We start from the raw sequence: 72,089 nt of genomic DNA on the forward strand, positions 1-72,089 counted from the left end.
TTCTAGTAGCGAAAAACAGACTCCTCAGGAGTTCTTACTCGAATAAATACATGAAAGAACAGAAATGTACTTATGTGTATGTAAATGTACTTAAAAAGGCACTTTTAAGTCCATAGCATTGGCTTGAAATCAACCTAACCTAAACTAGCTGTGGTCTCTGTGAATACATTAAGTGACAATGGTAACTTTCAAACTTCTTTTGAAATTGCCGGCCTGTGCTTTCTTTGATTTCTTCTTTTTTGGTTTCTTTTTATACTTCTTCTTTCGTGAAAGCTCAGATGAATCAGAGCTGGAGTCATCTGAAGATGTTGTATCAGCTGGGATGCTGTAGGGTTCTGGGACTGTTCTAGAATTTCAGCTTTTAGTTTAAGGGCTGTGACAGAAAAAACAGGATGTACAGATAGTTATATCTTCTTTGAGTCATGATCTACAGAAATAAAAAAGCGTCTCTCTCTCTCTCTCTCTCTCTCTCTCTCTCTCTATATATATATATATATCAGTGAGTATCTCTGAACCTAAACAATAAAATAAAGTTTTTTTTTTTTTAATAAACATAAGAATGAATGTAATGGCAAGCGACTGGATAGCTATATTAAACATGCAGGGTGTGCTGAGGATTTGATATTATGGATGGAGGACTCAAATCAAAAGAGATGGTTAAAAAGTTCAGAATATTCATGATGGATTTCTTGTCAAATTTCTGCTTTACAAGATGTTAACTGATCAACTACAGTCACACAGAGTAATTTAATGTTTTCATTTAGCTGTTTGGACTCTCACTGTATTGCCCCCATTTACTGCATCCTCACACAGGAAGTACATGTATTATTCACACAGAAATCAACCAGATGCAACCAAATGTTTTTAAATAAACAACATACCAAGAGGACAGTAAGGGTTAATTATTTATATATTTATTTATTTATTAATTTATATTTCAAGTGTTTGTGCAATTTGTGCCACAGTAGTGGAGGGGAAACACCATCTTCCAGACTCTCTCTGAGAAAGTTTCTCTCTTCAGTCAAAGACTCCACTTTTTCCTCCAGAGCATTGATCTTCTCTTTCAGCATCTCATCTGTTTGTTTTGTTTTGGAAAGAGTTACATGGGCAGTTGGAGCCTCTTCTAAAAGACAAATCAAAGAAAAATATGTAGGCATGAACAAATTGTGCAGGTGACTATGAAATATTTGTGTCAGAAATACTTTATTAAAAGGTTTTTTTTTTTTTTTTTCCAGACAGGAAAGCAATGGGTGGAGAGGGGGGAGCAGGATCGGCAAAGGACGTCAAGACAGGAATCGAACTCGGGTTGCGTATGAAGGCAGGTGTGCCATATGTCGGCGCAGTAACCACTATCCGCACCAAAACAGTATTAAAGTTTAATGCAGCCCCTACTATGAAAGTTGCAATATCCTTTCTTTAATTTATTTCTACAATAGTAACATTTCCAGTGTTCAACATTTTATCACAACAGGTTATCCTGTTGTGACATTTACACAGACATTTATCATCACAACAACACAATTACAAAATTCAAAATTTTTTAAATGCAAGCTGTTGTCCAATCACAGCACTGAGAGTTTAAGTCCAAGCCTCGCTTGTGGCACACCCCTCAAATAGAGCTGTTTTCAGAGAGGTCAGAGAGGAAAATAGCTTATTACTTATAAATTTTAGAAGAGCATTTGCTCTAGAAATCCCAGATTTGGAATGACCAACTTCTCTTTCTATGGCTGAAAGGGTCATCCCATTAGCCTTCATCTGGACAAACTGCTGTCACTTTAGAACGGTTCACCATCTTTCAAAATCAGTGAAAGCTGGAAAGTTAGACTGCCAGTTAAATAGGGTTTGTTAGATACTGTAAAATTAGCACCGGGGGCCAGATTAACACCAATAACTGGAAGTTATCTGAAAGTGTTCTCTAATTTTGACAAGTGTTCTTTTTCAAATATCTATACCGTGCTTCACAAAATGTTTAACTAACATTGTTTATGAATATGCTTAAAAAAACTGTGCTTTCACTCCTGTTTAGATAACTTCAAAAAGGACTAAGCAGTGACCTCAAAATTTAGGAAATTGTAGGTTGTGCTTTAACCCTCTACTGCACACATGTTGATGGCACATGAAAAAAAAAATATTCCACATAATTTTTTGGTTCATTTGGGAACATTTTATTGATTAAAAAAAAAAAAAAAATCAAGAAAATCATTAAGTAAAAAGGGAAAAACACTTGAAAGACATTGATATATTGAATCTGATACATGCATAGGTCTGTATCATGTAGTGTGCTATGCAATATAATGTACTTCATGTAATAAGATTTCACTCCGTACGAAACTTCAAAAAGCACTTCTTCTCTGCTGTGACATAGTGGTGTATGTTACAATTTTTGCACATCACTTTGGGTGTTCCTGCACACCCAGGAATCTTGCATCTTCCCTTCTTATAATACATTGTGGCCAATGAGAGGTACTCTCTAAAACCTCCTCGAAAAGTACCCCTTATCGCACAACGTTGCCCTGAGGCAACGAAAAGAAAAACTGAATTTCTGAACATGCAAAATAAAATAAAAAAACACTTAATAAAACCTGACAAAAGGCTTCTCTACACCTTCATACACACACACATATTTTTTTATGTACAGTTCATGTCGTTTTAAAGCAAATAATCTTGCCTTCTTCTCACACCATGTGCTCCTGTGACCATGTGTCAGAACAGGATGTCCCACCTTTAAATGGTACTTGATATTGACTCCAACACCTTACTGAACTGTTCTTTGGTACTTTCGCGACCTTTCTAATTGGTTGTTATCATTTAAAGAAAAATTTACTAAACATAGGGCTTAAGAAAACTTTCCGGTGCCCTGAGGGCAACGCTGTGCTGTAGAGGGTTAATTTTGATCCACTGTATTTTAATAATCACTTTTGTTTTTTTGTTCAACTGTTCTCAATTCTCATTATTATTCATGTTAACTGTATTTGCTTCCATCTTTAATACTAACTTATGCAAACTTTGAGCAAATGACAACAGAGACAAATTCTTTTCTGTTTGTAATTAATAGTATATAATACATATATTGATCCATTACTAGCATACTAAACATGCATATGTATTTTTGAGTGATTTTTTTGGAAGCCATTTCTTTACTTTTGCCATTGAGTTATATATATATGTGACCTGATCCAGCAAAATGAGTCACAGTGACCCAAATTTCAAAATTGAGATTTTGGTATCAATGGAAAGATGAGACAATAAGCTTTAAAACGATATCCAAGTCAAAGTCATACCTTGAATGGTTTTAAAGATATACCCATTTTAATTATGGTCGTCTGCCCTCTTTTTCCAATTGAAAACCTGAGAAAATCGCTTTTAAAGTTTTTTGCCCATTTTTTTGTTGATATCTTTCAAAATCCATTGCATTTAAAGGGATAAACTATTTATTTTACAGCTTAATTTGACCAAAGACATTTTTTTTTTAATATATATATATAAATGCTATTAAACCAGGCTGAAGCTCAAATTATTTTAAAGTATTTATTTGAATTAACCCTTTAAGACCTGAAGGCTTTTTTAGAGTTCTTTTTTTTTTTCTTTTTCTGAGCGACACACACAAAAGTAAAGACTCATAACTCCAAAACTCTAGCAAGGAGAGTCAAAAGGTAGGTATCATTTGTTAGAAAACATTTTAAATTTTAAGAAAATATAAATTACATTACATTTGGACATTTTCTTGCAGAGAAACAGCTGATAAAAGACAAAAAATATATATAATTTTTTAAAAATAATTTTTATTTTTTTATTTGACATGGAATAACTCAGGAACACAATAAGATCGCTAAAAAATTCTTTTTTGGTGATGCTCTCATATACGTGAGCTGCATCTGATTCAAATTTCGTGGTGATATTATAAAGAATAGTTTGAAAATTTTTTGTTCATTTTTTCCGCAGCCAGGTGGCGCCAACGGGCGGTAAACTCCGGTTTAGAGGAGCTTCTCAGCACTCGTTAGGAGTTTTTCAAAATGGTTAGATGCATTAAAAAGATGAGATTCTAAGCTTTAAAATTATATCTATTTTGTGTTATTCCACGTTGGAAAACGAACATGGATGGGTCCGGGAACATTGGATACACACTGCATCCCGGAGAGATGAGAGCCATGTTTTTAGCCAAGTATGTTAAATCATTCCGTGAGTAATATCTTGTGATCAACGCAATGTATTATATCGATTTTGGATTCATTTTAATCTTGAGAATCTGCTCTAAATATTGATGTGCGATTTTTATGATTGTGCATTTTTCATGAAGTTATGAGCACGTGAAATACATACTTGTATTCAGTTAGCTGCTGTGCTATTTTTGTTGTAAACGCATATTACTCAGACTCATTAGAGGGTGAAAACAACACAACAGAAGCATGTTGGAGGCTTGATATGAAAGTTTAACGTCTTTGGTTTTGTATGCAAAAAGAATTTTTGTGCTACCTATATGGATTCAATTTTTATTGGCTTTTAAAGAGAGACACGCAAATGGGAGTTTTATTTTATAAGGCGCGCTAGTCTGACAGGAGGATGGCTGGACCGATCGCGTGCCTGTCAGTCGAAACGGGGCTTCCCATTGTTAAAAAATCAGTGTGTTTACATTTCTAAGCTTTTTGATTGGTTCTATACAACGTGTAACACCATATTTGTAGAGCAGAGATAATGACGTTTCAGGGATACCGGGAAATGCTCATAAGTGACGAGAGGAGTTGAGAAGTTCATTTCCAGCGAATTTAGTAAAACCATGTCAAATTTAATAGCCATTTAAATACCTTTACTCAATTATCTGGACTACGAAACTTTGGGAGATTATTTTTGAAAGTCTGTTCTTTGAAATTAGCTTAAAAAAAAAAATCGATTTTTTTCATTGTTTTTCCACATTATCGGCCCATATCTTAAAATAGAACGTTGCGACTTCCGACTCATTTCGCCAGTTCGGGTCATATATATATATATATATATATATATATATATATATATATATATATATATATATATATATTGTTGTTGTGTCATGTCTTTGTAGACCTCATGTGATATAATTTAATATAACTTTTTATGGCAGAGGGAAGGCAGCCACAACTTGGAAATGAAAAAAATGGGTCTTTGGCATACTACGAGTAAAGGATGAGGGACGACATCCAGTCTTACGACTTGTAAAGAGAAGAGTAAGGCAGAATCTTGTACCAATTGTGGTCAAGCATGTGTGACCTGGCTCCACCATTATAAGTGACGAATGGAGAGCTTATAGAGGTGCATTAGCTGCCATGGGGTACACTCACTTTAGAGTAAATCACAGACAGTGGTTTGTGGATCCCCACAGTGGAGCCCACACCCAGCATCTCGAGAGAGCATGGTTGAAGTACAAGTCTATTATTTGGAGACTTAAAGAAAAACACTTCTCAGTCATTGAATGGACTCACTGGCTGGCTGACAAACATAGCCAGGGTCCCCTTGGTAGACTGTTTAAAGACATTCGCCATTACTATCCTGTGTAGGAGTTTACCTCAAAACGCACAATGTAATGTGTTATGGAAACATGTTTTTGGAAAGTGCTTAAGTGTTTATTAGCTAATGGTTTGCGAATATATCATTATGTTGTGACTTTACTTGTTGAGGGACATCATATCATTATTAACTCATAATTTAGTAATTGTAGTAATTTGCACATGAATTTGCACAAATAATGCAGTAATTAATCATGTATTAATGCATATTACTTCACCTGTTTTGTCTGGAAGTTGAAATACAAGGCTTTGGCTCATTGTTGTAATTAACAAGTTAATTAACACTATTAGTTAATAAAATAAGTTATTAGGTAATTAATCCACAATGACATATTTAATTGATAAAAATTCATATATGAACTAATATGTTAACCATGCCAGACTCTTTATTAGTTGCTAATGTGGCAATCATTAACGAATAGCTTAGATAATCATGAGTTATACATTAATTCAGTATTATCTGTGCATTAGTTAAGCATGAATTAATTCTTATTAGTACATACGTATTGTAAAGTGTTACATTTTAAGAGACATAAACTGGAAATTCTGCGCATTTTGTCCAACAGGAATTCATCTTTTTGGTATAGGGTAAATCATCCAAGGATTATGCTGCAGCTGAGCAACTGCCTATGAGATGAATAGGAATGATAACAAATAGCATTCATTTACATTTACATTTATGCATTTGGCAGACGCTTTTATCCAAAGCGACTTACATTGCATTATTCTATACATTTGTATCTGAGTATGTGCAATCCCTGGTATGTGCAATCCCTGGGATCGAACCCATGACCTTGGCATTGCTAGTGCCATGCTCTAACCACTGAGCTACAGGAAAGATTCCCATTCATTCTCCAGGAATTATTTACCTCCTTGATATATGAATGAACGCAAGGCAAAATTTGACTGTCCAAAGCAGAATAATTATATTTCTAATTAAGTCTTTGTATTTAATGAACTCAATGTGAACACTGGCTCAGAAAGTCCCTGTTTATATCGACGACTCCTCATTATGCCAGCTAAACATGACACTGCCTAATTCATTCAGTTCCATGAGGTCAGTAATTGCATACCATTTAAAAACAGTCTGACTGGAATAATACATTTATGCCTCTGAGATTGTGAAGAAAACTTGGTTTGTCCAAATTATAACTGTCATCCTCTGAAAGCAAGCATGCATAATGTAACACTGGTCACATGAGAGTATATTAATGAAAGGACATTTAATGAGGCAAATCAATGTCACATGTCTCCTCTCCTGTATATCCGTCATTTTCATATATTAAAATATGCTTAAAGAAAAAAAAAAGAAGAAAAGACGCACACTACAGTAATAATAATAAAAAAATTCTGTTCCTAATTCTACATATTCAGGAAAATAATAAAGGAAAATAAGGAAACAAGGGTGAAAAACAATCATTTTATCTGAGACAAGGCACAAGCTCTGTCTCTCACACACACATGGACACTGTGAGAAAGTTAAAGCAATTAAGAGATAATATACAGGCAAAAAAAAAAAAAAAAAAAAAAAAAAAGTGGCAAATTTGTTTGTGTGTGGAAAACCCACACATCAACCCCCATTCCACATGTTTCCACTACAACAGAGAAAAATCTGATGGTATGATCAATAACTTCTGCATCATAAGCAGCACATCCTTTAAAATATGTTCTCACTTATAAACTAAAGCCATTTTATTTTCCCTATTATTCTTAAATAAATTATATATTAAGAATGTGTTGTTATGAATTTTATTTATGTTATGCATTTATTGTAAGACATTTTATAACTTCTGACCACTGCTTGTGTTTACATAAATTTAATTTTAGTTTGGATCTCATTGCATTTTTTTTAACATCTCATGAGATTTGAATTGGACCTAGCACCATTTAAATGGAAAAGGGGTATGAGAAGGAGAAATAGAAAGCCTTAGAGTAACATGTTGAGGAAAAGAGAGAACTCCCCTCATAATTAACATTGACATCTGACTGAATACGGTATGTGTTTTGTGAGTCAATTTGGTCGATAGCTAAACTAAAGAAATTATGAGAGTGAGCAGTCTACCTTGGTGTTTGGAAAGGTGAAAGACATCACAAGGAGAACCACCTCCAGGCTAAACAAACTAAGCTCATTTGTATTCAGTCTACATTGTTTTCTATAGATCTAACTTAAGATCTTCAGTACTATTCTATCCAGGACACATTAAAACAAATCCACTCACATTGGTGGTAACCAAAAACTCAGGTACACTTACTTAAAACTAAGAACTGGGAAACAAACAGTTCCTCCATATCACTGCTACTTACTGTGCTTTAATTAAAATGTTTACTTCCTGCACTGCCTTATCTTATCATACTATGGTTCCATTTCATCTCTGCAGAACAAAGATGTAACTGACAGCTATATAAAAAAGAAATGTCAAACAGCCCATAATCACCTAATAAATTAATAAACACTAGCTGATGTTGCCGCTGGGGTGATACAATGGTGCCACTATGTCTGGTATGAATAAACACAAAAGATAGAATTACTCTCCTTATCTATGTAGCTAAAGGGCTCTTAGCCTTTGTCCAACTATCTCAATCTCATGTCATTGATTCACTGGCATTTATATTTGCATAGTGTGACATGAAATTAAAGCGAGTTTATAGAAACTCATCAGCCTGAAAGCATATAAAGCTTAGTTTTAAATTTGATGCAGGCTTATAATTGCTTAAAGGCTCATTTTCAATGCAAACAACAACCTAACTCGATTACCCAGCTAACAAATTTTTGTTCTAAGAATGTTTTCCAAACGTTCAGTTTTGGTTATGGAAACCTTAAAATGTCCAGTTTTCTTGATGTTAGTGGAACTTTATTTTAAAGGTTAGTATGATTTTTCTAAAACATTCTTTTAACTTAATTTGTATTACAACTCAACATAGGAACATTGATTTGGTACATTCCAAGAACATAAAAATGTCCCATTTCCCTAATGTTAATAGAATTTAATTTAAATATTAATATAATGTTCCTAAAACATTCAAACAAACACCTGCTGTTAACAAGCAGTATCACTGAAGGAAAGAGAAACAACAAGAACAGAAATTTTAACTGACCTCCAGCCACAGCCTTAAATGAAATCAACTGAAGATAAAATACATTAAATCTCTCAAGATCTCAGCAGAGGATGATTAAACTCCAGAAACAGCTTTACCAGCTTCATTTATGGCTAACTAGTTGACTTTATTTCTTTCAAACATGTACAAAGGTTCTTACTGAGATGAACAGAGGTTTAAATGTTGATGTATGGAGTCACCATGCGGGCGATCAGTGTTTGCTTTAGTTGGGCTTTTGACCCTTGACTTTTCCTTGATCTTATTTCTCTTTCAGCAAATCAAAGTGTTTTCAGTGAACATATGTGTATTGCCTACAAGAAAGAGAAAGATGAAAAAGCTGATTGTCATCATTGACGTCTGATTTAATGACTATCAAATGGCTGTTTTTTCTGCAGTTTCATGACTGGTTAAAATAGTTATGAAGTTGAAGCATTTTTGTATAAAAAAGTACTAAATTCAGTTGTTATGATAGGAAGATCACTTGTAACACTGAAGAGATCTTCCAAAAATGTTACAACCTCGTTACAAAAAATATTCAAATATAAATAGTAAAAGAATTCAGTTGAATTTATTCTGAATTTATTTATATTTTGAGCTTTTCCCCATACGCAGTACTCGTTCCGAATCTCAGGGAACCGAGGTTATGTTCGTAACCAAGTACGTTTTCTGAACACACCAAAACCAGCCAAAGAAAAAATAACAAAATCAAGAGTCAAGAGCCCAGCTACAGGAAACGCTGATCACCACAATGGTGACTTTAAATGTTTGTTCCTCTTTCCTTTAGTGTCATCACTAATGCCTAATCATCACTTAATTATCTAATAAACTCCAACACTGCTTCAGTTTAACACTCTGTATTGTGAAGTGGACAAAAATGAACACTGAGGAGTGTTAGTGAAACACAGGGGATTTTGCTGTTTAACATCCAACCTTAAGCCATTTTTAGCCAAAAAAAAAAAAAAAGTTAATGATTCTTAATATTTAAGGGACAATTGAAGAATGTTGTTCAAAGAATGTTTTCTGCCAACATTATGAGAACATTCATAAAATACTAATGACAATATGGTGATTTCATGAACATAGAATTTAACAATTTCAAACACTTTCATAACTTTTAAATAAATTAAAGAGAAAAGTTAGGAACAATAACTATTGGACAGGCTACAAATTTTTCCATGTTCCAAGGATGTTCTTTTAAAACAATATAACCTTATTAACTTTAATTATCATTAACCTTATTCAAGTTAGTTGTCATTCTAATGTTTAAATAATATTCCAAGAATGTTTTAAGAACATTTTCTCCCAACATTATGAGGACATTTAAAAAAAATCTTCCACAAACAATATATAATTGTAATAACCTTTTGAGAACATTATTGAATGTTCTATTAATGTTACTGGAAGAATGTTTGTCAGAACTTTAGTCAAAGTTATGAGAATGTTCCTTGTTTGCTAGGTAGGGACCAAATCCAGCCCATAAATTATTTTAATAAGTCTATTTGGTTGATTTTGATGAAAATTCAAAAACCAGATGACCATGCTTATTCGGTACATGGTTTAAAAATATAGGGTAAATAACACCCTTCAATGGACATATTTGAGCACGTCTTATCCAATCAAATGCATGTATGCTAATAATTCTGTATAAATTTGCAAACCAGTATTCAACCTGTCATTCTGAAATCTAGAAATTTATGGAAAATCCTTGCCAATTTAAACACAGAACATTAGGGTTTTAACACAAACATGTTACACAAAACCACTAAAATCTGGTAATCTGATAATCTATCACTTTTTAAGCAAGTATTGAAACTCTAGTTTGTGTGTCGTTTTGAATCTGAAAGCTCGCAATACAGTAGTTGCAATTCATTCTGTGTAGAACGAATGTGCTAAGATTTGAAAATTACTCTGAAAAATGATATCCCCATCAATATTTTCATTTGAATAATGTGGCCTTTAAAAGAAAGAAGTCGAAGACCACTGAAATATGTCTCAATTTGAAATGGAAATCATGCAGTTCAGTGCATGCTTTCATTCTAGTGCATGTATTACAAAAGGATTGAAAGATGGTATTTGCAGTGCAACATGTTATAAGAATGAATCAGTGACAAAATGGACCATTTTCCCCCACACTTCCACTGCAGGCTATATCATGTTCTATATTATCCAAGGAACATTATGCAAGGAAATGGATTTCCTCACCTGTTATTTGCATAAATCAGCATTATATTCCTGAGGCCCATTATTCATAGCCGTAGTGCCCTTACAGGCATCAATGGCAGTGCTGGAATGAACTCCCACACAATGAGAGTTTGGGTGAGGGCATGTAAAGGGGCAGTTGATTAATACCCAAGAGTGGTGGTTTGTTCTGGGGGGACTGCTGCGCGTGAAGAGGGCTGAAGATGCTCCTTCATCGGGGTGAGGAACAGCCTGGCCTGTCTGTTATTATTGAGGGCTTCTCGAGAGCTCTTGACAGAGAGAAAGAGAGAAAAAGACAGGCAATATTCTGACAGTAGGATTACCATTTCACTGGCTACACAAGTCATAGCATTGGAAACAACGTGCCAGCGGGCATGAAACACAACCATGCTTCAGCAAGGATTAGGACAAGATTACATTTGAAATTTTTTTTTGTCAACACTGCAAATCCTCAAACTCCTAATACGTCTAATGATGTGACTTCTGTATTATAATATTAGTTGCAATTCGTTCTGCTCTATTTTTCTCAAAACTGCATAAATATTGTGTGCTTTTCAGTCTTTCCACAGATATCAGACCCCACATTAGCCCATGGGACTCATTATGCACTGCAGAATAGCTTATAAACATCTATCCAAAAATGTCTATTTTGATTTTGTTGACACCATTTTCTGACATTGCCGCAACATAGAGATGTGCAAAAGTACATATTTTTGTGATTGACTAGTCAGGGTGATTGTTTAAATGACTAAAATTGTTCTAGTAAGGCTATACTTTTGTGTTCACCTGACCACAATCAGAAGAGTTTCTTTGATAAGACATGTTCTTGCTCTTAGCAGCTAAACAGAGTACAATGAACAGTAAAAGTCTCTCGATGTGATTTGAGAAATGGAATTATTTTTAAATTTACACACCATCGTAGAGCACAGTGCTAAAAGCCTAAGACATTCATCTGCATGTGTATGACAGTAATGGTAGTGCTTTTATGGAGATTCATTTAAAGCTTTAGAGATTTTTAACTCACTATATAGCTTGAAACTGCAAAATCACACACTCTTTGTAGGTGTGTACATTCCCAAGAAAATACTCATTGTTTAAAACATGGAATTCCCCGAGTTCTTTGAAAATCTGAGTTATGAATCCAGGGAACAAACTATAAAGTGTTTTAGTGATGGATTATTTTGGGCTTTGATGTCCTCAACAACCTGAGAAATAACTTTAAGTCCCTTCAAATGAAGCTAAAGTGCCTGCTGAACTTAAGCTGTAGACAATGCTGTAAACACACATGAAAGACTCTCAGCTACCTCAGGACCACCCATGAGCATACCATATTTATCTAACATGGTAACCCATGGAATTTAGGGCTCTGTAATCCACTTAGAGAGTTACCCTGTTTGATAAAGGTTGACAGAATAATCCCTTTCATCTCTTCTTCTTCCTCTGTGTCATGTTTTCCTCTTCAACTGTTGTACAGCAGGTGTGTATCAGTCTAGGTTCAACTATACATTGCTGTAGATGCAATGATTTAATAATGTGACCCCTGGGAATCCTGTTTTGTTATTGGCTAGATTTGCTCAAAATCTAGAACACTATGAATTAAAATTGGAATCCGAGTAATTAAAGAATTAAACTTGATTGGGAAATGAACTGGATGCCGGTGACAGACTTTTATTCCTTGATATGGAAATAAAACAAACACTATTTAGCACGTTTTGTAATGTCTATTAAATTATTGAAAAGTCATAATGTGAAAAATGTAATGTTTTTGCCCAAATGGTATCATACTTTATTTTTATTGGATAAATAATAAATGTACATTCGTTTTTATTATATGAAATTATGTGAGACTGTGAATGTAAAGCTTATCTATAGTACAAATTGTCTCTCATGTTACAGTTCAGCATATTTTTGGAAATAATAATGAATGATTTCAAAATAACTGGTTTCATGATTTGTTCAAATTTCATCTCTCACAATGCATTGCAAATATAGGTAATCATAAGTATTCATAATTGAACCAAAGTCAGAACCAATCACACCTCTAATTATCTTATTTTGGGCTTTTCTCAAAAATGATTGATATGGTATAAAAAAATAATTTGTTTAATCAATTAGCATATCATGCAATTTATTCAGTTAAAATGTAGGCTATAATTGACAGCCTAAACACAACACAAAACACAATATACAATGTAACAAAAGTACCCCGTAAAAATTTCCACCTATTTCAACTTAAAAACTTAAGTTAAGTTGCTGCCTTCATTTTTAAGTGCAATCAACTTTGTGATCTTTTTTAACTTAAATTATATTAAATTGACTTCAATTAAAATTATATATATATATATATAAAATCAAGGATAAATCTAGTAATATATATATATAAAAAAAGCTGAAAATGCTTAAATTATTTTGATTAGTTAATGTCAAAAAACTTAAGTTGCCATGACTTATCAAATCATTTTTTTGGTGTACAAAGATCCAGTCAACACATGCAAAGTAAATAACTTCCTGCAAGGGAAGGTGAAAGGAAGGCAGCTAGTATGAGCAATGAGGATTGAGACTTACAACTGCATTTGATAAAAGCCTATATCTCAGCAACCAGTAGAGAAGTGTAAAAAAAAAAAAAGTACTGTTCATGGCCTGTCAGTTTGAATTGAGTACACATCCAAAACTAATAGCCTCCTTTACACAGGAATAAGAAACGGTAGTGAACAGAAAAGTAGCTCCTCTGTGCCGAGATCAGCAGAGCACGGGTGACTGAAGGAGTCAATGGCATGAGTATTTCTCCTTAATACCCCTTGTGTGTGTGTGTGTGTTTCAGACCCAGATGGTTCATCAGTGTGACCTCAGTGGGTCAGTAAGCTCAGGAGAATGAAGACGGCACAGCAGGACAGAAAATATTGCATTAAAGGATCATAGCAGCAGGATAAGTCACCTTTCCAACTGGAAAACATGAGGAGACGTTGAATAACATGTTCACTTTTTTTTACACAAGCAAGAGTGCTGTTGTACTGAAGTTATTACAATTGTTGTATAACAAGGGATTCATCTAATTGTATATACCTAGGTTTCCGTACATAATATTTACAGGTACAAAGATGTACATTTATACCAGTGGCGTAACAGACAGTCATGCGATTTGATATCATAACATAACAACATAACATTTTTGTCGTTCAGCTGTTTGAGGTGGCAATTTTTAAATTTATATGCAAGATTTGATTATTATGTTTGCTACTGACAATGCTGAAGATCAATGAATAAAGACTTGAATTTGGGTCTGTTCCACAAAAAAAAAAAAAAAAAAAGGCAAGTCACGAATTCACACTTACATATAATCAGATTGGCCCAAAAAGTTAGAAGTTAGGAGGTGGGATGGTGGAGGGATGCTGGCAAACTGTTGTGGAACAGAAATAAGTCTGCTGCATATATACCTCTTATCACGCTAATTGAGTCGATTAACTGAATGTTGTCCTCCCATGTTAATTTGATTAATTATCTGAACGTGCTCCTCCTGAACTTTGTTAATAAAACCCATTCATTTATTCATATGGATTCTGAAGGAATACAGGGCACAAATAATTTTTTGAGCCATTACGTATTGAAAAAACTTGTTTTATGTCCCACAGTAAACAAAATAAATATTACATTAAGTAATGGTAATGGTTAAATTATTACATAAATGTTATTTATTTAAAGGGCTTGTTTAACATTAACCATTTGAAATGAGTTGCCACCAGAAATGATAAATCAAATTATCAACAAAATAAAATGTTAGAATTTCAAATCAAGTATATAAGTAAAATGCTTCGAAGCTTAACGAATCTTTTGTTTCGAATCAGTGATTCGGATCGTTTATCAAAATGCTGAAATCACGTGACTTTGGTGCTCCGAATCACTGATTTGAAACAAATGATTAGTTAAGCTTCGAAACAAATCCCCCATCACTAGATATTGTTGAAAAGTTGTTATTTAGTTTTTTTTGGTGCACAAAAAGTATTCTCTTCACTTCATAATATTAAGGTAGAACCACTGTACTCACATGAGCTGTTTTAAATATGTTTTTAGTACCTTTCTGGATCTTGAGAAGTTCGGCGACATAGATGGCAATAGAGGCCTCACTGAGCCATCAGATTTCATCAAACATATCTTAATTTGTGTTCCAAAGATGAACGAAGGTCTTATGGGTGTAGAACGACATGAGGGTGAGAAATAAATTACATAATTTTCATTTTTGGGTGAACTAACCTTTTAATTAAAGATTATCTGTGGATTATTTAAACATAAATCAATGCATAGTAGCACATGTGTATAAAGTGTTACCAGATTCTTAAACACATATAAAAAGTTAATACATAAATGATTTACGTTGTAGATGTTGTCAATACATCCATATTGTACATTTTAGTGTCTATGCATACATATGTGTGGTAGAACTGCATTTTATGTACAATACATGAGATTACCCTTGGGAATTACACATTTTTAAGTGATGAAAATATATTTAATTCAAGTTATTTTAGTCTTAAAGAAATACTTTGCCCAAAAATGAAAAATCTGTCATCATTTATACTCACCCTAATGTCATTCTAAACCTGTATGACCACCTTTCTTCAGCAGAACACAGATGGACTGAAATGGAATATAATTGATTTGCAACTCTATATCACACGTTGACACGCACATACAAACACTCACACTTTCGCAGGAATGCAAAAATCCATTTCACAAGTACAAAGTGGATGCTTCACTGTGATGCTTCACATCCTCTAAGGTGCTGATAAAGCTGCAGCTGACAATCACTGTGAAGTTTTCATACTGATGAGCTACCCAACCCAAATCCTAAACCATAACATGTAAAATGGTGGAAGTATTTCAGATCTGTGTAAAATGTCAGTTTCTACCAGAGTGACAGAAGATTGTGTCGGAAACACTCTTAGATAAGCCCACAGGTACCGTTATCATAGATCAGTTTGTTATCACCTCCGCTCCTGAAGATCTAATTAAAATCTCTCACCCCTCTTAAAGGACTCGACTGTGATTGACGAAGGCAACCGTTCACACAGCTGCAAAGTTAAACCTGCATTAAAACTGCAGGCCTGTGAAGCTAAAACATTCATCCACCATCTAAATAATCATGCTGTTACATTTTTCCATCAACCTTCGGGTGAACCATCATTAGCCTTACTGTTCATTATAATCACCAATGCCGTACACAGCAATTTCTGCCAAAAACTCTGACTGAACGCAAACGGCTTCCATGATGGCAGAGTCATTTTTCTCCAGTCGAGAATGGGAATGTAAACGCAACAGATAAGTCCAGGCATGCTTAATGTTGTGAGTACACAGCTCAACTACTGGATTTCATTTCCTCCTGTTTCGCATCTCTCCTTACTGGCTTTCTGTTTACCAACTAGGGCCAGACTCATTTGCATAGTAATGACAAGAGTGTATGTGTGCAAAGCAGCAACTTTAAAATGTGTTAATGGACTCATATTTATTCATGGCATTCCAGGGAGAGTCCAAACACATAAAAATGTAAGTATGAAATAGTACCTTAAAATAATGTATAGGTTTACATATGAAAACGAAAATAGAAGCGTTACACCATATGTATTTTATGAAATACATTTAATATGACTCAAATGATAATTGACTAGTGGCCATTAAATATGGCAGTACGTTGATCAGCACACACAACTAATGACAGATCATCTTAAGTGGGCTGCTACTGATGATGTCATTTATAAGAACAAAGTGAAGCACTGATGTTGGGTTTTAGATTCAGACAAAAGTGCACTAATTTGTAAGACAAGGGCGTTCATATGTTGGACATTCAGGTCACTTATACTGTCCTACCAGTAAATTGCTCACTATTTCAAAAACACAACCAGAAATATTACACATTTAGGCTTAATTTAATGCATTAATGTTGATCACACAATATACTATGTGTATTATTTATCTGCCACAATAATGTAATGTTTTACAAATATTGATATTTGTGATCAATTTGATTAAGTAATCGGCATATCATGTAATTAATTTGATTTAAAGGTGCTAAAGAGGATGTTTTGTTTTATACATTTTTGCAATATTACTTGAAACTGTCTTTACTAACTGATAAAAGACTATTTATTAGGTGCACTGAAAGTAATAATATTAATATACATCATCTGTGCAAGAGGTAGGGCCTTAAAAACATCAGCCAATCGTTTACGCGATCATCGCGTAAATGATTGTCCCTCTGGCTTGTCAATCACTGCCGTGATGTTCCTTGTGCAAGACGTGCGAGACGTGTGCGGCTGCGCGCTCCAGTAACTTTCCACACTTTCCATCATCCGATCGTGGCTGTATTTCTCTATTAGTGTTATTAGATCTCAGTGCTGCTTTTGACACTATCGATCACAACATTCTTTTAAAAAGACTTGAAAACTATATTGGCATTAGTGGAATTGCTTTGGCATGGTTCAAATCGTACTTATCTGACCGTTATCAGTCTGTAGTAGTTAATGAAGAGATGTCGTATCGCTCACAAGTTCAATATGGAGTACCACAAGGCTCAGTACTAGGACCGTTGCTTTTCACTCTGTACATGCTGCCCTTAGGAGAGATAATTAGGAAGCATGGTGTTAGTTTTCACTGCTACGCTGATGATACTCAGCTCTATATTTCCTCGCGCCCTGACGAAACCTACAAATTCACAAAACTAACAGAATGCATAGCTGACATTAAAAACTGGATGACAAGAAATTTCTTATTATTAAATTCAGAAAAAACTGATATCCTAATCTTTGGACCAAAAACTTCCTCACGAAAAAACCTTGAATACTCCCTAACGCTTGACGGGTGCTCCATTAAACCTTCGTCCTCAGTTAGGAACCTGGGTGTGCTCTTCGATACCAATCTTTCATTTGAAAGTCATGTTTCTAGTATCTGTAAAACCGCCTTCTTCCATCTAAAAAATATATCTAAATTACGACATATGCTCTCAATGACAAATGCGGAACAGTTGGTTCATGCATTCATGACCTCAAGACTAGATTATTGTAACGCTCTACTGGTTGGTTGTTCTGCTCGGCTTTTAAACAGACTACAGTTGGTCCAAAATGCGGCAGCTAGAGTTCTTACTAGAACCAGAAAGTATGACCATATTAGTCCAGTTCTGTCAACATTACATTGGCTCCCTATTAAACATCGTATAGATTTTAAAATCTTGCTACTTACTTATAAAGCTCTAAATGGTTTAGCTCCCCAGTACCTAAGTGAGCTCTTAATGCATTATAGTCCTTCACGTTTATTGCGATCTCAGAATTCAGGCCAGTTGATAATACCCAGAATATCAAAATCAACTGAAGGCGGCAGATCCTTTTCCTATTTAGCACCTAAACTCTGGAACAATCTTCCTAGCATTGTTCGGGAAGCAGACACACTCTGTCAGTTTAAATCTAGACTAAAAACACATCTCTTTGCTCTTGCATACACATAACACATTATCAATACATTAACATTTTTCAAATCCGTTAAAGGATTGTTACGCTGCAATAATTAGGTCGGCCGGAACCGAGAACATTTCCTATAACACTAGATATACCTGTACATCAGAATAAGAATGGCATCTACGCTAATATCTGTCTCTCTGCTTATCCTGAGGTTTGCCGGGTGCTGGATCCAGGCCGTATCCAGATCAGATGGAGAACCTGTGTCTGGACCTGACTACAACGTAGCCCAGGAGACAATGGGCCTACAGATCCAGTTCTGGCTGCATCTATAATTCAGATTTTTAATCCCCGTGTCCGCTTACATATATTTATATATAATCTATTTTTAATCTCTATAATAAAAATGTATAATTCAGATTTTGATCTCCATATCCATTTACATATATTATATATATCTTCCAAGGGGTTTTTTCCCTCCTAGGACTTTTTTCCCAGTGTTAGCACGCTGGGTTTTTCTCCTAGGGGGTTTTTTCCACCCCTGGGAGTCAGCCGACATTGGCTTAATGTAGCACCATCTTGTATATGTTACATATTACCACGCTTGTTTGTACAGCTTATTTTTAACCACTTCCCTTTTTTCTGTGCTTCTAATATGTAAAGCTGCTTTGAAACAATTACCAATTGTAAAAGCGCTATATAAATAAATTTGACTTGACTTGACTTGACTTGACACTCTACAGGCGCCGCATGCAATGTTTTTTGTCAGGAGACAGGAGTAACAACTGCAGATTATGAGTTACCTGCGGTGAGTCCGACATAATGAATCCACTAACACGACACAGCGAATGCCGGTGGTAAACACTCATGTTCCAATACTCGTGCATGAGTTTTGGGAGGCGTTCCCTGGAAAAGAGCTGTGAAGGAGGGGGGTTGTTCTTACGCATGCGCTCATTTCAAAAACTCAGTAACAGTCTTTGGTTTCTCAGTCAACGAAAAGATCCTCTTTAGCACCTTTAAAGGTGCAGTTTGTAAATTTTAACGGCATCTAGCAGTGAGGTTGCGAACTGCAACCAACAGTGCTCACCTCTCCCTTTTGAAGCACATAGGGAAGCTATGGTGGCTGTCTGGCCGACACAAGACAAAGATGTCGTCGTCTGAGACAGAAGAGAGTAGCCAGTCAAGCAATGAGGTTTCTTCTTACTTCTAACAAAGAATGGTCTCTGCTCCTATAAACCAGATGACTACTATTACTACTACTACTTTGTGCGTATTCAAAGTATTGATGATGCAAGCTGCCTCTAAAAACACAAAGGGTTTAGAAAAAGAACAACATAGTGACGAAACAGCGTGTGGCGAACAGGGCGGGCGAGAGCCGTGAGGGAACGGCGCGAGGCCGGTGGCGCGAGTGTTAATGAGCTTCACCTGGGAGGCGCACCGGCCTTGAGTCCCTCACGGAGGAGCTCCGGGAGCATAAAAGGAGGAGCGACTACAGTGAAGGACGAGAGAGGACCAGGCCTGGACTTTATTTTACGTTTTATTATGTTTGTGTGGCCGGCAGACGTCCGCGAGGGTCTGCCGGCATTACTTTCGTTTTGTTCTTTGTTTATTTTGAATTAAAGTTACGTTGAATGTTCGCCGGTTCCCGCCTCCTTCTTCCCATACTTACGAACTGTGTTACAACGCGCTAGAGCAGTTTGTCCGTTTAGGGCTATTGTAGAAACATGCAGACACAAAATGGCGACTTAACATGTAAGGGGACCCGCCGTATAGAAATGGCTCATTTTAAGGTAATAAACATAACAGTTCATTATGTAAGGTCTTTATACCCCACTGAAAACACAGTTATGTATATTATATTGCATTTCTGTTAATAGATCCTCCAAAATTGTACACATTGCACCTTTAAAATTTTAGATATTATAAGAAATTGATCTATTGTTTTTGAAAAAAATCTATTAGTTAAGATATAAAAATTAAAAAGTTGTCTTTTAACATCTCTGCTGCTAAAGCTAGATAATGAATGGCACGTTTATATCCTAAGCAGTGCAAAACTATCAGCATGTTTACAAATTCTCAGAGGCTCTGAAATCATACTTGGCGGAAGAAACCTCTTCATTAACATTTTTAACTGCTGCGTTTCAAATCATATTTATGCGTTGTTTGCTTAAAGGGAGTTAATCTGTCAGGAACCAGTAGACATCTGGTGGCTTCTTCTTAGGGAATTTTACACAAACTAACAGTTTTCTCAGTTCCACTTTGAGATGAAAAATATTTACAAAAATCCATGAAGGATGTGTTGTACACAGGGACTATAGATCTCTCAGTATTAGCTGCAGGAGAACAGTGAACTTTTCAGACATTCATATCAGAGGGTCTGCCATATCTCTTATATCCATATCTGCCAGTATGAACTAAGTCCTACCGATTTGCAAATTGGTGATTATTTCAGAATTTACATGTCTCATAACCTACTGAGCTCATTCACTGTCTGCTGTCTACATTAAATAAGCTATACATAAATACTGTAGTATTTTTATGTAGATGGAACCTTAAGTGAACCAAATGAGAGATGCCACTAACACTTGTTTTGAAATCCTAATGAGCACAAAAAAGCACACCAAATATTGGGTGAAATAATACATTTTTAATAAGGTCAAACTATTTTATGCTTTTCCTTTAGGAATACTAATAATAATAATAATGAAAAAGAATTGATAATCATTATTTCTCTTGGGTTCATTCACCATCTCGGATGGAAATCTTTTAAGAATATGACAAGACATTAGAGGTTGTTATATCCATAAACCAAGCTAACAGGGAATGTTCCCACAAATTTCATTAACATTTTATAAATGTTATGTAAATAGTAGAACAAACGTTCTTTAAGAAATGTTTTTGGAATGTTCTTATAACATTATATACATTCTCATTATGTTGAGAGAAAACAATGTTCTTGGAACGTCCTAATGATGTTTTAAACATTCAGAAAACTGTCAGAAATAACGTTTTCATAACTTAAAGGGAATGTTAGCAAAACATTCTAAGAACACATTTTTTTTTAGCTGGGAAGGTTAAATGTGAGGTTGCCTTACAATTTTGTTCAAAATTAACCCTCTACAGCACAGCGTTGCCCTCAGTCATCGGAAAGTTTTCTTAAGCCCTATGTTTAGTAAATATTTCTTTAAATGATATCAACCAATTAGAAAGGTCGAGAAAGTACCAAATAACAGTTCAGTAAGGTGTTGGAGTCAATATCAAGCACCATTTAAAGGTGGGACGTCCTGTTCTGACACATGGTCACAGGAGCACATGGTGTGAGAAGAAGGCAAGATTATTTGCTTTAGTAATCTTATTTAAAACGACATGAACTGTACATAAAAAATATGTGTGTGTGTTTGAAGGTGTAGAGAAGCCTTTTGTCAGGTTTTATGAAGTTTTTTTTATTTTGCACATTCAGAAATTCAGTTTTTCTTTTCGTTGCCTCAGGGCAACGTTGTGCGATAAGGGGTACTTTTCGAGGTTTTAGACAGTACCTCTCATTGGCAACAATGTATTATAAGAAGGGAAGATGCAAGATTCCTGGGTGTGCAGGAACACCCAAAGTGATGTGCAAAAATTGTAACATACACCACTATGTCACAGCAGAGAAGAAGTGCTTTTTGAAGTTTCGTACGGAGTGAAATCTTATTACATGAAGTACATTATATTGCATAGCACACTACATGATACAAACCTATGCATGTATCAAATTCAATATATCAATGTCTTTCAAGTGTTTTTCCCTTTTTACTTAATGATTTCTTGAATTTTTAAAAAAAAAAATTGATTTTGATGATAATTTTCTCTATGACTCTACCATTGTCGCACAACGTTGCCTTGAGGCAACGAAAAATATATATTTTTTTTTTTAATCAATAAAATGTTCCCAAAAGAACCAAAAAATTATGTGGAATAATTTTTTTTTCATGTGCCATCAACATATGTGCAGTAGAGGGTTAACTCTGGTATACAGTGTCTCAAAAAATGCAGAACAGTTTCACTACCTTCAGTTTGCCAAAAAATGCTATCTAGGTTGGCTCCTTACTAGGTAAAACTTACTGCACATTTTAGCGACATGCACTCTTGAACATTAGAGTTTTTAGTAAATGAAAAATGTTTCTATTATAATTAGCACACTTGTACAATAAAAAAGGGAGGGATAAGTAGTACATTACTAAACTTTGATTTGTAGCAGATAAAAATGTGGGATTGCAACATGAGAAAAAACAATTGAACATCTGTGGAAAAAAAACCCCATTGAAAATACCCATTTAAAATAATTAAAAAGCTTAAAAAAACATCCAGTCATGTAGAAGCCTGGTGAGGTGACATTTAAAGTGACTAACCTTCCTGTATTTCTTCCTCTTACTATGTTGATGTGCACAACTGGCTGTCATTGTAAGCAACTTCATATGCATGTGGAAACTTATGGACTGACAATTGTCCCCCTGCTTTTAGCTGATGCATGTGACTTTCTGAGGATTGCAGAGCAAGTGCAGAACAGCAGTTGTTTAGAAGAATTAAAGCTTGGATGATGTCATCACCATCATCTTTACCCCACACTGAGATAGAACAGGAGATTGTAAAGGTATCAAAGCTGGAAGGACACACAGAGGGGTTTGGAGTGCATAGTGCTAATTGTAGGAAAAGTATAGAGGAAAGAGTCAAAGATAACCAGTACCATTTCTCTTTCTCATGTGTCTCACACCAATTTGTCTCTGAGTTTCTTCTTCTGAGTCCAAACTAAGGACAGAAAGTTTGCCAAGCTGTGGATGCTTTGCAAGAGATGTAAAGAGCTGCTCTCTGAAGGCAATTTATTTGTAGATTACCAGGTATGAGAAATGCATTATAACATACTAAGCGTAACCAGGAGCATGCAAAAATGCAAATATTAGACTTTAATAGCTGTTCATATCCACGATTTTGGACTTATTACCTTTATATGAACTGCAAACTGTAACAGAGACCAGCTAGTAAAGAGCTGAGCAGGTAAACCTCACTTCCCTTAACCCTTAAGAGGCACACTAGTGACAGAGGCTAGAGGCTGCGGTCTTTAGTGTCCTTGTTAGCATGCCCGCCTCCCATGCCGGAAACGTCAGTTTGAATCCCGCTTGGAGAGGTGCGAGTAAAACCGGAGGGGTAATGTTGGTGCCGTGACCCGGATGGAAATGAGGTTTAGGGGGGTGAGTGTAACGGAGGTCAGCTAGGAAAGAGCTGTGCAGGTAAACCTCACTCCCCTGGCCTCGAGAGGCACACTAGCGACTGATGCTGGAGGCTGGGGTCTTTAGAGTCCTTGTTAGCGTGTGGTGCAAGTAGAACTGGAGGGGTTATATTTTCTCAAAATATGGGTTTACCAAAACCTGTCAGCAACTGTTCAAAACACCTCAGCAACTGCATAGCAATGCCTTACAAAACCCTAAATTCATGTCACCAAAAAAAGTGGTTTGTAAACGAAAAGTTTACATTTATATTTTTGCATTTAACAGACACTTAAGAATTAGGAAGCACAAGCAATTCAGATTTGAAATATCTTTCTAAAATGAAGATAGCTCTGAATTTGAACAAACCTTAATTTAACATGAACAGTGGGTGTTGAGAATTATCACATTCAGTGTTAAAGGCCTATTTTATGCCTTACATTGTCACATATACATTGGTATTGATGTCCCAGGAGTCTGTACAGATGGTTGAGGCCAGATGAACAGTGACAGCAACTGAAGATTGTAAATACTTTTAATTATACTATTGCGCTAATCCAAACCAAAAAGTTAACTCAACCAGAACTTATCTGCCTGTGCTGGGATCCATTCCCCCTCGTCTGGTGGATCAAAACTGACATCCTCTAGTTTTTCATACACTTGAAATCCCTTTAATGTCCATCTCTCATAACCAGGCCTTTGAGGACAGGCCTGACAAAATTAACTGTCATTAAACTCATCAAACGCTTCATAATTGGATTGCTTTTTGAAGCAGACATACTACAAATTAAAAAGAAGGAGAGATGTGAAGAGAGGTGTTCTCTTCAAGAAGACTATTTCCACAGCGTCTTTCAAAGTTCTGAAAGTCTTTTTGAGCCTGAAGAGATACATTAATGAAAGCCTTAGAAAGAATCTTACTCTGGTTTTATAAGTTAACTTTAAAAGGATTAGAACGTTAGCAGGACAAATTCACTAAGAAATTGCACCACCTCTGCTGAAAAGACTATTTTAGACCTGTATTAGCTTATTTGGAGCTAGCCATATTGCATAGCCAAATTGTTCATCAAAAATGTATGGTTAACCAGTTTGGTTTTTGTATTGAATGGCTGCCAGTTAAGCTAAGCTTGCTAGGACATCAGAATACTGGTGTCAATGACAAATAATAATAATCGTAATAATAAACACAAGATGCCCCACATTTTTTTCTAATAAATAATAATAAAATACTATGCGAAACTACTTAAGGTTTTCTTTTTAATTTCATTCATTTAAAATGGACAGTTTTAATCATACTGATATTTCTTAACCCCCCCCCCCCCCCCCCCAAAAAAAAAACTAAAATTAATTTAAATAAAAAAATTAAAGGGTTAGTTCACACAAAAATGAAAATTATGTCATTTATTACTCACCCTCATGTTGTTCCACACCCGTAAGACCTTCGTTCATCTTTGGAACACAAATTAAGATATTTTTGATAAAATCCAATGGCTCAGTAAGGCCTGCATCGCCAGCAATAACACTCCCTTTTTCAATGCACAGAAAGCTACTAAAAACATTTTTAAAACAGTTCATGTGAATACAGTGGCTCAACCTTAATATTATAAAGCAACTAGAATACTTTTTATGCACTAAAAATAACAAAAGTGATTTTATTCAACAATATCTAGTGATGGGCGATTTCAAAACACCGTTTCATGAAGCTTCGAAGCTTTACAAATCATTTGTTTTGAATCAGTGGTTCGGAGCTCGTATCAAACTGCCAGGAGTCACTGAGCCATCGGATTTGATCAAAAATATCTTAATTTGTGTTCCAGAGATGAACGAAGGTCTTACAGGTGTGGATGGAACGACATGAGAGTAATTAATGACATAATTTTCATTTTTGGGTGAACTAACCCTTTAAAAACATTGCATTTATTCTGTCAAATAATTGACCCACTGGGACTCACAAACTTTGTGTTTCAGCACTAAAACCTCTGTTTCACTCATTAAAGGTGCTAAAGAGGATCTTTTCGTCGACTGAGAAACCAAAGACTGTTAGTGAGTTTTTGAAATGAGCGCATGCGTAAGAACAGCCCCCCTCCTTCACAGCTTATTTCAAGGGAACGCCTCCCAAAACTCGTGCACGAGTATTGGAACACGAGTGTTTACCACCGGCATTCGCTGTGTCGTGTTAGTGGATTCATTATGTCGGACTCACCGCAGGTAACTCATAATCTGCAGTTGTTATCCCTGTCTCCTGACAAAAACATTGCATGCAGTGCCTGTGGAGTGTGGAAAGTTACTGGAGCGTGCAGCCGCGCTCGTCTCTCACAAGGAACATCATGGCAGTGATTGACAAGCCAGAGGGCCAATCGTTTACGCGATGATCGCGTAAACGATTGGCTGATGTTTTTAAGGCCCTACCTCGTGCACAGATGATGTATATTAATATTATTCCTTTCAGTGCACCTAATAAATAGTCTTTTATGAGTTAGTAAAGACAGTTTCAAGTAATATTGCAAAAATGTATAAAACAAAACATCCTCTTTAGCACCTTTAAGCTAATCAGACAATTTCAGTTTTGGTGCAAAAACAAAGCAACACTGTTCATGCTTACTGAATTTTTTAGCATGTTTCACATTATACAGACAGAATGCAGCAGCTTAAAAAAGGAAACCCTGGTTGTGGATCAGGATCGTGTACTATGCGTTTAACGGCTATGAACATTCCGGTCATAGTTCCTTAAGATGGCATTTTTCTTGCTTTTGTGCCGCTTTCCATCGTTGACACAGGGTCGTGGGAACCATCTAGCATCAAACAGTGTGACCTTATTAGCCAGATTTTCTCTGCTCTCCAACCTCGCTAGCATAACGACCCTATCTCCCACATTCTTTGGCGTCACGTATCAGTGCCCAAGCACAACGTATCAAATGTGAACTTTCATTTGAGTACAACTGCATGCGTATCTCTTTCGGCAGGACATTCCGTTCGCTTGTTCATCGGAGTCTGTCTCGTGACATTTGGCTGAAATATCACAAAATGTCAGCGCCATGTTGGGGAGAGGGAGGGAACAGGTGGAGCTCTCCATAAACCTGACACAAGGACTGCTCAAGGCATCTGGCTCACTCTCTACTGTGAGCCCATTGCATATGAGCTGTCATTGTAACATGATGTTAAGTTTTGTTTAAAGACAACTTTATTCTTAGATTACACCACCTTAATTTCTTTATCTTATGCTCTCACACAAACACAAGCACATTGGTACAAACATGCCTGCTAAAAGCTACAGGCTTTTAACCTTTGTGCAAATCTGTGCTTTGGGCCATTGACATTATGGAGTGACACTCTCTGACAGACTCTCACAGGTAAGGATCAGTGATTATTTTATTGCCAAGCCAACACAAATTGAATAAACTGAATAAAGCCTGCATTGCTGACACATTTTTATTATATGAAAATATATTTGTTGGGTAATTATGGGATTTTAAGTAGATTTAAAGGGATAGTCCACCAAAAAAATTAAAATCCTACCATAATTTGCTCCAATGTTACTGCAAGCTGTAAGCATTTCTTTCTTTTGCAGAACATAAAAGATGATATTTTGAAGAATGCTGGTAACCAAACAGTTTTGTTTCTCATTGACTAAAAAAATATAATGTAAGTAAATGGTGGCTGAAACTGTTTGGTTACCAACATTCTTCAATATCTTTTTTTTCATGTTCTACAGAAGACAGAGTCATACAGGTTTAGAATGAGTAATGTCTGTCAGAGGGTTTGTAATCTGCCCATGTGAAATAAAAGACAGGAGGCGAGAAGGAAAACCTGAGGCACAGAACTGGTAGTCCAATGAATCTTTATGGATAGTCGCATAAGTACACTCACATACATGTAGAAGCAGGTAAGGAAAAGAAATGCAACAAACAAAACAAAATGGAATAGACAAGTTAGTTTTCTATAATAGTCAGCGGTAGTGCAGCCATCTCTCTCTTCCAAGCAAGGTCTCTCCTTCATCCGCATATGTATGCTTACAAAAAAAGTGTGAATGCTTAATGTGATGTTAAACAAAAAAAAAAAAAACAGAACATATCTAAAGAGGTTGACAAAACGTCTTAATTTGTAAAATTTATTTGTACAATGTAAGCTATTAAGCTATTAAGAAAACAACCCGTTTACAAAGAAAGTCTATGGGCCCTATTTTAACGATCTAAACGCAAAGTGTAAAGCGCACGGCGCAGGCGCACTCAGGGCGTGTCCAAATCCACTTTTGCTATTTTAACGACGGAAAAACGGTCCGTGCGCGGGGGCGCATTTTTAAAATGGGTTGTCCCTATTCTCTTAATGAGTAATGGGCATAACGTTCAATAAACCAATCAGAGTGTCATCTCCCATTCCCTTTAAGAGCGAGATGCGCTCGCGCCATGGCGTATTGCTATTTACATGGCGTACACATGATGAGTCAGTTAATATATATGTGTGTGTATTGGCACGATTGTTCAATTAATTAGCCATCATTATAAGTAGTAATAGGCTGAATTGAAAATAGGTAGCCTAATTCTAATACACGCAATGACTATTCATCATTACATTTTTATATTTATGTAGCCTACACAATAATATTCTTTTACACTGTAATCCTTTTGTTTTTAATATTAGGCATGTTTGTGTGATGCGCATCCCTGTGTGTAATAAACAAAGTCAACGCGCACTGTGGACGCGCCCAGAGGCGCAGTTTCTACCAACGCGCTCTAACAAAAAAATATTGCGCCATTGACTTTAGACTTTAGACCAGGTTTGAGTTGGTCTATGGCGCAGTCTATTTTCAGCTCCTTAAAATAGCAATGCGCCGGCAATGCGCCTGAACACACCTCTTTTTTAGACCAGCACGCCCATGGGCGCACTAACTGGCGCAAATGCATTTACAAATTTAAGGACGTGGTGCTGAACGGGAAAACGCGAACGGCGCCGGACGCAAACTAGCAAACACACTTGCGCTGCGCCTTGCGTCGCATTGCACCGGTTGTATGATAGGGCCCTATGACTTTAAATCACTTCATTGTGCTCCACTTACTGAATTACCTGAGGTGTGTCTTTACACTGTAGCTCAAACAGTAGCACATAGTAGCTACTAGCTAGCAATACCAAGGTCATGGTTTTGATACCAGCATTTGCTTGCCTGACAACTTATTCTAGAGCAGACTAGACTTAAATGTCACAAAACAACAATAAAAATTATGAATTAAGAAGGAATAGATGCCATTTGACTAATCATACTAGAGTCACAGGAAAATGACATCTTGAACAAACCCTTTACGGACTATCACAGAGGCAGCTAACTGGTTAACTGGAAGCTCTTAAAGTGCCTGAGTTGAACATGGCCACTACTGTCTCAGCACGAGCAATAAATAAAGGGTTGCTGGTGTCAGGTTCATGAAAGGACACCTAAACTGGTACACAAATAATACCAAGAGATATTTATCTATAGATCAGTTTTATGAGGATACATAAACAGTTGGTTGTTATGATATTTCACAATATTAGGAAATACATATGAGTACTCACAAACTGTGTTGGGGTTAACGCATTACAAGTAACTTGAGTTATGTAATCAGATTACTTTTTAAAGTAAAGTAACACATTATTTTTTCAATTTATTGACCCATGTTGAGAGAAATAAAGTGCAGAGGTGTTGTGTGCGTTGACATGATGGTTATTGTAGTAGTCTTAATGTGAACATGCATTTATTCATCTCACTTCCTCAAAATGAATAAAAACAGTGAAATGCAATCTCAGAATTTTATGCAAACATGTAATAATTAACTACATTTAATTACACAAATATACTTTATGTATTTAATCTCACTTTATTAACAAATGTCTTTGCTGCTGAACTTCAATGATCTAATTCAACCATACTAATAAACAAAAATAAGAACTTTTTTCTCCTGTATCCTATTCTTCTTCAATCCAGATTGGCAGCACAGCTGAAAGGTTGTTTTGAGCTGCGCCTTCTACTGTACAGGTGTAAATGTACATTTCCTTCAGCCTGAGGCTTATTCATTTCACTTATGGTGTGAAAGAGCCTTTACATTTGCCAAAAATAGAACTTTTTTTGTTGTTATTAAAAAACAAACAAAAAGTAAGGCAACAGTAATGATTCGCCAGAGAGCGGGTTGTCACACATAAGCCTATAGCACTTGTGTCACTGATTCAGTTCACTGAAACTTGAGACATAATTTAATCTAAATTGTCTTTTTAAAAAAAAAACTTCATCCTAGCTTACCCTAACTTCAGCATTTAAAATATTTGAAACATTTTTAAACTTTTCACTGTCAAATTAATTCTTTTTTCAATTTAAGTTTTTGATTACTTGAAACCTACACATCTTTTTAAAACTTTCGTTTAAAGCCTCTTTCTATAATTCCATACTTTCCTTTTAAGCAGTTTTAAAGCCTCTCTATCGCTGACTGTAAGAGAGACTGCATTTTTGAGAGAGCAAGAAAGAGAAACACATTTAAAATCTCTGTGTGCTCTGTAACAAACTTGATGGATTTCCAGAAAATGTAATAAAAATGACAAATTTACAGCTGTTTATCTGGCACATACTCAAATAAAACAGCAGGGATGTTAAGAAGAATAGCTCACAAGTTCCTGGGTGAACTGTTCACCTAGTGGCGAAATCAACTAAAAAGGAGGATAAAAACTGATAGTGAAAATGTTCTAAAATTATAAATCAGTGCAATTATCACTTTTGTAAATCTTTACCAAAATTTCGAGGAACTGTATTTTGAATTTTAAAATTAGTGCTTACATTTAAATCAGGGTTTTCACAGCACAGATGTTTGAAAGACATCCATATGCAGTCTTCCATAAGCAGATCTGTAATAGCATTGTTTATACTGCATTTTTATCCATGCAGTATAGTGGGGGTCATTTCATTGGGGCAATAAGGTACTGACACAAACAGGAGTCAGCTGCTTGGTAGGACAACACTGATAACTGTGATTTCAATAATTCACAATGCATAATTGATAGTAGAAAATGTGCTCTCTCACTTTCTCTGCTCTCACAAAGGTTAATAATTCATATAATTCTGTGGAATAAATTATACAAAAATGTTTTGAAATCCACAAGGATCCTGTCTGGTTGGAACTATTGAACTCTAAATTGCATTTTATTATCATTTCATGAACCTCATAAGCTTCAAGTTGGTAAGAATTTATTTGCATGTTCCTGCAATAAACCAGCTAAGCAGATAAGTGTGCCTTCCTAAACTCGTGCTGTGATACAGCCAGTGCAGGAGCAAAAAGATCATCCTAATGAAATTAAATAAAATGGCATTTAAATATCTGAGAGGGTAGCTTTAATCTTTATGATTAATGATTCAGTTCTTATGAATACTTTCATATCAATTTCAATAAAATTGCAGAAATCTATATGAAAATATCAACATTTGAAAAGATTTTCCCTCACTAAGCAGTGGATAACTTTAGGTTTTTAATTACATCCTGTTGAGAATCCTCAAATGAGCTTGCCATTATGTAACACTTAAATTTAGTTTGAATTTGACCAGAGCATATTTCAGAAAGTCTATTATAGATATACTTCCATAAACTACTAATACACAGGCACATTACACTTTTTTTTTTTTTTTTTTTAAAGTTAAAGAGCTCCAAAAGTCCTGAATAACAGGAGTGATCTAAATGAAAGTTGGCCTATATGTCAGGATTAAATACTTTTACATATATGCAAGAAAAATTTTATATCAACATCCATCCCTGTCATCCTCTAAAAACTTTCACTCTGTCTTCTCCACTGATCAGAAGGAAGAAAAGGCATTCTAAACACTAACTGTGAAGCACATACTCAGTCTGACCTTTTGTTCGCTTCAGCCACTCAGTCTTGGCGGCTTACCCAGACTTATATACTTCCCCGGAGTGCACTTGTTGCTCTGGCCTCCCTGAACCATCCTGGTGTGCACTCAGGGTCAAGGAAAGGGGAGACCAGTTCAATTTGGATCTTAGCTCAAAACCTCACTACTTTTTTTCTATGAAAACAGCCCTAATACATACTTCATAAATGAGTTCACTTTATTCTGAAACTCTGAGCTCTTTGACAGATAGTGCCACCAAGTCTAATTGAGGGCTGAAATCCTTTTATCTTTTTTATCCTGTACAAAGAATCAAAAACATGTTTGATCAGAATGGAGGGCATCCAACTTAAAAGTAATATTTTATTGGAGGAGGTGCACAGCAGCATAAATAGATCTAAAGGAAGATATATGGGTCTATGCTTTTTTTGGTGGCAGAGAAGTTCATGTATTCAGACGAGGACAAACTAACAAATGACATTAGTATGAGAAATTTTGGCTTTTTTAGTTTTATAGACATCAAAGCATAGATAGCTCCCAGACCTCAATTTTCTTTACTTTAGCTACTACAGTATGTTGTTTATGTTTTATAGCCTATAATTTTACAGTCTAGATACTAAATTAGTATATTATTGTGCTTATTGTTGACAAAGGTTATACACTGCAAAAAAATAAAACTTTAAATCAGTAGTTTTATATTGTTTTCCACAAACTAAATCATAAACCATAATAAATGTGGTTAAAAGAAAAACTGAATAAGATATTATTGTAACGGTTTAAGGTCAAGGATGAAGAAGAAGATGGTATAAATGATGACAGTCTTTATTAAACATAAGTCAACAACTTAAAACAGTGTGCCATGCACAAACAATACCAGACCAAGAATGAGTGAAGGTGAGGAACTTAAATACACATGGTAATAAATTAAATGATGAACAGATGTGATGAACAAATGAATATCAATGGTAACTGATTAGTGGCGGGAAAAGGAAAACAGGTGAAAACACACTGATAGAAAACAAAATCACACCTAAATTTGACAACTATAACATGTTTTATGCATAAAAGTACACATTACCTTTTTTAAGTTAATAAAACAAGAAATAAATTGTAATTAGAAAATTATTATTTATTATTGCAGTGTAGATATTGTAATATGCGTCTTTTGTGTTTTGTGATTAAAGAGGTTATTGTGATTAAATAACAATCATTCTCCCTCTACGGAGAATGGATAGCAAGATTGGATGTGCTGAGATTGGATCTGCAATCTGCTTTTTCAGGTATTTTTTTTTTTTTTAAATATCTTCTCACATTCTCTTTCTTCTTCTTTTTTTCTTTTTGTCCCTCAGACTGAAGTGTTTAGTGCTGCCCATCTCACTTCAGAGCTGGGCAGACCATCTGTGCAACATCCAAGATATCAATATTTTTGTACTCTCTATTTTTCTGGCAGTCTTTATGTCTAAGTGGACACAACAAACCTATAATCTGGATCTGTGTTATCACAGCAACTATTTTGCATCTTGCATTGTTTTTTTAAATATATACTCTGGATGAAATGACAACACAACCTTAAATATCACTTATCTCTTTAAACTGTAAAAATATATTTAACTTGAGCTTCCTTGAAAAGAAACAATGTGGAGAAAAACATAACATGGTTTAGTGGTTCAGGCTGGTAACTGGAAGGATTTAAGTGTTTGATTCGTTTAAGCGTTTACGTTTTTTTAAATTTTTTTATTTATTTATTTTTGCTGTTGGCATTGTATCCTTTGAGCACAACCATTGTATCCTTGAGCAAGGCACTTAACCTCTAGTTGCTCCACAGCCATTGTGTGTGAAATAAGTGTACTGTAAGTCCCTCTGGTTGAAAGTAAGACATGAAAAAGAAGGCAAATGAAACAGAAAAAAAGATATATTCAATGATGATGTCAGTTACATGATATAGGTGTTTTTCTGTAAAACAAAATGTTAAAAATAGTGTATTTGTTAACCAATGAACATCTTAATAGTTATCATCAACCACCCAATGGATGCCACTGAGAAAAAATCTGACACTGTCAATGAAACTGCACTGTAAAAAAAATCCCAGTAAAATTTACGGTAAAAAACCAGCAGCTGTGGTTGCCAGAACTTTGCCGTAAAAAATACAGTAGCAACGTAAAAAAAAAAAATCTGTTAAATTTACGGTAAAATAACGTATTTCATAAACTGATATAATGTTAATTTACCAACCTAATGAAGCACTAATATCTGTTTTGTACCTTTATAATACACTGACAGTCACCAAACACAGTGGTGATAAGAGTCACATGATGAATCAAAGTTCATTACAAGCAGCTTTTCCACAAGCTGACGAGACCCGACAACACTAACCTATAGAAGGTGCACACAGTGTCATTCACACACACACACACACACACACACACACACACACACACACACACACTAAACACCATCATGGTAACATGCATGACATTTTAAAAATGCAATAAACATTAATTTAATAACATTAGATGTAACATAAAACCCTAATGTACATAACTGATTAGAAAAAAATGAGAAAAACTAAGAAGAAACAGAGTTATTTCAACGAAAATATATCAAATGTGAAGTGTCACGCAGGGAATTTTGGGAATGTCAATTTACGGTTGTTCACTGTAAATTTAACAATGAATTGTTATTTTTCACTTCCAAAAACTGTGAATTTAACGGTAATTTACCATAAAATGTAAAATGTACCGTTAGATCTATAACAGTTATTCACCGTATATAGTACGGAAACTTTCTGTAAACAAATTAGTTTTTTCACCGCAGCATTTTTACAGTCTTTTACTGTTAAAATCACGGTCATTTTTTTACAGTGTGAGCATAATTTTCTCATACACATAACCATAAACAAACACAACCACAACCCACACTACACAAAGTCGCATGCTCAAGTCAATAATATCCTGCCAAATGTCAACATGTAGGCTAAAATTAGAATCCTTGTATAAGCTTTTATGGTCAAATGATTAAAGTAGCCTTGTAACACACCATAACCATGCTATTTATTTAAATCATGCTTGACAGTTGCATTTGATAGGAGAAAATGGTAAATTATTGCTTGTCTTTGTTAAAAGAGACCTCTGTCAGTAGCATATGTAATTAGCTAGCATGAATCTCCTCCTATCGTGCCATATCTGATTTCTGTCAACAGGCCTCTCTGTACATCTATATCCCTGTCTCTGCTTTGAACTGCTGGTAAAAAGCAGTGGGTACTCTGGAGAGTTTGTATGCTATAGCGTGTTTGTGTGTGTGTGTGTGTGTGTGTGTGTGTGTGTGTGAAGTGTGGTCGATGATAAAGAGGAGAAATGAATATCTTTCGGCACTGTCAATATGAGACACCACATTTAGACCCCTTTGAGGAAACCCAGGTGCAAAGACCAGACCATGTGTGTCCCTTGTGCATAAGCACACATACATTAATATAGTGTATAGGAACAGAGTGGAGTTTACAAGAAATAATTCAGCTCAAAAATGAAAAATTTGTCATTTACTCACCCTTATGTCATTCCAAGGCCACACAACTTTCTGAAGTTATTTTTTGAAGAATATCCTAGTCACTCTTTTAAATATGAAGGACATTAAATGTTTTTGGCTCTAACATGTCAAACCTGACACAGCTCTTTTAATGGAAGCAGATGACTTAAGAAAACTTGAAATACAGCACACACATCATGTGGACCAATTTTATTGTGATTTTCTTGGCGTTTTGCAATATAATAGTATATGCTACATAGAAAACAATAATGTGGAAATAAAGAAAATAAAATTTGGAACATCATGTGGATAAGTAAGTTTATATTTTTGGGTTGAACTGTTCAATAATACATAGGCTTTCAGTGATATCTCTAAATACATTCATGTTCCTATCGGAAAAGTTTGTACTGGAAGTGAAGTATTATTTATGGCTAAATGGTCTGTCACGATTATGTTCTGTTTAGTTAGTTCCTGTTGTGTCTGTATGAGTTTATGTTAGTTTCTATGGTTACACATTAGTTATAATTTAATTCAGGCGATTCATGTTTAGTTTACCTCTGTATACTTCCTGTTTTTGTTTGCTCATTGTTCTGTGTTGTCAGTATTTACGTGGTTGTATCTCCTGTGTTCTCCTGTTTCTTCTGCAGAGTATTATTAAAGACTGTTTAGTTTGATATTCCCTATCGTGCTATTTCTCTATAACACCCACACGTGACAAAACACAGAACCAAAAAGAAACAAAACATGGACTTACCAGCGTGGCACCTCCTTCTCCTCCCTGAACACTGGAATTTGCTGGAGTATTTGGGCTGGATGCTCCAGGATGGTGGTCTCTGTCCCGCGAGCTAGCAGCTTCACCTTGGGCTTCCTGGCATAGAAGTCACCCTGGTCCGTCAGCCTCTCTGCACCACCGGTTCCTTCATGCACCCTGGTTCCACCTCAGTCGATCAGTCCCTGGGTTCTGCCCATCCTTTCAGCCAAAGCTCCACCCTCGCTTCTCCCGCCATCGGCTCCACCATGGTGTTTGTCTCCTCCTGGTCCCTGTCCATCACCAGCTCCTCTTTCTTATAGTAATTAGAGTATAAAGGGACACAAAACTGCCAGTTCCTCGCCACTGTCAATTTTTTAGAGACAATGGAACTAAATCAACACTGAACTGACTTAAGCTGAACAATGACACTGTTTTCTTCTAGAGCCGCTGTACAGCCGAAACAATCTCTATTGCATAATCTTCCTGTTATCCCTGTAAAGCTACTTTGAAACAATCTGTATTATATAAAGTGCTAAATAATGCTGACTTGACTTGATAGCTTCATTCTCCTTCTGTTTCGGTTTCTTTCATTCAGTTTCATTGAGTGAATTTATTTGTTTAGACTAGTTATGTGTTCTTGATTTAGTTAAAACTTTTGTGCATGTTCATGTGAGCACTGATTCTGTGATCACTGCTTGCAAAACGAAGTCCCTTTAACAATGTGATCACAGCTACATACTGTTACAGTCTGGTAGTATATCAAACACACGACGAGGAAGATAATAGTTAAATAAGTCTTTACTTGAATATCAATTGGGATAATACAGAATCCAGGCAGGAACATACACCACAGAAGTACAAACGTGAAACATTAAACGTTAAACGTGATACGAGACCCGACAATGAACTGAAGACAAACAGGAACTTATATACACTGATGAGTTAAAATGACAAACAGCTGCGATGAATGTGATGAGTGTCCATGGTAACAGATTGTGGTGGGAAACTAGAGCAAAGGAACACGTGACAAAATGAAAACCAAAACAGACAGAACATGACGTGACTGTGACACATACCTTGAGTAACACTGTACCCAGTAAGAAAGATTTGTCTTTCTGTAGTCATGAAAATAACCTTTCTGAGTGTTCTCTCGATGAACAGGTTAATTGATTGTAATAACAGGTTAATTGGTTGTATAATTATTAATTTTACTGCAAGTTAATTTTATTAACTGATCCAAATATTTATAATAAAGTATAACGAGTTATAATTAATTATTCATGTTTCCCTGCTAATTTGCTACAACACATAAAATATGCTATTTCAGTTAAATATAAGGTGATTTCATCAAGTGTCACGTTTAAAATTTTATTAAATTACATGTATTAAAAAACAGTTCTGTTCTGAGCTCAAAATTAGAAAGCTGTGTTTTTTAATTGCAACCATCGTGAAAAAATTGGTGGCTGAGGTCATTACAGAGGGCCCATTTATTTTTGATAACAGACACCTGCAGAGATGTGCATGAGCTTGCTATTGCTATTGATCAGTGTTTTTCTGTCCACAATGAAAGTCAGTGGGGTCCATTATTTATTTTATTTTTTTGTGCTTGAGATTGAGAATGGTCATTTCTCAGCAGGTCAAAAGAGAAAAAAATAAGAAATAAGTTGATTAATAATAAATAATCAAGAAAGTTTGAGACTAATATTAAAATTTAAATATTCATTACATTCATGAGCATATACACTGATTAAATATTCAACAATTCCTCTAACTCTGTTTATGTTATTAAGTAAAGGTAGGCCTCATTTGCTGTGCACGAAATGTGAAAAGCCGATATAACCAAAATGACTTCTGAAAGAACTCATCTAAACTTATGATTTCTCATTATAATACATTCACGCATAATTCATGTGAACAATGATACATATGCAAAAAACACTGCTAAAAGTAATGTGCGCATAATATCTTGACACAAATCATCTCATACAGCAAGAATCTGATTTTCTAGACATCAACAAGCAATTATCCATTCATAACTCTATCAAAATAAGGTCAGGAGATTTCATTTTAATAATAGGTTTAGAATTAGAAATCAAATAATTTCTCTTAGGTCATTTGAGTTCACAAGCTTCTGTGGTATAAACAGATTTTAGATTTACATAGATAGATCACATACATTACATTTAATAATATTTGATAAGAAGTTGGATGGACAGTTTTTCTGTTTTCATCTTAAAACATCACACAATTCTCACGCTTTGAAACACTTTTTGTTTTTTGCAGTTAAATAATAGATGATATGTATACCTAAAGGCAGAGGTGGAATATTTTTCTTGTCCCCCGGTGCCTGAGTATTGATCCTGCAATAGTTCAGTATTCAACGCTCCAGTAAACAGTCCCAACGGAGATCTAGTCATCTCATGAATTTGTATGATTGAATTCCCTGTGTGATAACATTGATCTGTTATATTAGATGGACTGCAGCCTGAGTAATCTAATGTAGAGCCAAGACCTGACAGGTGGAAATGCAAGATAATTCTAATCTTTTCTTCTGTTAACAATGGCTGTAAGCTATTTTAGCTCTGATGTGTAATAAAGGTAATATTTGCAAGGAGGAACGGGGGAGGAAAACACACAGTCTTGTGTGCATCTGTTTTATTTTCTTCTTAAGTGTAAATACTTTTACTGCTATCACATGCAATGAAAACTAAGCAAGTTATTAAACCATATAGTTTTTACGTTTTTCCGGTTTAAATTCCAGCCACAACACATACAAATAGACAAATGCGTTCCAAAAATCCACAACTCATACAAATAGACAAACGCGCTGCAAAAGTCCACAACACATGCAAATAGACAAACGCGCTGCAAATAGCATATTGTCATGATCACTAGTGTGAGTGCCCTATCAGCCACTAGAGGGCACTCCATCCTGGACTCTTGTCTCCGTGTTTGCAACCGTGACAGAAAACTCCATCACCTAAGGATCCAGCAGGATGGGAATCTTTATCACTCCTCCAACCACTGCAGAGGAACGGATGGCTCGCCTGGAGAACTTAACCACCCTGAGACAACAGGGCAGTAAGGTGGGTGGTTTGGCACAATTATTTTGGACCCTGGCGGTAGGGTTGGGTTATAATGATGCGGTCTTAAAGGACCTTCTGAATAATTGTTTGGATGACTCGTTGCCGTGGTGGGAGATGGAGAGACTGGGTGACCTGGATTTTTGGAGGTTTGTCCATTACCTCGAACGTCGGAGTAGGAGGGCCTCACCGTGTCAACCAGGCAGTGTGCATGCTCCAGCCAGTGAATCCGTTCCAGAAGCCACAGAGGAGGTGGGCACTGAACCTCTGCTTCACCCCGGTAAAAGGAGGAGGAGGAGAAGGAAGAAGGCTCCAGCCAGTGAGTCCGCTCCAGCCAGTGAGTCCGCTCCAGCCAGTGAGCCCTCTCCAGAGCCCGCTCCAGTCAGTGAGTCCGCTCCAGTCAGTGAGTCCACTCCAGAGCCTGCTTCAGTCAGTGAGTCCGCTCCAGAGCCTGCTCCAGTCAGTGAGTCCGCTCCAGTTAGTGAGTCCACTCCAGAGCCCGCTTCAGTCAGTGAGTCCACTCCAGAGCCGCTTCAGTCAGTGAGTCCACTCCAGAGCCCGCTCCAGCCAGTGAGTCCACTCCAGAGCCCGCTTCAGTCAGTGAGTCCGCTCCAGAGCCTGCTCCAGTCAGTGAGTCCGCTCCAGCCAGTGAGTCCACTCCAGAGCCCGCTCCAGTCAGTGAACCCGCTCCAGCCAGTGAGTCCACTCCAGAGCCCGCTCCAGCCAGTGAGTCCACTCCAGAGCCCGCTCCAGCCAGTGAGTCCGCTCCCGAGCCCGTTCCAGCCAGTGAGTCCGCTCCAGAGCCCGCTTCAGTCAGTGAGTCCACTCCAGAGCCTGCTCCAGTCAGTGAGTCCGCTCCAGCCAGTGAGTCCACTCCAGAGCCCGCTCCAGCCAGTGAGTCCGCTCCAGAGCCCGCTCCAGCCAGTGAGTCCGCTCCAGAGCCCGCTTCAGTCAGTGAGTCCGCTCCAGAGCCCGCTCCAGTCAGTGAGTCCGCTCCAGCCAGTGAGTCCACTCCAGAGCCCGCTCCAGTCAGTGAACCCGCTCCAGCCAGTGAGTCCACTCCAGAGCCCGCTCCAGCCAGTGAGTCCACTCCAGAGCCCGCTCCAGCCAGTGAGTCCACTCCAGAGCCCGCTCCAGCCAGTGAGTCCACTACAGAGCCCGCTCCAGCCAGTAAGTCCGCTCCAGCCAGTGAGTCCGCTCCAGCCAGTGAGTCCATTTTGGGTGAGCCACCGCCTCACCCTCATAAGCGGAGGAGAAGGAGGAAAAGGGCTTCCTCCATCCTACAAGGCCTGGAGACCACTCTAGAGGTTGTTCGTTGGTTCTCCAAGCGCCTTGCCCTGCCGGCGCCAACTAAGCGCCTTGCCCTGCCGGCGCCAACTAAGCGCCTTGCCCTGCCGGCGCCAACTAAGCGCCTTGCCCTGCCGAGGCCAACTAAGCGCCTTGCCCTGCCGGCGCCAACTAAGCGCCTTGCCCTGCCGGCGCCAACTAAGCGCCTTGCCCTGCCGGCGCCAACTAAGCGCTTTGCCCTGCCGGCGCCAACTAAGCGCCTTTCCCTGCCGGCGCCAACTAAGCGCCTTTCCCTGCCGGCGCCACCGAAGCGCCTTTCCCTGCCGGCGCCACCGAAGCGCCTTGCCCTGCCGGCGCCAACTAAGCGCCTTGCCCTGCCTCCTGAGCAGCCAGAGCTGGCCACGGAAACTGTCACCGAGCTGTCCGCTCTCCCTGATACGGCCACGGAGGCCATCACCGAGCTGTCCGCTCTCCCTGATACGGCCACGGAGGCCGTCACCGAGCTGCCCGCTCGCCCTGATATGGCCACGAAGCACCCTTGGCTAGTCCTGCCGCCGCCGTCCAAGCCTTCTGCCCTGCCGCCGCCGTCCAAGCCTTCTGCCCTGCCGCCTCTGCCCAGGCTACCAGAACCGTTGAGACCCGCCTGGTCTGTTCCTCCAGCACCGCCCTGGCACTCAGCCAGGAATCCAGACCTGCCAGTGCCCGCCTGGTCAGTTCCTCCAGCGCCACCCTGGCACTCAGCCAGGACTCCAGAACCGCTGGAACCAGCCTGGTCAGTTCCTCCAGTGCCGCCTTGGTGTTCAGCCTGGACCCCAGACCTGCGGGAACCTGCCTGGTTAGTTCCTCCAGCGCCACCCTGGCAATCGGCCAGGACTCCAGGCCTGCTGGCGCCCGCCTGGTCAGTTCCTCCAGCACCGCCCTGGCCTTCTGTTGGGGACTCTGGACCTGGCCCGCCATCCCTCCCCCTGATCCTCCTCCTGTCCACCTCCCTCCTGAGTTTTTGTGTTTTTGTTTTTTTTTCTTTTTTGTCTGGTGGAGCGTCTGGTAGCCGCTCCTTTGAGGGGGGGTAATGTCATGATCACTAGTGTGAGTGCCCTATCAGCCACTAGAGGGCACTCCATCCTGGACTCTTGTTTTCACCCCTTGGACTTCATTACCCATAACGCACTGCCGGACTCATTATCTCATGATCACTTCATTACTCACAGCTGTCTTGTATTATGTTATCAGTGTCTGTCTATTTATACCCTGTTGGTTTCTGTTCTAGTCATGGAGTTTTCAGTTCACATTTCCCGGTCCGTGTTGTTTCTTGTTCCCTGTTTTTGTGCCTGTTTTTGTATGGACTGCTATTCTGGATTTTGACCCTGGCCTGTTATGGATTCACAATATTGGATTACCCATTAAACTTACCTGCATTTGGATCTGTCTCTTGTCTCCGTGTTTGCAACCGTGACAGCATATACCAGGCCCAGCGATCTCAAGCCCTTCTGCTATGATCTGAATGATGATGATTATTAGGCTACTTTTAGAATTAAATTAATAATTTAATTTGCCCTGCAATAATTTATAGTGCATCACGCATAACCGACGCGCTGTAATACGATTAGCTAACTCCTCATTTAAAAAAAAACAACAACTTGTAACACCTACATCTCATTTTTTTCAATACTTATGGGCCACAAGAGAAATATTAAGAAATAAATTAAGGTTAAATAGTGTTATCAGAACATGTTGAAGTAGAGCTCTCATCGCTGAGTTTTTAGTTTCACTTTCTGCAGTGAATAATTGACTGGGACTTGAGACATAAAATCAAGTAAATTATTAAAAATATATATATTATTTATTATTAATCATTTATTAATAATATTTTTTAACGTAAAATAATACACCCCTAAATCGTTTGTCCTGGTGCTGGGACTGGCACAGACCACAACGAAAATGTTATAGGGAACACATTGACGTACCTGTCTGGGACCGCTGGCTGGGATTGTTCAATGTTTACTCTTCAGTGGTGTGCACCTGAAAGGTGAGTTTTTTTGTTTTTCTTAACATTCTGATCATATGTGCATTATGAGCAGGCCTTTTTGCTGCGCGTTTGTGTATTTGCATGTGTTGTGGACTTTTGCAGCGCGTTTGTCTGTTTGCATGAGTTGTGAACTTTTGCAGCGCGTTTGTCTGTTTGCATGTGTTGTGGACTTTTGCAGCGCGTTCGTCTATTTGCATGTGTTGTGGACTTTTGCAGCGCGTTCGTCTATCTGCATGTGTTGTGGACTTTTGCAGCGCGTTTGTCTATTTGAATGTGTTGTGGACTTTTGCAGCGCGTTTGTCTATTTGAATGTGTTGTGGACTTTTGCAGCACATTTGTCAGTTTGCATGTGTTGTGGACTTTTGCAGCGCGTTCGTCTATTTGCATGTGTTGTGGACTTTTGCAGCGCGTTCGTCCATCTGCATGTGTTGTGGACTTTTGCAGCACGTTTGTCTATTTGAATGTGTTGTGGACTTTTGCAGCACGTTTGTCTGTTTGCATGTGTTGTGGACTTTTGCAGCGCGTTCGTCTATTTGAATGTGTTGTGGACTTTTGCAGTGCGTTTGTCTATTTGAATGTGTTGTGGACTTTTGCAGCACGTTTGTCTATTTGAATGTGTTGTGGACTTTTGCAGCACGTTTGTCTGTTTGCATGTGTTGTGGACTTTTGCAGCGCGTTCGTCTATTTGCATGTGTTGTGGACTTTTGCAGTGCATTTGTCTATTTGAATGTGTTGTGGACTTTTGCAGCACGTTTGTCTGTTTGAATGTGTTGTGGACTTTTGCAGCACGTTTGTCTGTTTGAATGTGTTGTGGACTTTTGCAGCACGTTCGTCTATTTGCATGTCTTGTGGACTTTTGCAGCGCGTTTGTCTATTTGCATGTGTTGTGGACTTTTGCAGCGCGTTTGTCTATTTGCATGTGTTGTGGACTTTTGCAGCGCGTTTGTCTATTTGAATGTGTTGTGGACTTTTGCAGCGCATGTGTTGTCAAACTGATGAAGATGTTTTCTTTATTTGCTGGTGTTTTTTCTATTTGCATGTGTTTTCTTCATTTGCAGCGCATTGAGCTCTCTCGGCCACCGTACATTTCAACTGATACAGACACCTATACAGATATCAGATGACAAACTTCACTGAAGACAGTGTTGTTACTAAAGCAACAAGTCACAAGAAGCAATGCAGTAGTGTAATAGTATTTTTCCCACTTTTTGCTGCATCTTGTAAGATCCTCACATGTGCAAACACATCAATTCTGTTTACGGCTTGATGATATTCTAATTGAAAAGAACATTCATACAGTAATCAAGCTACATTTGCTGCCATTAATCAAAACCATCCTGTGACATTTAGCTAATTGGACGGAAATTTGTGTTCGCTATACACAGAGAGTAAGCAAAAAGACAGAGAACAAATTACTGGTGAAGTTCATGGTTTAACATTTGAGAGCCTTAGCATTTGACTGGATGATGGATGTAGTTCGATTCCAGAGCTCACTGAAGTGTCTGTTTAAATAAGTACGGGGATGTAAGTGGTTTTTAATAATGCCAAGTGATGTGGGATTAAGTGTACATCTACAGACCAGCGAGACGCAAAGGTGAACATGTATGTGTATGACTAATCTGTGATGTGTTTCTTTAACACTGTTTTCTTAAAGTCACCATGAAATCAAACTCGACAATTCCTATTTTTGTACATAATACTGCAGTATTTATAAAATATTTATTTGTGCACACTGTTATTTTTTAAAAATTCATGTGCACTCGTAACCTTTACTCAAAATAACTTTCCCTCTTGCAGCGACATCTCTTCTCTTCTCTGGCACGAGGATGGGACAACCTGTCACTCACATGAGATCACAGCAATAGCTGACGACAATGATCCAGCGATCCAATCAAAAAACAAGTCCAGCCCCACATTTTTTCCTCTTTTAGAAGCTGTTTCACTCAGAAATGTATCACAATAGGGAAGAAAAGAATATCTTAACTTCCATTTCATGCCGACTTTAAAGGGTTAGTTCACCCAAAAAATGAAATTTCTGTCATTAAGTACTCAACCTCATTTCATACCGAACAAGACCTTTGTTTGTCTTCGGAACACAAATGAAGATTTTTTTGATGACATCCGAGGGTATCTGATCCACACAGACAGCAACGACATTGCGCCTTTTGAGGTCCAGAAAGGTATTACAGACATAGATAAAATAGTCAACGTGACTACAGTGGTTCAACCTTAATATTATGAAGTGACGAGATGGCGGCTCAGTATTGGCCGGATATGGTCACGTGAGCAGCACGACACATGCATGTGATGCTGACGCAGGATCCGGCCAATACTGAGCCTGCGTTCAGACATAAACACTGAAGCTCTGCAATGAAAATAGCGTAGCAGTATGACAGAGAACAGATGAATTTGTTGAATAAAGTCATTATTTTTGTTTTGTTTCTGCACACAAAAAGTATTCTCGTCACTTTATAATATTAAGGTTGAACCACTGTAGTCACGTGAACTATTTTATCGATGTCTTTAAAGGGACAATTCACCCAAAAAAATCTGCTTACCCCCAGCGCATCCAAGATATAGGTGACTTTGTTTCTTCAGTAGAACACAAATGATGATTTTTAACTCCAACTGTTGCCGTCTGTCAGTCAAATAATGCTAGTGGATGGGAACTTCTAGTATAAGAGTAAATAAAACTTGCTTAGACAAATCCAAATTAAACCCTGCGGCTCGTGACGACACATCGATGTCCTAAGACACGAAACGATCGGTTTGTGTGAGAAACTGAACAGTATTTATATATTTTTTTTGCCTCTAATACACCACTATGTCCAACTGCGTTCAGCACTCGGTTAGTGAGGTCTGATCGCGCTCTGTCAGCGGCAGTGATGTCTAGCACTTGTTGAAGTATATGCGCGAGACATTACTGCCGCTGTCAGAGCACGATCAGACCTTACTAAACGAGTTTCTCTCACAAACCGATCGTTTCGTGTCTTAGGACATCGATGTGTCGTCACGAGCCGCAGGATTTAATTTGGACTTGTCTAAGCAAGTTTTATTTACTCTTATAGTAGAAGTTCCCATCCACTCCCATTATTTGACTGACAGACGGCAACGGTTGGAGTTAAAAATCATCATTTGTGTTCTACTGAAGAAACAAAGTCACCTACATCTTGGATGCGCTGGGGGTAAGCAGATAAACATCAAATTTTCATTTTTGGGTGAACTATCCCTTTAATACCTTTCTGGACCTTAAAAGGTGTAATGTCGTTGCTGGATCAGAAACCCTCGGATTTCATCAAAAATATCTTGATTTGTGTTCCGAATACAAAAGAAGCTCTTACGGTTTTGGGTAGACATGAGGGTGAGTACTTAATGACAGAAATTTCATTTTTGGGTGAACTAACCCTTTAAAACAAATGAAAGACTTGTGTAAATGCTGAAGGAAGACTCGTGGGTGGAGCAGAATTTCAGCTTTCATTGCTTTTAATTTAGCAACATTTTCTTAACAAGATCTACAGTGCACCTTTTTCTGCAGGGAAAATCCCTCTTGAGTTACCTGGGGTTAAGTGCTTTGTTCAAAGGAACAATGGTGGCAGCTCATGAATCCCCCATTTGGGATTTGAACCTACTCTTTGTGGATTACTTGCACAGATCATTAACCACTTATCCATATCACCCCCAAGAAGCACTTGCATTTCTCTCCTCAGGAGAAAAGAGTCTCTTAGACCAGCATATTTTGTGTTTTGAATGGAAATCTCCACCATGAGATACTCATCAGGCTTCCTTAGTCAGCAAACTTCACCATGCAAAAAAATATGTTGTTTGACTAAATTTGCTAACAAGCTGACACAAGTTACATTAGTAAATAGCAATGCTATACTGGTCCAGGAGCTAGATAATCATTAGACCATCATAAACTAGCAAAGACATTCTTTGACATGCTTGTGAAAAAAAAAAGAAAAAAGGAAATAAAACAAGATATGGCAACCAGGGCTGGATTTCCCTCATAGCCAAAAGAAACTTTTAGACGACAGCGACAGTATTTTAAATTGTATTAATTTATGAAGTTATGGTCTTACAGAGTTTTAGCAGAGTAAAATAATAATATTTTAAAAAAATATATTATTTGTTCTCATTGTAATTGAGCCCCCCTGGACATGCATGTATAGGCACGTGCCTAGAATGCCTGCATAAATCTGGCCCTGGTGGCAACAAAACAAGTGCTGTGTTTACTATACCCCCTATACCCTCATTCACTATTCCCTACATTAGTCCATTTAAAGGAGTGAATGAAAACGAGTGAGTGAATTCAGACGCTGAGTGCGCCAGAAGGGCTGTTGGTTTTGCATGGTTTGTGCTTGTTGTTTAATAATCATTTGAATCTTGGCAAACTGGCAGCTAATGAAAAATATCTTGAGCTCTGTCATGAAAACTATAGCATGTAATACAGAAGAGGATTAGGGCCAAGCAATAATAAAAAAATAAAACCATCTCGAGATTAAAGTTGTTAAATTTCGAGAAAAATCTCGTTAAATTTCGAGAAAAAAGTCGAAATAAAATGTTGAGAATAAACTCGTTAAATTACGAGAAAAAAGTCGTTAAATTTCGAGAAAAAAGTCGAGATAAAATGTTGAGAATAAACTCGTTAAATTATGACTTTATTCTCAACATTTTATCTCGACTTTTTTCTCGAAATTTAACGAGTTTTTTCTCATAATTTAACGAATTTGTTCTTGTAATTTAACGACTTTTTTTCTCGTGATTTTACGAGTTTATTCTCAACATTTTATCTCGACTTTTTTCTCGAAATTTAACGACATTTTTCTCGTAATTTAATGAGTTTATTCTCAACATTTTATTTCGACTTTTTTCTTGAAATTTAACGAGTTTCTTTCTCGACATTTAACAACTTTAATCTCGAGATGGTTTTAATTTTTTATTATTGCTTGGCCCTAACCCAGATAGCAAAAATCATCTGGCCCAGATCTGGCCCAGACACTTCTTAAGATCTGGGCCAGATCCGTGAAACGGACCTGGGCCGGTGTCTTTTGGCACAACGGGCCAATACCGGCACGGATCCGTTTTTCCTCATCTGGACCAGCACTGGGCCAGCTCCGGACCAGATGTGGATTCCTGTATGCCGATTTGGCCCAGATGTGGGCCAGATCTGGTCCAGCTCTGTTCTGGATCTGGCCCAGAACCATGCCGGATCAGGGCCAGCTCATTTTGTATACAGTACCCGCTCCCCCCTCCCCCCTCTCTAAATAGTATACATATCTAGAATTTCAAGAATGTTCTCATAAATATTAAATATCTTATTGTCTGATATTTTTTCTGTTAAGTTTTAACATTAAATACTTAGGCAATACAAAGTTTAAAGTACTGATTTAGATTTATAGACAATTAATGTACTGAAAACTTTTACACTAAAATACCACTTTATAATCTATTGTTAGCACTACCTCAGCAGCAACTACTTTACAGTAAACATACATTCAAAATACAATTGAACAGAGTATATTTGACATAATCAAGGGCTTTATCTTTTGATCCATCTTCTATTTAATAGGCATATTAAAACAAATACACAAAATGCAAAACAGTGGATCTTTTCTTTTTATTTTGATAATTTTTGCACAAGTACTAAAAGTTTATATAAAACACTTAAGTGTCTCTACTTGCCATTAAACTGTTAGTTCACTCCAAAATAAAACATTCTGTCATTATTTACACTCTCATTTTGTTCTGCAACCGTAAGACTTTCATTCATCTTCAGGACACAAATTAAGATCTTTCTGATGAAATACGAGAGCTTTCTGTTCCTCTGTTGACAGCTATGCAACTACCACTCTAATGCTCAAAAAGTTCATAAAGAGATTGTAAAACTAATCCATATAAATCGAGCGCTTTAGTCCAAAATTTTCTGAAGAGACACAAGCGCTTGATTTGATGAATGGATTGAATTTAGGATTTTATTCACATATAAGCATTTATAAACTGACACATCAGTTGTGGTAAAGGGAAGCTCAAGCATGTTCACTGATGTGCGAGAACCAATAAAGTTCATTCTCGTGTTACACAACACGCTTGATCATCAGCAAGAGGTTTGTTCATCATATAAAGTGATCGTTTAATCCAAATTTGAGACAATTCAAACTCAATTTATATGGATTAGTTTGGTGATCTCTTTATGAACTTTGTAGTTGAAATTCATGGAAGTGTAGAAGAGGTAGTTGTGTAGCTGTCAGCACAGAGACAGAAATCTTTCAGATTTCATCAAAAAGATCTTCATTTGAGTTCCAAAGATGAAAGAAAGTCTTACGAGTTTGGAACAAAATGAGATGAGTAATTAATTTTCATTTTTGGGTGAACTATCCCTTTAAAGGATTAGTTCACTTTCAATGAAAATTACCCCAAGCTTTACTCACCCTCAAGCCATTCTAGGTGTATATGACTTTCTGATGAATACAATCGGAGATATATTAAAGTATTAGACTTGTAAAGAAGTAAAGAAGATTTTTAGCTGAAAATGTGGTCCTTGGTGATTTGTATAATATAAAAGTATAATATAAAAGTCAATGGCTACAGTTTGAGAGTCAAAAAAAACATACAGGCAAAACAAAATGAATACCTGTGGCTCCGGATGATTCATTGAGGTCTTATGAAGCAAAAAGATTGGTCTGTTTCGCTTTATAAGACCTCAATGTAACGTCAGCATCAGTCACAGGTATTAACTTTGTTTTGCCTGTAATATGTTTTAATGACTCTCAAAGTGACGGTAGCCATTGACTTGCATTATACGAATCACCAAGGACCACGCTAAAAATCTTTACTGTTCAACTGAAGAAAAAAAATGTCACCTACATCATGGATGGCTTGAGGGTGAGTAAATTAACAGCAAATTCTCATTTTCCGGTGAACTATACTTTAAAACATTGATACACAAACAGTTAAACAATCTCACGACCTTTCTTAATGTATAAGTAAAGAAGAAAAAAAAAAAAATAGAAGAAATGGGGAAAAAATAAACATACAAAAAATAATTTCATATAATGAACCATAAACACATCAAGAACCAATCGGGACAGGTCGGAAAACCATGGTATTACAAACCACTTCATATGTGCCGTTTAATTCCCATGAGGCATCTGCAGAAAAAAAAAAAAAAGAAGAAAGCTGTTATTCTTGTAATTGTCCCAGTAAATCAAGAATCTGACGGTTGTGAGGCTTGTCTATATGAGCCTCTACTATTGCTGTGTGTAGTCATCCCTGATGTTGGTGGAGATGTTAGCCTCATTCAGACTGTCAGTCCAAATCCGATTTTTGTGCATATCCGATTGGAATGTGATCATAAAGTGTGAACCACAAAACAAAATTACACGAAATTACATGTAATTTTTACTAATCTGCTTTGAGCTACATTCACATGTGGTTTGAAATCATATTCACATGTCATTTCTGGAAATCAATTTCAGTTTGACCGATCTGATCAGATTTTGCGTGATTTATGTCACTTTCTCATGCCATGATCAGATTCCAATCGGATACACCAATAATTGTATTTAGACTGACAGTGTGAACATAGCCTTTGACACATCAGACAGGCTGTGTACTTTGTCTTTCAATTTCCCCTTCTCAATCTATGTTAAAGCACACCAAAGCAATCTAGTGCTATTGGTCTGATCACTCTGCTTTGGCTGAAATTTTGTTGACACTTATTTACGTCACACAAATGAACACCAACTTTAAACAACTGCTGCAAATTAAAGGATTAGTCCACTTTCAAGTAAAATTTTACTGATAATTTACTCACCCCCACATCATCCAAGATGTTCATGTCCTTCTATCCTCAGTCGAAAAGAAATTAAGGTTTTTGATGAAAACATTCCAGGATTTTTCTCCTTATAGTGGACTTCAATGGCCTCCAAACGGTTGAAGGTCATAATTACAGTTTCAGTGCAGCTTCAAAGAGCTTTAAACGATACCAGACGAGGAATAAGGGTCTTATCTAGCGAAACAATTGTCATTTTCGAAAAAAAAAAAAAAAATTAATACAACTGTATATGCTTTATAAACACAAATGATCATCTTGTACGTGCTTCCGCTTTCCTTATTCTTTAAAAAGCTTACGCTGTATGTCCTACACCTTCCCTATTCTACTTACGGAACGAACGCGGCGCCAATTCCGTTTTTTTCTGTAAGTTGAATAGGGAAGGCGTAGGCCATACAGTCTGTCTGGAACCACTGGAAGTCCACTATAAGGAGAATAATCCTGGAATGTTTTCATCAAAAACCTTAATTTCTTTTCGACTGAAGAAAGAAAGACATGAACATCTTGGATGACATGGGGGTGAGTAAATTATCAGGAAAATTTAATTTTAAAGTGAACTTATCCTTTAAAATTACCAGAATAAAAAAAATTCACTCATGTATGTATAATTGTGATAAAAGTCTGTTCTCCTATACACATTTTTCACTGTTGTATCCAAGTAAAAAATCTGTAAATTTCTCCTTATGCTTTTCTCATGTACAATTTGAACTAAATATGAAGTGTCTTCAAAATAATAATATAATGCTTTTCGTATAATGTTTTCTAAAAAAATAAGACAAGCCCAGTCCACAGAAAATAATCTCTAAATGTAGAGATAATACTGTTCAGTATTATATAAATAAATGTGCTGCAACTGGGCTTGGCATACACTAACATGTGACAATATAAACTCAACTGTCCCTTTTTTCTTTATGAAGTCAGCTACTATTGCTTATTGTAATGGTATGGTGATGAAACACAACCCGCCACTAGGCTGCTTCTATCTGAAATTTACCTCAGTTAAGGCCTCTTTGGCTTTGGCACATTCCTTCTGGTCATCGCCACAGTCAAAGGCAAGAATCTGCTGCACTGGTAGAGGACTGGTTATTCCTTACAGCTCCTGTTGAGAAAAAAAAAAAAAATATGTGCAGTAAACATCTCCAACCTCCAGACTAATAAGCTCCTGAATCCTGATTGAAATCTCATCTGTAATGTAGATCAGTTAAAGGATAAACAGGTATATAAAGAATTTAAATAATAATTTAAATTTAGCAGAATCATTTAATATGCTGATTTGGTGCTCATGCAAAATTTCTAATTATTATCAATGTTGAAAATGGTTGTGCTGCTTAACATTTTTGTGGAAATGGTGATACTTTTTTCAGGATTCTTTGATGATTAGAAAATGTTAATTAATTGAATTAAGTTTAATTACAAAATTTACTAAATAGAATTTTTTTTTGTTATAAATGTCGTCATTTAGGGTTGACTGTCACTTTTGATCGATTTAAAGTATCCTTGATGAAGTATTAATTTCTCTTTTTTAATCTTACCACAAATGTTTGAATGATATAATTGTTTCCACAAAAAATATAAAGCAACACAACGGTTTTGAATACTGATAATAATCATAAATGTTTCTTGAGCATCAAATCAGCATATTAGAATGATTTCTGAAGGATCATGTGACACTGAAGACTGGAGTAATGATGCTGAAAATTCAGCTTTGTTCACAGGAATAAATTATATTTTACTATAGAATGCAGGTTAATAATATTTCACAATATTACTGTTTTTACTGCATGATTGATTAAATAAATGCAGCCTTGGTGAGGAGAAGAGACTATATCATTAGTTAGCATTAGTTGACATGAACTAAGAATGAACCACTTCTACATAATTTATTATAATAAATGATGTATTATAATTATAATCATTGTTAATGTTAATTTCAACATTTACAAATACATTAAATTCTAATGTTGTATTTGTTAACATTAGTTAATGCACTGTGAAGTAACATGAACAATGGACAACTGTATTTTATTAGCTAACGTTAACAAAGATTAACAAATAACTATGTAATGTTAATGGTTAGTTCATGTTATAAACTAAGAAATGATGTTATAAACCCTTGCTGTAAAGTACGGGTCTACGGTAGGCCTTAGCTAGATTACGTTAACACTAGCTTATTACTAGCATTACCACGCAGTTAATACTTTAACAGTGAAAATTAAAGCAGTTAAAATTCGTCAGTTAACTTATATAATTATAATCCTCTGGATCGTGTTAGCGTGCCCTCTGCTAACATAAGAGTTAACTAACATTACGATTCAATACCGATCTAATAAGCAATAAAAACTCCAAACCTTAAGTTTAAACTTTAAGCCAACGAGTACACAATATAATTAATAAGAAATTAATTCATTAATAGAACAGTATGACTTACTTTGGTGATGTTTTTGAAGTAGGATACCGACCGAGCACCGTCTGCGTCTGCCTCCTCTTCTAAACTCCAGAAAAAAATTCGCGCGCTCGTTTCCGCGGATACGGGCCGAATCTGCGTTGCGACTGTTGTTCCCGCCCACGGAAACCGGGACCGGGCTGGATCCGTTTTAGAGCAGTGAAACGGAGGTGACTGTAACGCGGATTTGCCGGTTTGAAAACGGATCCGGCACGGAGTCACCTGCTGTCTGGGAATCCTCTTCCGTAATATATAAACCTTAATTAAACAATTTAATAATCAAGTAAAAAGAATGTATACCTGATATTAAGCTGTAGCCACATTGGGAAGTGGATTGATGGAAGATTCAGCTGCGGACGCCATCTTCTGGTCAGACGTGGGAATTCATTCTGCACGCGGCGTGACTCTCACAGTGCATTGTGGGTATTCTCTATCCGTACATCGGTTGTTCGCTCGTTATTGCTGTGCATTGTGGGATTGAATGAGTGCACTTGATAATGTCCACTATGGTTTCAGACACCACTACAAATGGCTGTGCCCTCAAATAGTGCCCTATTTAAGGATATTTAAGGACTGGAGGGCGATTTCGGACACAGAAAAGAATTTGTTCCCAGGACTTTTTGTTTCCTTGTTTTAGGTAAATTGTGACCACGTAATACAAATTTGTTCCCTTGTTTTAGTTGAGTTGCAGCCACAATTTAACTAAATTAAAACGAGGCAGCGGACTAATACAACTTGGCCACGATTTACCTAAAATGAGGGAACAAATTAATAAAATGTGAACACAAATCAATAATTAATGGGAACAAATTCTTACACAATATTTAGTTTTCAGTGTTATGCAGTATGGGGCGCTATCTATAACGCATCTTCTGAAAGAGTCCAAAACATGTGAAGAAGAAGCAGAAACAAGCGACAGAAGCATTGCTTATGCACATGTAAATCAAATAGCATTAAACGGCATATAGGCCTAAATCAAAACAGCCTAACCTGCCAGCCTAAATGAAATGTCGACCCAGGAAGAGATATAGGACTGTGCAAGCTTTGGGGTGTTGATGGACATCTAGATCTTTACACGTCTGTCACACATTTACAGCAGTACACTCAAAAAAAATAACTCTTTGAACGAACATAAAAAAAAAATCATGGAAAGGATTTCCACATGATTAAGTTGCTTTATTTCAGCATTATGCAATTCTGTTATTCCAATTTAATGTACTTACGTTGGGTCAACTTAATTTATTAAGGTTGATTCAACTTATTTACTATGGTTGGGCACAGCTTAATTTAATAGTGTCAGCCCAACTCATTTGTAATGTTTTGGAAAATAAATAAAAAGCAATAAATAAGTAAATAGTTTTCATATACATTGATTTTTACAATTTATTCTTCTTGTTTAATTTTGTGATTTACATAACTTTTGTGATGTTCTGTGTTAGAAATCTAGATGTGATACTGGATTCATCCTAAATTGCCTTAACCAAAAACATTGCAAAGCCTAAATTGATCATAAGTCCATTGGTGGCAATGGTTTACAATCAACATAGGCTTACAATGCTTTTGGGAAATGCAACCCAGAACACTACCACAGTGATTACTTTCTTATCAAAGTAATTTGAAAGTTTGTTAGCAGGTCCTCAACCCAAGCACAAGTGCAACAATTCACCACAATGGTAACCCTAAAACTATTAATTAACAGAAACTTTTAAATACCAACATAATAGAACAGTAAACATTAAAAAGTTTTTTCTCATCTTCCTAAAAACTGCTTAAAATAACACTTTATTTCAACATTTACACTCCTAGTTCAGCCCCTTTGCAAAGCATGATGGGAAGTGAAAATCCTGTTTGATTGAGTCCTGGTTGGGTTTACTTGATTTAAACATGTTATTCCAATATGAAAACATCAAGTTAAGTCAAAGAGTAAACGTTTCAAGTCAATTTAACATGAATCAATCACATTTAAACCAGAAACCTGATACAATGGTGTTGAATCAAAATAAATTGTTTAAATAAAGTGAACAGCATCAAAAATAAAAAACATTTTTTTGAGTGTATAGCCTTTCCCTCGGGTTCACACGTGGGTTTGTGCTACCAGTTTTACCATTTCAATAATAACACACACCAGATAAGTTCAATTATAACATCTTTAATTTTTTGTTGAATAATAATTAACTATGTTTATTTCACTTTATTAACTCTAAGTGTGATGCATACATAGTGTGAATCGAGACGTAAAAAATGTGTGTATAGTCAATTTAGCTTTTGTAGAAAGTTGGAAAAGAAACTGATACTTACCTTAATGGTTTGACCCAAGCGGGCGAGGGCAGTTGACTGTTGAAAACCTTTCAGTAGGAGGAAATTCAGCCAAGAGCTGGTTGTAAATATTTTGTAAATATTTTTTTGTTTGTTTATTTTTATTTTTGTGTATGTGTGTGTGCGTCTTTGGATTTTTGTGATATTATTGTACACTTTGGGACTGTTTGGACACTGAAAATAAAAATCCTTGCACTGAAGTGCTATTGTGGCTGAGCCATCGTTCTGGGGCTGAGGGCCTTTTCCAAAACGCCTCTTCACAACGTTCAGAATCCGATCCAGTCATTATACATAGTCTTTGACAAAAACAATTTTCTCATCTTTTGGTTCAAAATGTTGCTTTTTTAAAAAAAATGAAACTTACCCACATTAAGTGTTGGCCACATTCAAAATGCATGAAGCTAGATTCATTTATTTATTTTTTTATTCTGGGGGCCATGAAAGTTAGTGAAAATGATAAAAAAAATAAAAAAATCTGGCACTGGCTGGCAACTAAAAAAAAAAAAGCTGATGGGGAAGGAGTTAATGCTGTAATAAAATAATAATAATTTTATAGTTAAAATAATTGTATTATAGAAAACAACAGTTACATACTGACAATTGACTTCTCATTTAGTTTTAATGCACTTCCTGTTTAAGCCCAACCCACATCAACATCTGAATAATTTTGTCAATTCAACAGGTACAGATACAAATAATAGTTTTGCTGCATACCTCAGCCAAACATACTAAAAAATGTTGATTTTTCCTTGTACATTTTTCTGAAGGGAACAAGATGTTGGGGGAGAATGTCAGGACGAAACCAGAAGGTGAGTTCAATCCATCAGTCTTTTTCCCTACAGCCCTGCTGCTCTCTCACACACAAACACCCGAACTGACATGCACTGACACCAACGGGTAACATACACACTGAAATGATATGATGTCTGAAATAAGGTTCATGCAACATGTTCTCAGACACTGCAAGCATGACCTCACAGAGGGTCAACACCCCAAACAGTATAGTCAAGGTGTTCAGTAATTCATCACTGTCTCTGTGTGATAGACTCTGAACTCTTGTCTCCTCAGCTGGTCTGAGCAAAACAAGCCTTGGTGTAGAATGGGGTCTCAATGTGGTCAGCCTGAAGATAGTTTTGAATAATTGGTCTATCAGTTGAGCGGGGACATTTCAGAATGCAATGGATAACTGTTCCTAGAATGGCGCAGATTGTTTGTCTTAGTTTGTGGTGACCTCCAGTTGTCCCTTAAAAAAGCCCTTAAGAATATGAACTAAAAAGTAAAAGGGTATCTGAGATCTGTTCTGGGATGAGTTCTGGGACATGCACCGCTTTGCATTAGAATTAGAGGACAGGTTGAGTCAAGTCAGAAGATGTGTGTGTGTGTGTGTGTGTGTGTGTGTGTGTGTGTGTGTGTGTGTGTGTGTGTGTGTGTGCGTGTGTGTGGTGGGGCACCACAGGGAAGGTAGGGGTGATTAAGAGATTTTCTCCTCTCTCTCTCTCACACTGCACTCATGACACTCTTTGCATCAAGACTGAAAGAATTTCCTAATTATCTTTCTCAGTGTAAATCCTCCAGCATCACTGTCTCTGGTGGGATCTAAACCAGAATACTCTCTTTCATATTGGTGAAAATGTCAAATTTTATTGTTTTGTTCAAAAGGTAGCGCATTAAAGGTAAATATTCAAATGTAAAGTTGACCTGCTAAGAATTAAATAAAGAAAATATACAACAAACTAACTAGGTAGTGTACTGTATGAGCACTGACAGCACATAGAGCACCAATCCAAGCTATTTGTGAGAAATTCCAATACAATCTGCTTGGGGATTTCAGCTTCCAGAGAGTGGTGAAAGACTTTGATCCACTGACTCAACATTTCAGTTTTCTAAGTCTGCAGAGTCTTATGTGTCCAAAAGAGTTTGTTTAACACACCCAGATAAACAGTCCAATAATACGACAGTTCACTCCAAAATGAAAATTTCATCATTATTCACTTGCATTTTATTTTGTTTCAGACCTGTATGACACAAAAGGTGAATTTTAAAAATATATTCTGGCCATTCTTTTCCATATAATGAAAAAAACACCATAAAAGCATTACAAACATGGTTCATATCAAGTTTAAACTGGTTCAGTCAGATTCATCAATACGTCTTTTAAAGGGCACTAAACTTTTCATTCAGTTGTCACAATTTCATCTGATCCCACAGCGCCAGACTCCTCAGCTCCTCCGACTCGTTCTTGTTCCCCCGAATACTAACCACCTGCACCTGCTGTCACCAATCATGAACTGCTATATAAACCACTCTCATCGTTGTCTGGTCTCATCGCTCGTGCCTACAGTGACTCATCTGACTACTTACCTGCCAACCTGACCTGCCTCGGGATCTTCTTCTGTCCTGGGACCTGCAAATAGAAACAAACTGATTGACTGATTATCAAGCTAAGTTACCTGTGTGGACTCTTTACATTTTCAAAGGCTCCTGAGTTGTTATTCTCTTAAAGGGTTAGTTCACCAAAAAATGAAAATTATGTAATTAATGACTCACCCTCATGTCGTTCCACACCGTAAGACCTCCGTTCATCTTCGGAACACAGTTTAAGATATTTTAGATTTAGTCCGAGAGCTTTCTGTCCTTCCATTGAAAATGTATGTACGGTATACTGTCCATGTCCAGAAAGGTAATAAAAACATCATCAAAGTAGTCCATGTGACAGTCCGCTTTCACTCCACAGTGACGTTGCTTCTTCTTCTTCTTCTTTCCTGTTTTACAGCAGTTGGCATCCAGCTTATTGGTGCATTACCGCCCCCTTCTGCTCCGGACAGTGATGACAGTTATGACGTGTTAAGCCGAGTTCAGACTGCACGATTTTAGCCCCAATTTTGGCTCGCCGACAGGTTTTGAGAAATCGCCGACAAATGCCCGAAATCACAGGCAAATCGGTGCTCGTTCACGCGAGTGACAATCACGCAGTGTGAATGAGCAAAGACGCGATCTGAGAGAATCGCCGACGAGTCGCCGACACCCGTGAGATATTTGGCATGCTAAATATCTGGACATGTCGGCGATTCAAAATCCTGCAGTGTGAAAATGTTTTGACTGAAAACTACATCGGCGATGACCGACAGCCAATGAGAGAGCAAGATACAGAGCAGCGGAGAGTTCGGGGAGGAGTTATAGACCACAATATCAGCAAGCATGGCTTCGTTTCAGATAAACATTACAATTCTATCAAACAGAAACAAAGCACAAACATTTGCTTGACCATCCGCAACAGCAGCACATTGAAAAGTTATTTATTTACCTCCAACTCTCGTTGCAGAACACACAATACACAGTCTCCCCAACCATATCCTCCTCCATATTCTTCTTTTCTTTTTCTTTTTTTCGCTGCAAATCAGTGCACAGGCAGTTCGTATTGCAAGCTTCTTGCGGGCTACCGTTTTTAATAATAATAATAATAACTCCGGTCTTGCACGCGTGATATCGCGTTGTTTCCTTGTCACATCTCGCGTGTGTTTGGTTGTGAAACGTAGTTTGCGTGCCAGACAGAGTTGTCAGCGATTCTTCCTATTGTAAAGTCATGCAGTGTGAAACCTTCTATCGCCGATCCGTCGTGCAGTTTGAACACAGCAGCGACTGAATGCTGGCCAAGATAGTCATGCAGTGTGAAAAGAACAGTGACCCGACTACTTTGAAAATCGTGCAGTCTGAACACGGCTTTATCTGGTGCGCCCGAGCTATGTTTACAGTCTGAGGGAGATGCACGCTGTATTCAAGCTATTCTACATTGTTTGTATTTTGGTATTGCTATATTTTTTAAAATGGTGCGTAGGTGTGCATGTCGCGGATGTCCTAATCGCGTCACTCTCCGGAGCTGAAGGGGGCGGTAATGCACCAATAAGCTGGATGCCAACCGCCGTAAAACAGGAAAGAAGAAGAAGCAGCGTCTCTGTGGACTGAAAGCGGATATACAACAGACCCGGAAGAGAAGACAATAGCGGAATAAAGTCGTAGTTTTTGTTATTTTTGGACCAAAGTGTATTTTCAATGCTTCAAAAACTTCTAACTGACCCTCTGATGTCACATGGACTACTTTGATGATGTTTTTATTACCTTTCTGTACATGGACAGTATACCGTACATACACTTTAAATGGAGGGACAGAAAGTTCTCGGACTAAATCTAAAATATCTTAAACGGTGTTCCGAAGATGAACGGAGGTCTTACGGGTTTGGAATGACATGAGGGTGAGTCATTAATGACATAATTTTCATTTTTGGGTGAACTAACCCTTTAAGTCTTTTCATTAAAGGTCACAAAGGTCGGAATGAATGTTGTTAAATGGGATGGTCTAGCCTACTGGGGATTGTTCTTGTTGTCTAGCAATTGTGACAGCTGCTGTTGATGAGTGGCAGTAACGTTTGTACTGGACTTTTTTTTTTTTTTTTTTTTTTAAAGTTTTATTAAAGTGTCTGAAAACAAAACAGGGTTCACAAACTGTCTAAATATGTCTACCATGGTCGATTTCTGCATATAATAAACTATATATAATCACATCTTAGTAAGATATGTCAACATTTGAACTGATTTACTGTTTGAGCTGTTTCCACACACCTTTTTCTGTTCTCTTTGATTATGTTGCTGTAATTATGCTGCCTTCACATGCTCTCAGAATTATCATAAATATGAGTTTCCTAGGTAAAAACTGCACATGAACGCCCTCTCATGTCAAAATTTGAATGCAATAAGCTCATAGTCACGACTTCATAAGTGTAAATTATCAAATTTCCTATAGCACTTGATGGCAGCATTATGCCAGCATGAGCTCTTTCTGTTCAGTGTATCATCAGTATTAACATGCTTGTGATTGTTTTCTCCTGAGTGGTATTTGTGGATTAAAGACAGTTTCTGTTTCTCTACTCCTTCGTCGTGCACATCATTACAGCCACCAGTCGTGACGCAAGTGAATATATCTGGCCTACAATCTTTAAAATAAAGGTTCTTTATTGACATTTATGGTTCCATGAAGAACCTTTAACATCCTTGGAACCCTTTCAATTCACAAAAGGTTCTTTACAGTAGAAAATGGTTATTTTTGGGGAACCCAAAATGGTTCTTCTGTGGCATTGCTGTGAAATGCCCCTTTTGGAACATTTGTTTTTAATAGTGTATATTAAAACACACACACAGGTTTGTTTTGCTATCAAAGTGAGGACATTCCATAGACGTAATGGTTTTATACTGTACAAACTGTACATTCTATCTACTTACGCATACTCCTAAACCTACTCATCACAGAAAACATTCTGCATTTTTACATTTTTAATAAGACATTGTTTTTAAAGCTATTTTAAATAGGACTCATGAAATATCCTCATATTTCATGTTTACGTTGTAATACCAGTGTAATAATAATTTGTATAATTGTCATTATACAAATTTTTGTCCTCATCAATCACAAAAACACGCGCACACACACACACACACACACACACACACACACACACACACACACACACACACACACACACACACGAACATCATGATTAGTTTATTCAGTGTTGAACATATGTCTTACTGTATTGGTGTATTTTAAAAATGCTGTGCCAAAATATAATATATCCACTTTTATAAACACATAAATATCTGTTCTATTCCATTTTATTCACACATTGTTTAGCTGTTTTGGAACACAAGTACTCATTCTGTGTCAACAGCCTTATATATTGTAAGAACATTTACTATTAATCAACAGGTTGAGCACTTGGGCAGTGCATATGCAAGAGGGTATTAACAATTTAATTATTTCAATATTGTCCTTTGAATTACATTTAAACAACAAAATTAGATTCATTTAACAATACAGCAATCAATTTGTTATTTGCACCTTCAGATAATTACAGTCTAAATGCACAAATCTCTTTGACCTTGTGAAAATAATAATGTGAATGTAAAGTCACATGCTTATGGATTTCAGTCACATGCCATTTACTACACAGAACAACATGAAATGCACAGGAATATATGTTGTGCTGATACCAAGAGAGGTGATCTATATGAATTCAAAGTAAAAACATATTATCATTCATAAGTGCTGCATTTAACCTTTAGAAATCATAGTGGTGCAGACATGTACCTGTGCTTTGAATGATAATGATGCACTGAAAATTAAAAGCACACCACACATACAAACACAGTATGGTGGAAGCCCATAAAAACACATTTTATTCAAGTAATCCTCTTGTTCCTGATGGGCAGTGAAGGGCATCATAAGAAGGGAAGTTGGCGTCATGGGGATAGGAGCCTGCAGCACACAGATCAGACACACTTGAGATTAACTCAAAACATGGTAAAAATCCATCTGAAAATATTATTTGAAATATAACAAGTCTAGGCCCTCAGGTCTGGAGTCATTTTAAGCCTTTGGATTGCTCTGGTCCCTCTCTCTTAAGACTTTATGTAATGGGTCTCAGGTCTCATCATAAACTGAACAAAAGAAAGAAACATGTGTGTCATTGTTACACTCTTGACCGCAGAAGGAAATGTGTCCTACACGTTTTACATTTACAGTTATGTTTTTAGCACAATGAAGCAAAAGTGTAATTTCTCACTGCTTGAGCTGTAACTGTCAGATAAGCTGTGTGTGAATGCTATATGTTTTTAGCAGTCATTTTCCAGTTCTTACTTCTTGTGCACATTCTACTAGAACAAGCTGAAACCCCATTCAACTTTGATGAAGAATAAAAAATGTATTTTATTTTTAATTATAGAGTAAAATGTTTTTTTTTTTTTTTTTTTTTTTTTTTTACTAAATTTACTTTTTATGTTATTTACAAAATACACAGCTACATCTTAATGGCAGCCAATAGAGAAAAAAGCTGTAGTTTCAGGGATCTACTAGCTTTAGGTAACTGCTGAATCTGAGGTGAATGGACTTTAAACATCCTCTTTATGACCATGGGACCAGTTGACTAAATGTCTAAAGAAGTGAAATTAGTTCTGAGATAAAGTCTAGCAGCAAATTAGCTACAATCTAGGGCTTTTTTTTTTTTTTTTTTTTGGTCACAGATATACAGTACTTAGTGACCAATGAGGTTAAGTCTTGTACTAGTGCATTTGGCTTAAAAGTGTTTTCTCTCACATTCCTTTTTCATATGAAATGTGTTTGAGCATGGAGTGGTACTCAAGTATGTCTATGTTTTATAAAGCCAAAGAATATATGACTTCAAGGCTGAATATTATTCTTCTCTGCAGTGATCCTTATGGATAGATTGGCTATTAAAAGATGAATTGTTTTGTATAAATCAGATTGATGTTCATATTTCAACACGCAGTCGCAGTGAACATGTGTGGGGCTGTATAACCAAGTGGTTCTCAAATGGTAGATTGGAACCCAAAATTTGGTTGCAGATCTGCACTGATGAAAATAAGTGCAAATATTACAATTTAACTAACCACATATTAATGCAACAAATTTATAAATAATATTATTTATCACATTATTTGTGCTGACCACAAATGTTTTTTTTTCCAGGATTCTTTGATGTACAAACCCCATTCCAAAAAGTTGGGACACTGTACAAATTGTGAATAAAAAGGAATGCAATAATTTACAAATCTCATAAACTTATATTTTATTCACAATAGAATATAGATATATCAAATGCTGAAAGTGAGACATTTTGAAATGTCATGCCAAATATTGGCTCATTTTGGATTTCATGAGAGCTACACATTCCAAAAAAGTTGGGACAGGTAGCATTAAGAGGCCAGAAAAGTTAAATGTACATATAAGGAACAGCTGGAGGACCAATTTGCAACTTATTAGGTCAATTGGCAACATGATTGGGTATAAAAAGAGCCTCTCAGAGAGGCAGTGTCTCTCAGAAGTCAAGATGGGCAGAGGATCACCAATTCCCCCAATGCTGCGGTGAAAAATAGTGAAGCAATATCAGAAAGGAGTTTCTCAGAGAAAAACTGCAAAGAGTTTGAAGTTATCATCATCTACAGTGCATAATATCATCCAAAGATTCAGAGAATCTGGAACAATCTCTGTGCGTAAGGGTCAAGGCCGGAAAACCATACTGGATGCCCGTGATCTTCGGGCCCTTAGACGGCACTGCATCACATTCAGGAATGCTACTGTACAATCCACCGTGCCATTCGCCGTTGCCGGCTAAAACTCTATAGGTCAAAAAAGAAGCCATATCTAAACATGATCCAGAAGCGCAGGCGTTTTCTCTGGGCCAAGGCTCATTTAAAATGGACTGTGGCAAAGTGGAAAACTGTTCTGTGGTCAGACGAATCAAAATTTGAAGTTCTTTTTGGAAAACTGGGATGTCATCCGGACTAAAGAGGACAAGGACAACCCAAGTTGTTCTCAGCGCTCAGTTCAGAAGCCTGCATCTCTGATGGTATGGGGTTGCATGAGTGCGTGTGGCATGGGCAGCTTACACATCTGGAAAGGCACCATCAATGCTGAAAGGTATATTCAAGTTCTAGAACAACATATGCTCCCATCCAGACGTCGTCTCTTTCAGGGAAGACCTTGCATTTTCCAACATGACAATTCCAGACTACATACTGCATCAATTACAACATCATGGCTGCGTAGAAGAAGGATCCGGGTACTGAAATGGCCAGCCTGCAGTCCAGATCTTTCACTCATAGAAAACATTTGGTGCATCATAAAGACCTAAGACAGTTGAACAACTAGAAGCCTGTATTAGACAAGAATGGGACAACATTCCTATTCCTAAACTTGAGCAACTTGTCTCCTCAGTCCCCAGATGTTTGCAGACTGTTATAAAGAGGGGATGCCACACAGTGGTAAACATGGCCTTGTCCCAACTTTTTTGAGATGTGTTGATGCCATGAAATTTAAAATCAACTTATTTTTCCCTTAAAATGATACATTTTCTCAGTTTAAACTTTTTATACTTTTTTACAATAAACAATTTATGTATTTTGTTGGGTTGCCAATGCACTGTAAAATCTCCTGAAGCAATCTCAGTTGAAGACTATTGGTATAGACTAGGCTGTATTGAAAGTGTCCGTGAGAGACAAGTGCACACACATAAGAATTTACTGAGTGGGCTGATTCTCTGCTGTGTTTGAGATGCCTCTCTTGATTACATCTTGGGGGGTGGAAAAAGCAAACAAGCCCTCGTCTAATCAAAGTTTGGAGCTCTGCGTCACAGATGTTCATTACTGCAGACATTTGTCCACTCTCATATAAATGTGTTTATTAATTAAAATACTTCTGTGTGTGGAGTGTTTGAGACTAAATGATTAAAAATGCGTGAGCATATGGTTCAGTAATTAAGATATGTGGTCTCTCTCTCTCTCTTTCTCTCTGCTGCCCAACTATTGGGTGTAAATGGATGTGATTTGAAAGCCAGGTGTCCACTGGTAAGGTCTAAAGCATTACATTTCAAAGCTTCTGGATGTTCACATGCTGCATTACAGTTTGGTGATCAGAGATAGGCTCTTGATTTAATTTACAGCACACCTGGACATGTTTACTTTGCATGTGTGAATAGTATCAAAACAAGGAACATTTTAGACACACATACACATTAGAATGAGAAAGCCAGTCAAAGAGCGCTTTTGTGTATTTATATTCAAGTGCATAATGGGTTTTGGACTGCATGGTTGAATATGTTCCTATTAGCAGGACAGTCTTTAAAATGGGTTTAGGGCAGACTGTACATTCATACTGGTGGAAAGAAAGTTTTGGTTGACATCATTAGAGAATGGCATGGCACTACTGTTTCAATGATCCTGCTAATGTTAGATTTTCATCTATCTATCTATCTAGGTTAAACTATAAAAATCGTGAAACTTAAAGGGCACATCTTATGGCCCTTTTTTATAAGATTTAATATAAATCCAAGGTGTCCCCAGAGTGTGTCTGTGAAGTTTCAGCTCAAAATACCCTACAGATCATTTATTATACCATGTTAACAATGGCAATTTTTAAGTGTGAGAAAAAAATTAGCTGTTTTTGTGTGTCTCTTTAAATGCAAATTAGCTACTGGTCCCCACCCCAGAGGGCAAAGCCAATAGCTTGTGCATTGTCTACTAAAAACTAAAACATGATATCTGTTTGGTTCTGATGATCATCTCTATCGTGGTCATGCTATATGTGTTTTAAAGCCATATCAGTCTAAACTTCTGATATATGGTTTTCTGAGTGCACAAACCCCACGCATGCACTCTGGGAGCTGGATGTCAGAAGGGCGTCCGTTGAGTAATAAACTAAGGCCCGGTTTCACAGACAGGGTTTTAATCTAAACCAGGATTAGGCCTTAGTTCAATTAGGGCATTTAAGTATCTTTTATAAATGTACCCTAGAAAAAAAACATTACTGGTGTGCATCTTGAGACAAAATAATGGTACTGACATATTTGAAGATATGTCAATAAAAGTTACTTTCAGTTAAAACAGCTCAAACATGCATTTTATTCTAGGACTAACTTAAAGGGTTAGTTCACCCAAAAATTAAAATTCTGTCATTTATTACTCACCCTCATGCCGTTCCACACCTGTAAGACCTTCATTAATCTTCAGAACACAAATTAAGATATTTTTGTTGAAATCCGATGGCTCAGTGAGGCCTGCATAACCAGCAATGACTTTTCCTCTCTCAAGATGCATTAATGTACTAAAAACATTTAAATCAGTTCATGTGAGTACAGTGGTTCAATATTAATATTATAAAGCAACAAGAATATTTTTGGTGCGCCAAAAAAAACAAAATAACGACTTATTTAGTGATGGCCGATTTAAAAAAACTGCTTCAGGAAGCTTTGGAGCATTATTAATCGCGTGTCAACAAACTGCTGAAATCACATGACTTTGGCGCTCCGAACCGCTGATTCGACACGCTGATTCATTACGCTCTGAAGCTTCCTGAAGCAGTGTTTTGAAATCGGCCATCACTACATAAGTAGTTATTTTGTTTTTTTTGGCGCACCAAAAATATTCTCGCCGCTTTATAATATTAATATTGAACCACTGTACTCACATGAACTGATTTAAATATGTTTTGAGTACGTTTATGGATCTTTAGAGAGAAAATGTCATTGCTCCCTATGCAGGCCTCACGGAGCCATTGGATTTCAACAAAAATATCTCAATTTGTGTTCCGAAGATTAACGGGTCTTACGGGTGTGGAACGGCATGAGGATGAGTAATTAATTACATTATTTTCATTTTTGGGTGAACTAACCCTTTAAGCCTTGTCTGTGAAACCGGGGGTAAGTTGTTTTTCATATGTTACTGCGATTAAACTGTCAAATACACACAAGGTTATTTCACAAGTTCGCCTGCCCATTCAGTCTGAATGGTTAATGGTAAAACAAACTTGGCTTGCTGTCCTCGAAGGAGGCTCGAACCTGAGGCTCTGCTCGAGCTCTGAGTTCAACCCCCCATAACAGTACTGCATAGAGGGAGAATAAGAGAAATAGAGGAGGAGATGGGGAGGAGGAGGGATGCTGGAAGAATTGTCGCTGGGATGACGCAGTGACTGCTGCTTATATACGCTCGTAATGATGAATGACAGGACTGAATGTTTAGGCTCCTCCTGAACCTACGTTTAGAACTACGTTTAAAAAACTCAGTGAACAAAGATCACATAAACAGTCAGTTATGTCAGTGAACGTATACAGCAAGTAAAGAAATCGCATTTAGATCTGTGTATTAAAGTGAAAGCAGAGTAATATATAGTACATACTGGTATATATGCTGTTAATATGAATCAAACAACAAAAGAAAAACAGAAAGTCACTCACTGCGCTTGATTGAATTAACTTTAGTAGCGTTAATAAGAACATGTTTCTTACTTGAATGCTGCTTGAACACTACAGCTGCTCGAGCACAGAGAAAATGACACATAACGTCCAACTGACTGAGGACGGAAACTATGGTAATACAGGACTGTCAGTCAGCGGCCGTGGGCAGGGCATGTGGAATGTGATGTCATATTCCTCAGAAAATGAAAATGGCATGTATGATGAGATTGCTTTGGTTTAATGTTTTTTTTTTTTTTTTCTAAAGGAGTGGGTGGATTTTTATCATTATAGGGTGATTATGTTCACACGCTGCCAATGCATATTTATGTCCAAACATCATGTAAAAGTGGATTTTGCAAAATAGGTGCCCTTTAAAGATGCAGTTCGTAACCTTTTTGTGTTCAAAATTTACACAATTTATATAATGAATGAGTGCATCCATTTTCCAAACCGTGTTTTTATCTTATCTTGAATCACTACGTATGGTACACCTATAATAAATGTTTATATTCTGACTATTTAAGACCGGTCGGATCGCCACCACTGCAGTGTAGCCCAGTACCTGTGTGACTTGTCATAGACATAAATCGAGAGAAGTAGACTCATGCAGTTTTTTTGCTAGAGAGCCAAAGGTTACGGACTGCAGCTTTAATTGAAATTAGTTTGGACATGTTTGCAATTTGTGAAATCCTTTCATTTATTTGTGTCTTTTCTAGGAGTCAGTGGGACTTGGAGATAAGATAGGTCTATGTGTTTGCGGGTGAGTAAGTAGGTTAGTGTGTATATGTGTCTGGTTCATGACCCTACCCTCCTGTACAAAGTCTCCTTACTCGGCTCCACAAGTCTGCTTGAATGCTCTTTAAATAGACACACACACACACACACACCTACACACACACACACACACACACACACACACACACACACACACACACTCTCTCTAAACACAGCACAGACTCTATGGCTCTTTGTACATCTATACAATCTCTGCATACATCTGAGCCGAATGACACTTGACCTTTGCTCAGATCATATGACCAGTAAGGCTAGTCTGCAATCATTCAATTCTCTTCCAAGAACAGATGATGGGGATGATTGGGTAAGGCAAGCATCGCCATTACTGGGGGTTTTCATAACTTGCACCTTTTGTGCTGTGGACATGAATGATACCTCAAAAGTGTGGCTAGTAGGAGAGGTGTGCTATTAGACTTTGGCCTAGCAGATGATAAGCTAAAAATGACATTGAAGGAGGGACCTGAGCCAAATCTAGAGACCAGAATATCATACAGACTTGACAGTGGGCTCTTTTGAAGTAAGCAAACACTTAGCAACTGCATAGCAATGCAATAACAAGCACTCAGCACACATTAGCCACCACATACCAATGCTCTGGCAACCATCCAGAACACCCTAGAAGCACAGTGGCAAGTTTTGCATGGGTAAGCACCACTCACATTTTCAGTAGAAAATGTAAAAAAGTTTTACTGTTCTATTTGTTCTATTTCTGCCATTTAATGCAAACTCCCAGCATTATTTGCGATGTTACATAAATTGCATTATGTCCTTTTGAAAACTCCCTGGCTTCTGTGTATGTATTGCTTAACTTTTACTGTATTAATGTGGAGAAAAGAGACTCCCAAAGAGCTTGTTACGCTTTTTACCAGTAAAGTTTTCACAATGAAATGGCCTGACAGCTACAGAATATAAGGAGGTAATGAGACCACTTTAGCCAGCCCCTGGTACCACTTAGAGAGGTCTGTGAATAATGGACATTTCTGTCATGACAACTCTGTGAGAGTTTGGCATGGTAATGAGTATGACAATGTTAATGTGTTTGGTCTTGGCAGAATAGATCTGCTACACTGCTGCTGCTTTTATTGCTGCTGCTGTTGATTGTAGCTGCTGCTGCAGAACAAGTACGAAAGTACAAGTACGAATGCTGCTGCTGTACAAGCATACATGAATCACCCCCGTAGCAGATCTATACAGGTGGAGCTGGGGAAGGTGAAGGTTGCTGAAAGCACGTTGCAAACTGCTACAGCAAACAATAGGCAATAATCTGAATGTTAAGCAGCAAGGTCATTGGCGACCAATATAGTGGGAACCAATCAGCTGCGCCCTATAGAGAATGATGTAATTGTAAGCAGATTGGGTTAAGGAATTATGAGCCTGTGCCATCTACAGTTTTATGACAGAACTTTGTTTGTATACAAAATCTAAATTAAAAGCACACAAACCTGTACTCATGGTTTCTTTGATGTCTTGCTTATCTGTGTCCCTTTTCTACCACTTTTTTCTCTTTTGCTCTTTATTTACACTCTCTCTCTCTCTCTCTCTCTCTCTCTCTCTCTCTCTCTCTCTCTCTCTCTCTCTCTCTCTCTTTCTCTTATTTAACACACATTGCACCCTGTTCCAGGGATGTCTTGTTAGCTGGCAACTCCTGAATTATTACTGTAGGTCAGTCTATAAACAGCTTTAAAATGTCTCTAATTTGCTCTCTCTCTCTCTCTCTCTCTGTATGTTCCTGTGCTTCGCAACAGGAAGACTGAGTGTTCATGTGCCTTTACTAAGCCCCGTGACACCAGAGGTTTTCCAACATAACCAAACTCAAACTTTGCTCATAGTCACAGAAGTGCATTTATGGGCAGGGCAGGCCCATGGCACAAGCAACATAGACGGTTACCAAGGATGCAAAATGACAGGTGTGTATGTGTTTGTGTGTGTCGGGGGTGGGGGGTAGATAGGAAAAGGGAGATGCATAGATAAGCGAGTCCTATGCTCTTTCTTTGAGATCTTCTTTCCAGATTAGTAAGTTTTATTGTTTTATTGCAGGGTGTTTGATCTTAGGTCTTAGCAGGAAAACCAGTCTTACATGGAGGAGTCCCCAGGTTTCTAAACTTGGGTCCCTCTCTAGGGGCATGTTGCTGTAGCAAGATCATCACGACAGATGCCTCATTCACGGACTGGGCTACTGTCATGGACAGACATCCAGCCCAGGGTCTTTGGGAAGGCCTTCATTTCTATTGACATGTCAATTGACTGAAGATGAGGTCTGTGTTTTCAGCACAAAACATCTTCGTTCAGCTCTCAGGGGCTACTGTGTGTTGGTGCGGACAGACAACACATCGGTAGTCGCCTACATAAATCACCAGGGCAGGCTGCATTTGTGCCCCCTGTTCAGGCTGGTGCAGCAGATCCTGCTCTAGGTGGATGGCAGCTCTTCCTGAGGGCAGTTTACATCCCAGGAGACCTCAATACAGGAGCAGACATGCCCTCAAGGCAGGGGATTGGTGACTCCATCCTCAAATAGTAGAGCCCATATGGCAGAGGTTCGGCCGAGCGGAAATGGACTTGTCACCTGGACTAACCTCCACTACCCTGAAAGTGTATGTGGCCGCTATTTCGGCTTGGCACAACCACACTGAAGGAGCTTCGGTGGGGAAACATGTCCTGGTGTCTCGCTTCTTGCGGGGTGCTAGATGGCTGAGGCCTCTCTACAGACCGTGGGTTCCTTCTTGGGATCTCTCGATTGTAATAGAAGGGTTGTCAGATTCTCCCTTCAAACCCTTAGAGTCAGCCTCAGAGAAGCTTCAGACTTTTAAGGTACCTTTACTTGTAGCTACTGAGGTACTGAGGTGACTGACAGGGACTTGCAGGCCCTGTCCATCACCTCCTCCTGCCTGAATTTGGCTCTTGGACTGGTCAACGTGATATTGCACCCTAAACCAGATTACGTCCTAAAAGTGCCTTTATCACTGTTTCATCCTGTTGTTCTACAAGACTTCTCCCCTCCACCGTTTGAAACTCAGGAGCAGGAGAGGCTTAACAAGTTATGTCCAGTCCAGGCTCTCAGGACTTATGTCCACCACTCAGGCCAGTGGCATAAATCTGATCAACTCTTTGTCTGCTTTGGGGGGCTCAACTGAGGTTCCACCACTTCCAAGCAGACTATATCTCCCTGGGTTTTGGATGCAATTTCCCTTGCCTAAGAGGCACATTGAGTCGCTGGTGTCAGGGCCCTTTCTACCCAGAGTGTGGCTGCTTTTAAGGCGCTAGCAAGATGAGTGTCTTTGCAAGATATTTGTGGTGGCAGGCTGGTATATATATATATATATATATATATATATATATATATATATATATATATATATATATATATATATATATTTCACAAAGTAATTTATTCCTGTGATGCAAAGCTGAATTTTCAGCATCATTACTCCAGTCTTCAGTGTCACATGATCCTTCAGAAATCATTCTAATATGCTGATCTGCTGCTCAAGAAACATTTAATGTGTACAATTGTACAAAATATTTGTGTACAATATTTTTTTTCAGGATTATTTGATGAATAGAAAGTTCAAAAGAACAGTGTTTATCTGAAATCTAATCTTTTGTAACATTATAAATGTCTTTACTGCCACTTTTGATTGATTTAATGCATCCTTGCTGAATAAAAGTATTCATTTCTTTAATTTCTTTTAAAAAAAAAAAAAAAAAAAATTCTTACTGACCCCAAACTTTTGAACGGTAGTGTATAATTCTACAGAAGCTTTGTATTTCAGATAAATGCTGTTCTTTTGAACTTTCTATTCATCAAGGAATCCTGAAAAAACAAGTACACAACTGTTTTCAACATTGAAAATAATCATAAATGTTTATTGAGCAGCAAATCAGCATATTAGAATGATTTCTGAAGGATCATGTGACACTGAAGACTGGAGTAACGATGCTGAAAATTCAGCTTTGCATCACAGGAATAAATTACTTTGTAAAATATATTTAAATAGTACACAGTTATTTTAAATTGTAATAATATTTCACAATATTACTGTTTTTTACTGTATTTTTTATTAAATAAATGTAGCCTTGGTGAGCAGATGAAACTTCTTTTAAAAACATTAAAAATCTTAGTGGTTCCAAACTTTTGGACTGTACTGTATGTAAAAATGCTCAATTTAATTTCCAGTGTTTCTCGTCATACACACAGACGCTAAAGCGCCCTCTAGTGCTTTTTCCTCTGGCGTCAATAGAATGACTCGCTTCAAGAGCCTGCCTAAATGATATTGATTAATTTTCATTCGTTAAATTACTATTATTAGTTTTTGTACATTTATATTTTAACCTAAACTTTACATTTCTACACCTTATAGCCTCTTGTTCAGCGCTCTATTATGTTCCCGCTTGTGGTCTCAATCCCATCATTTTGCTTTTTATAAAGGCCAAAACGACATCTAAATTACTGACTTTTTCATCTGGCTCTGTTAGGTGTTTTATATTATTTTATATTGAGGGACATTAACGCTTTACGTGGCTTAATCCTACTAAAACAACAACCACGGAGAAACTATTTTCTCGCACATTTTCTTGTCATCCTTAGCATCCGCTATAATGGCAACGTAAACAAAATGGAAGGACAATATAATGTTAAGCATTTATAATGGTTTTCTGTAAGTGGAAAACGCTGAACGTTGAAAGCGCTTTGCCTTCATATTCGGCCTGACCTGCTTGTCCGCATATCTTTATTGGTCATTTAATATCAGTGCCTTAATGCATTAAGCGTTTTCTTCATAACTGTGTTTTATTTTCTAGGAAAATGCTTAAAGGGATAGTTCACCCAAAAATGAAAATTTGATGTTTATCTGCTTACCCCCAATGCATCCAAGATGTAG

The 72,089-nt window shown here is 37.3% G+C and overlaps 2 long non-coding RNA genes across 2 annotated transcripts; both read right to left on the reverse strand.

The window, feature by feature from the left end:
- Positions 1-909: 909 nt before the first annotated feature.
- LOC125272547 lies at positions 910-36,074 on the reverse strand. Its single transcript, XR_007185875.1, has 3 exons — positions 35,637-36,074; positions 10,836-11,101; positions 910-1,123 (listed from the first exon to the last, which is right to left on the reverse strand). It is a non-coding gene; the product is annotated as an uncharacterized LOC125272547 (long non-coding RNA).
- Positions 36,075-48,738: 12,664 nt separating this feature from the next.
- Positions 48,739-52,632, reverse strand: LOC125272548. Its single transcript, XR_007185876.1, has 3 exons — positions 52,289-52,632; positions 50,855-50,959; positions 48,739-49,177 (listed from the first exon to the last, which is right to left on the reverse strand). It is a non-coding gene; the product is annotated as an uncharacterized LOC125272548 (long non-coding RNA).
- Positions 52,633-72,089: the final 19,457 nt, after the last annotated feature.

This window comes from Megalobrama amblycephala, linkage group LG7 (assembly GCF_018812025.1).
Source record: "Megalobrama amblycephala isolate DHTTF-2021 linkage group LG7, ASM1881202v1, whole genome shotgun sequence".
In the NCBI taxonomy this organism is placed as follows: Eukaryota; Metazoa; Chordata; class Actinopteri; order Cypriniformes; family Xenocyprididae; genus Megalobrama; species Megalobrama amblycephala.